The sequence below is a fragment of the Triticum urartu genome, chromosome 2 (assembly GCF_003073215.2).
Source record: "Triticum urartu cultivar G1812 chromosome 2, Tu2.1, whole genome shotgun sequence".
NCBI lineage: Eukaryota > Viridiplantae > Streptophyta > Magnoliopsida > Poales > Poaceae > Triticum > Triticum urartu.
This window is the reverse complement of record NC_053023.1, coordinates 200629391-200701479: the sequence shown is the minus strand read 5'-3', so window position 1 is coordinate 200701479 and position 72089 is coordinate 200629391.

Below are 72089 nucleotides of genomic sequence, written 5' to 3'. Positions count from 1 at the left end.
AAACATGCCGGTGAGAAGAGGGTATTTGATATTATCTCACTTGATGAATGGAGAACCCAAGCCTACGAAAATGCCAAGTTGTTTAAAGAAAAAGTTAAAAGATGGCATGACAAAAGGATACAAAAGCGTGAGTTTAGTGTAGGTGATTATGTATTGCTATACAACTCTCGTTTAAGATTTTTTGCAGGAAAACTTCTCTCTAAATGGGAAGGTCCTTACGTTATCGAGGAGGTCTACCGTTCCGGTGCCATAAAAATCAACAATTTCGAAGGCACAAATCCGAAGGTGGTGAACGGTCAAAGGATCAAACACTATATCTTGGGTAATCCCATAAATGTCGAAACCAATGTTATTGAAACCGTAACCCCGGAGGAATACATAAGGGACACTTTCCGGAACGTTTCAGACTCCGAAAAGGAATAGGTATGTGGTACGGTAAGTAAACCGACTCCAAAACAGTTTTTAAGGCAATATTTCTCCGTTTTGGAATATTTAAAAAAAATAGAAAAATAAGCAGCAGTCTGGGAAGGACACGAGGGATCCACGAGGGTGGAGGGCGCACCCTACCATACTGGGCGCGCCCCCTACCTCGTGGGCACCTCGTGTGCTCTCCGGACTCCGTTTTCGTACACGACACGTATTTTGGTCAGTAAAAATTCATTATATAATCTCCCGGGGGTTTTGACTCCCGTATCACGCAAAAAATCTCTTGTTTGCGTTTCGAGCTGTTGTTGCTGCAGATTAGAGCAGGATGTCTTCGCAAGAGTCCATCGGGGAGAGCCGGGTGTCTGATCCGGCACCGAGATCAATGACAAACAATCATGTTGACCCCTTTGGGCCAGCAACGGAGGAAGAGATGGAGGCTGATTTGAAGAGGATAGATGCCATGGAAGAGGATTAAGAAGTCACTTCCCGCCTCCAAGCTGGATTCACAATGGGAGAACTGCAGACCTCAGCTATTCCAAACTCGGTTATACCTTCCAATGTTATATTTCTTTCTTATGAGAATATGAAAAAGAGTGTCACTGGTTCTCCTGTAGCTATGCAGCACCCTTGGGTGCAGGGAGCTTTGGCTGTTACAGGAAAACTCCGAAAGGAAATAATGGACCTCAAGCAGCAAGTCAATAAGCTTGAGGAGGAGAATCGTATCTTGAGGGGCATCATCGCCAAGAACATCACATCACCATTCTTGAAAAGAGAGACATAATCACATGGGTATGGGCACTCCACTTGGCAACTGCCAAGCTTGGGGGAGTGCCCCGGTATCGTATCACCATCACTTTTATCTTTATCGTTTTTCTTAGTTCGATCCTTTTAGTAATATCTTGATCTAGTAGAATAAAAGTTCTTAGTGTGATCTAGTTGTGAGTTTTGCTTTATTATCCTTCTATGTAATCGAGTTCGTGAGCTATATAATAAAGATTAGTGTTGAGTTAAGGGCTTGATTATTTTGCCATGATCCTAAGGGAATAAAAGAAAAGAGAAAGAAATAAAAAGAAACAAAGAGATCATGTGAGTCTTATGGAGAGTAATAAGCTCACATAGAAAGAGTATGATGAATAAAAGTTGTTGAGGGTTGACAAACATAGTTTTGGTCATCGTTGCAACTAATAGGAAGTAATAAAGAAAGAGAGGTCTTCACATATAAATATACTATCTTGGACATCTTCTATGATTGTGAGCACTCATTAAAATATGACATGCTAAAGAGTTGACATTGGAGAAGGAAGACAACATAATGGGTTATGTTTTCTTACATCTGAGATAAATTATATTGTCTTGGATCTTCCAACATGATGAGCTTGCCTTTCCCCCTCATGCTAGCCAAATTCATTGCACCAAGTAGAGATACTACTTGTGCTTCCCAATACCCTTAAACCAGTCTTGCCATAAGAGTCCACCACATCTACCTATGGATTGAGTAAGATCCTTCTAGTAAGTTGTCATCGGTGCAAGCAATAAAAAATGCTCTCTAAATATGTATGATTGATTGGTGTGGAGGAAATAAGCTTTATACGATTGTGTGATATGGAAGTAATAAAAGCGACAGACTGCATAATAAAGGTCCATATCACAAGTGGCAATATAAAGTGACGTTCTTTCGCATTAAGATTTTGTGCATCCAACCATAAAAGCCCATGACAACCTCTGCTTCCCTCTAAGAAGGGCCTATCTTTTACTTCTATCTCCTACATTGCATAAGAGTCATGGTGATTTTCACCCTTCCTTTTTACACTTTATCCTTTGGCAAGCACAATATGTTGGAAAAATCCTGGTATATATGGCTAATTGGATGTGAGTTTTCATGAACTATTACTGTTGACATTACCCTTGTGGTAAAATGTTGGAAGGCAAACTATAAGCCCTTATCTTTCTCTATGTCCGATTAAAACTCCATACCCATAAGTATTGTGTGAGGGTCAGCAATTGTGAAAGACTATATGATAGTTGAGTATGTGGACTTGCTGAAAAGCTCTTATACATTGACTCTTTCCTATGTTATGATAAATTGCAATTGCTTCAATCACTGAGATTATAGTTCGTTAGTTTTCAATTAAGTTTACGATTCATACTTGATATTGTGATTGAATTATTACTCTAACATTAGAGATTATATGACAAGAATTATATAAGTTGCTGTTCTAAGAATGATCATGATGCCCTCATGTCCGTATTTTATTTTTATCGACGCCTCTATCTCTAAACGTGTGGACATATTTTTCGATTTCAGCTTTTCGCTTGAGGACAAGCGAGGTCTAAGCTTGGGGGAGTTGATACGTCCATTTTGCATCATGCTTTTATATCGATATTTATTGCATTATGGGATGTTATTACATAGTATGTCACAATACTTATGCCTATTCTCTCTTATTTTACAAGGTTTACATAAAGGGGGAGAGTGCCGGCAGCTGGGATTCTGGGCTGGAAAAGGAGCAAATATTAGAGACCTATTTTGCACAGCTCCAAAAGTCCTGAAACTTCACAGAAGATGTTTTCCAAATATATAAAAAATACTGAGAGCAAGAACTTCACCAGGGGGGCCACACCCTGCCCACGAGGGTGGGGGGTGCGCGCTACCCCTCTAGGCGCGCCCCCTCCTCGCGGCCCCCCTGGTGGCCCTCCGGTGGCCATCTTCTGCTATATGGAGTCCTTCGATGGGAAAAAAATCATAAGCCATCTTCTCGGACGAAACTCCGCCGCCACGAGGCGGAACCTTGGAGGAACAAATCTAGGGCTCTGGCGGAGCTGTTCTGCCAGGGAAACTTCCCTCCCGAAGGGGGAAATCATCGCCATCGTCATCACCAACGCTTCTCTCATCAGGAGAGGACAATCTCCAACAACATCTTCATTAGCACCATCTCATCTCAAAACCCTAGTTCATCTCTTGTATCCAATTCTTGTCTCCAAGTCCGGGATTGGTGCTAGTAGGTTGCTAGTAGTGTTAATTACTCCTTGTAGTTGATGCTAGTTGGTTCAATTGGTGGAAGATCATATGTTCAGATCCTATATGCATATTAATACCTCTCTGATTATGAACATGTTTATGCTTTGTGAGTAGTTACTTTTGTTCCTGAGGACATGGGAGAAGTCTTGCTATTAGTAGTCATGTGAATTTGGTATTCGTTCGATATTTTGATGAGATGTACGTTGTCTCTCCTCTAGTGGTGTTATGTGAACGTCGACTACATGACACTTCACCATTATTTGGGCCTAGAGGAAGGTATTGGGAAGTAATAAATAGATGATGGGTTGCTAGAGTGACAGAAGCTTAAACCCTAGTTTATGTGTTGCTTCGTAAGGGGCTGATTTGGATCCATATGTTTCATGTTGTGGTTAGGTTTACCTTAATACTTTTGTTGTAGTTGCGGATGCTTGCAATAGAGGTTAATCATAAGTGGGATGCTTGTCCAAGTAAGGGCAGTACCCAAGCACCGGTCCACCCACATACCAAATTATCAAAGTACCGAACACGAATCATATGAACGTGATGAAAAGTAGCTTGACGATATTCCCATGTGTCCTTGGGAGTGCTTTACATCATATAAGAGTTTGTCCAGGCTTGTCCTTTGCTACAAAAAGGATTGGGCCACCTTGATGCACCTTATTTACTTTTGTTACTTGTTGCTCCTTACAAATTATCTTATCACAAAACTATCTGTTACCACTCATTTCAGTACTTGCAGAGAATACCTTGCTGGAAACCGCTTATCATTTCCTTTTGCTCCTCGTTGGTTTCGACACTTTTACTTATCGAAAGGACTATGATAGATCCCCTATACTTGTGGGTCATCACCCCGGTTCATTAGTTGTACTCATTTATCCCCACTCTGTTAACTTTTGCTCAATTTTTCCCACTCCCTTGCCAAAAACCCTCAGAACAGGTTATAAAGGATGTTGTCGTCGAGTCAATGCCTTTGACCGTTAACACTAACGAGTGGGGCCGCATAGGGCCGAGTCCACCTATGAACGTTTACCCGTATAGTGGTTTCGTATGCTGACCATACAGTGGTATTCATATACATGGGCGCATGCAACTGACCGCAGTCGTGGGGTAGGACGTGTCCATGGGACATGCCCGAAACATCCCATCATATAAAGAGGGGGAACCTCTCGCGGCACATCGCCCCTACCATTTCCACCAGGCTTTTCCCCCAAATCCACTCCCTGCCGCATCATATATCTCTCCCCCATCGGCTTAGTCTCGCTCTCCTCCACTGCCTCCACCGCATCGTCTTGATCTCCCCCACCACATCCTCTTCCTCACCTTCATCGCCTCCATCTGTCCGCCGGCTGAAGCTTGTGGCAACGCCGGAGCAGCGGCCGGAGATGTAGTGAAGTTGCAGGGCGCGGTGACCGTGGATGTTGGCGGCGGCCACGGCGCTGCGGGGAAACTCACAACCACTGCAGATGTGGAGAAGGAGGTGGTCGACTCTGCCTCAGCGCTGCCGGAGCAGAAGGTGACAGCGTCGAGCGGCACAGTCAGCGAGGAGCAGGAGGTATTTGCACTGGGTCACTTGCTTGTTAGTTGCACTATTTAGGATATGGAATTAGCTTGTATAGTTAGTTGCATTGTTTAGATTGTGATTCATATGGAAGTACAGATGGTTAGAGTAGTTGGTTTGACAGATGGAACATGGTTTTCTGTATTGGGGGGTGGGGGTTTCCGTACTAGGGTTTGTTGGATAAATTTGTTGGAAAAATGCTATTAGATCTGTATGAGAGATAGGGATCTATGTTCTTCAATGCTACACAGATGTATGCTTATTAGATTTGTTTTTAATGCTCATCGATTGGGGTTTTTAATAATACACACACGTATGCTTATTAGATTGGGTCCTTATTAGATTTTTTGAATGCTACTAAGATTAGGGTTTTGAATGTCAAATGCCCAAATGGAATCCATTGATTAAGAAGTTATTTTATTCATGGGTTCCTTGATTCATTAGTATATAAATTTGTCCACAATATGTAGTTATATTAGCTCTGTTGTTCCATGTGTGTGCATGACAATGGAAAATGCAAATAGGATCATAGTATATAGGGGGTATATTAGCCCTATGATCAATATGTCATGTGTGCATATCTAAATTTTCAATTGGCTTTTATATTTACTAGTGATGGATGTAATTGTATATTCAGGTGGAGGATGGTTGGGGGAGAGGAAGATGGCCCACTGCAACCCGTACGATCTAGAGTTTAGTGACGACTCAGAATATGAGGTAAGCCTACTTGAAATTTAGATTGGTCATTTAGTTCATTTGACATGGTGTATATGAATCTATAATGTATTAATGTAATCCATTCATGTGTGCAGTATGATTATGGAGATTATGTGTACAAGGGCAATGTCATGTCCTTCACAGCGAAGGAGATGGAGAAGATCAAGGCGAAGGGAGTTGCTTCCTTCTACAACCACAAGATCAATAAGTGGCACCGCCCCTACTGCACCGCCAACCCAAATCCAAAGGATGGCCGCTTCGATCACCTTCTGTCTCATGCCAAGGATGTAGCGATTCGGGGAGAGGACTACATGATCAGGGGGCAGCATGCTGCCCTCACGAAGGCCCTATCTCTGGCGTGATGTGATGATGTGATGCTGTGATGAACTTAATATTTATCTTTATCTTTTGGGTTACTTTTGGTAAACTGAGTCTGGTAGTTTATGGTGTGTTGAACTGAATCTATGGTGATGCTAGTAATGTATTATGCTATCTATATTTGTTTGTCCTTAAATTTTCCTGTGGTGTGAGGTTAGTTCTGTTTAGATGTTGTGAACTATGAGTTTAGGTGCTGCAATGATCAGAGATGCTACTTTTTCTCACCAGTTTACGTTCTACAATAATCACACATGTTGTTTCAGTGTTGCTTCACTGATCAGACATGCTGCTTTTTCAATGATCATAAAGGAGTATTACCCTAATTATTTCTCTCATGTTTATTAATCAAATCAAATACATGCTTTTTCCCACCAGCATGTTTCACTATCCGATGTTTTTGAACTGACATTCGACGGGACAGTATAAATTCAAGAAAATGCAAAAAAAAATGGCAAACTATCTATGTTTGTGTAGGAGATCATGTGTGCAATTTGAGGTGATTTAGAGGAGGTCAAAGAAATTTTAATTTGGGAAATGTGCTCCAAATGAGCTCCCAGGTTAGGGTAAACAACCCATTCGTAATCAAGTTTTTTTGGACCTACACTAAGTGAGCCAAATGTTTTTTATTAACACCTATTAAATCTACATAGTGTAGATTTGAAGTCTCACTATTTTTTAATTAATGTGCATATTTTTATATATTATTTTGAAAAAATATGATTTAATACAAAAACTATTAAAAACACATTTAAAATATGGAAATGAAAAACTATGTTCAGATCCTTCTTATTCACTTTGAAATAAATCTTTGGTGATTTTTTTAATTTTTTTAATTTTTCAAAAACAGAAGGTAACCCTACCTCCTCTCCTTGAACTCTATGAAATATTGTACGTGATAGCACATATGTGTGATGGTTTTCTCATGAAAATGACCATAGACCAAGTTTATGATTTTTGGTTGGTAACATGTCACATAAGACAACATTATGCGCAGGTGTCACACCCACAATGCGGCTATATCTCCCATGTGTTGGGGCATGACATAGAGGCATAGCTGCATGGTAGGCTTGTCGCAAGAGGGGTAATCATCACACATCCCATGTACTGAATAACAGAGGGATAAAGAGTTGGCTTACAATCCCCACTTCACACAATACATAAATAATCCATACATCATCCAAGGACAAACAAAGGTCCGACTACGGAACCAAAATAAAGGAAGACAACCCCAAATGCTAGATCCCTGATCGTCCCAACTGGGCTCCACTACTAATCATCCGGAAAATAAACATAGTAATGGCCCGCATCCTCGTCGAACTCCTACTTGAGTTCAATAGCATCACTTGCACTGGTATCCTCGGTACCTGCAACTATTTGGAAGTATCCGTGAGTCATGAGGACTCAGCAATCTCACACCCGCGGGATCAATACTATTCAAGCTTATGGGTAGGAGAGGGTAGTGAGGTGGAACTGCAGCAAGCACTAAGCATATATGGTGGCTAACTTACGCAAATAAGAGCGAGAAGAAAAGCAACGCAACGCAACAGTCGAGAATCTAGAAGTGATCAAGAAGTGATCCTGAAACTACTTATGTTCAAGCATAACACCAGGCCGTGTTCACTTCCTGGACTCCGCCGAAAAGAGACCATCACGACTACACACGCGGTTGATTCAGTTTAATTAGGTTGAGTGTCAAGGTCTCTACAATCGGATATTAACAAATTCCCATCTGCCACATAACCATAGTCACGGCTCTCGAAAGTTTATAACCTGCAGGGGTGTCCCAACTTAGCCCATCACAAGCTCTGACGGTCAACGAAGGATATTCCTTCTCCCGGAAAGACCCGATCAGTCTCGGAATCCCGGTTACAGGACATTTCGGCAGTGGTAAAACAAGACCAGCAAGACCACCCGACTGTGCCGACAAATCCAGATAGGACCTGCACATATCTCGTTCTCAGGGCACACCGGATGAGCAATCCGTACAACTAAAACCAACCCTCAAGTTTCCCCGAGGTGGCGCTGCAAGGGGCTCTAGTTTGGACCAACACTCAGAGGAGCACTGGCCCGGGGGGTTAAAATAAAGATGACCCTCGGGCTCGCGAAAACCCAAGGGAAAAGGCTTAGGTGGCAAATGTTAAAACCATGGCTGGCCCTTGCTGAAGGAGTTTTATTCAAAGCTAACTGTCAAGGGCTTCCCATAACACCCAACCGCGTAAGGAACGCAAAATCAAGGAACATAACACCGGTATGACGGAAACTAAGGCGGCAAGAGTGGAACAAAACACTAGGCATAAGGCCGAGCCTTCCACCCATTACCAAGTATATAGATGCATTAAAGTAAATAAGTATAATAATGATATCCCAACAAATCCATGTTCCAACATGGAACAAACTTCAACTTCACCTGCAACTAGCAACGCTATAAGAGGGGCTGAGCAAAAGCGGTAACATAGCCAAACAACGGTTTTCTAGGAAGGTGGGTTAGATGTTTGACATGGCAATATGGGAGGCATGATATAACAAGTGGTAGGTAGCGCGACATAGCGATAGAACAAACAACTAGCAAAGCAAAGATAGAAGTGATTTGGAGGGTATGGTCATCTTGCCTATAAATTACTCAGAGTTGTCGAAAGCTTGATCCTCGTTAGCGTACTCAACAGGTTCCTCATTCACGTAGTCGTCTCCTGGCTCTACCCAAAGCAAGAACACAAGCAAAGGACCAACAATCGATCACGGTGCAATACAAGCAACATGATGCAATACATGGCATGATATGCAAGATATGATATGCAATGCATATGCGTGCTCTGGAAGGGAAATAATGAACAATGCATCAACTTGTCAAACCAAGTATGACGCTAGAAAGATGAGATGATTTCGGTTGAAATCAATATAAAGATCACCGGAAACGGATGCATGGTTTGCAAATGGCAAGCAAAACAAGAATGACACAATTATGCGATTAACAGCACGATGCCATCTACAATGCAACAAGAAACTAAGATTCTGCTCTCCAACATAGCAAAATCATATGGCAGTGATGTACAGGAGGTGCTTGACAAAACACGAGCACTGAGCTACGGCTAAATCACATTAGGATATCAGCTTCACAGACTTTGTGAAAATACTAACATGTCAAAAAACATCAGGAAGCAATGTTTAGAGCAAGCAAACAACATTCTACAGGTACATACCATAGGAAATCAAGGCATTGCATGATTCTACTAAAAGCATAGATCAAAAGTCCCTTAGTGATGATGAGCCAAAAAGACACACAAGATATGATAGCACCCATGTAAATATAGCAAGTTTTATTAACAGTTTCAGACTTAGCAGAAAACAGAGCATGGCATAAACAGATTTATGATAGCTACTTTTTTAGCTCATGCCACTCACCATAAAGCATTGCATGACAATATAAGCATACCAAGAGCAATATGACATGTTCACGAAGCGAACCATGGCAAGAGAAAGTTCATAGGATGCATGGATCACTAGCAACAACCATGGCAATATTGATTAACATGTTAACATTCTGCCAGGAACATTTTATAGCAAAAGTAGAGTAAGCAAATGACATGCTAGAGCACTCTATAATTGCAAACAGGGGCATGGATGGATAGAGCATAACCACATGTTCAAACCATCCTCACTGAATTATCCCAAAATAAGCATGGATCAGACTGTAGCATCAAGTTTACATGGCATCAAAAAACAGAAGGGAAAGACTTAGCAAAATCCTATGTCCCTGAAAATAGCAACATCATGAAGCCTAGTTTGCATGCTTGTGCTAGTCACCACAATGACCACAAAAATACAAGATAAGCACCTCTGTAAAGATAACATGTTGTAGTTCAAGACACATGTAGGCCTCAAGCACATATGGTGCACACATCAAATGCAACAGAAAATGACAAATCACCATGATCTGATAAGTACCAGCAGTTAACATTTTATAGCACTCTTGCATCAATGAAAAAGACATCATAATGGGCAGTATCATGCATGGAAATGCTACTTGCGTGAATAGTTCAAAGAGATGAACAATTCTACATATCATATGCATCATTTGGAGCCAGGGTGACCGAGATACGACATGATGAATAGGGCATGAAAATGTCACAGAAAATGACTTAGAAGATTTTTTCACCCTCCAGATCTAGCGTTAGCTCCACATGGTTTTCGAGGATCATCGGAGAAAACCCGCCGGAGTTGAAGGAGGCGGCCGGAGCGTCACCGGAGGAGGGCCGGCAAGGGTCGGGGCGCCGGATCTGGTCCGGCCCGACCGGATCCGCGGCGAGGCGGCGGCGGTCAGGGTCGGCGGCGGAGGCACGAGGCGGAGCGCCGGCGAGGAAGACGATGCCCGCGAGGTGGCGCGGTGGCGGGGAGAGGACGGGCGGCGGCGGAGCGGGTGGACGGCGGCGGTGGCTGGTGTCGTGGTTCTAAGTCTGACAGTAGTGTAGGGGGGTAAGTATGGAGAGGCAAGGTCTTAGCTATGGAGAAGTTGTAAGCACACAAGGTTTATGAGTTCAGGCCCTTCTCGGAGGAAGTAATAGCCCTACGTCTCGGAGCCAGGAGGCGGTCGACTGGATTATGCATGTATGAAGTACAGGGGTGCGAACCGTTGTCTCGGAGGAGGGGGGTGGCTTATATAGAGTGCGCCAGGACCCCAGCCTGCCCACGTTACAAAGGATTCAATGTACATTAAGGCAGGGCGTTACTGGTAACGCTAGTAATAAAGTGCTATGATGACCATAAAAGCTACTTAATAACCGACCGTTAGCATGCGGAGTGCCTTTAGGTCTCCTGAATGTCGAGTGGCTTGGTCTTGGTCGGGTGGTTGCTTCTTGGTCGAGTATCTTCGAGTCTGTCGAGTGGAACACCTCCAAGTCGATTGAAATATGATTTCTTCTGGAGATGTCCTTGGGTAGGTCAGTTTGGACAGGTCCATGCCCCTACCCTAGGTACATAGCTTCATCATTAGCCCCCGAATGGATCGAGGTTTGAGTGGGAAAGGGATTGAGCACTTCTCCAACTCATCTTTCATGCCGCGAGCATTTCTTGTTTCGGATCAATGAACCTGAGCGATGGCAGCGACTTCCTTTCCAGTCGCCTTGATCCATTCTTAGGTTTTTGTCGAGTGAGTTTCTTTACTTGAAAGGCTCCGAGTGACGATGTGGAGGAGATCTTTGGTCTGACAAGTTGTTCTGCTGCCCGCAGATTTCGTGGGATCCGAATTTTGGGAAGTGCGCAGGACGGGGGAGGCCGCAGTAATCGCATGGGATAGAGCTGAGCCGCCTCGATCCCCGTGCCACCTTTTTCGCCACGTACCGCGCGCGCGATTGTTATGGGATTTGACAGAACCGCCCGGGCCTACCAGTCAGCCACTCGGAAGCGGCCCCATACACTACTAGGGAAAAGCCTAGCAGTAGCGCGGGTTTTGGGCCTATTAGCAGCACGGGGGCCGGCACTACTAATAAGGCGCTATAGCTAACGTATAGCAGCAGCGCGGGTGCCACCTGCGCTACTACTACGTCCGTTAGTAGTAGCGTGGGTAAAAAATCGTGCTACTACTAACCCATGGAATTTTTTTTCGAATTTATTCCGCGAATTTTCAAATTTCTGAATTATTTTAACCTCTAATCTCTAATCACCCTCATCGCTGCTCAATTTAATCTCTAATCACCCCTCATCATTCCAAATCATCTAACTTCCTGGACGGTCACCCATCCTCTCACTACTCCAGCCTGAGCACGCTTAACTTCCGGGTTCTATTCTCCCTCGATTCCAAGTCTGCACTTGTTGTTTTCCTGACAATAGTAAGATGTCAATCCTATTAACCCTCGGGAGTTTAGCTTGAGCATGAAGTCACACATTTCGCTGTTTGAGTTTAAAACTATTGTTCTAAAAACAATAATTATTTAGTAACACTAATATTTCTTGAATAAGGAGTTTGACCACATTTTGACCACAGTTTGACCAGATTTGACCAAAATTCCAAAAAACTGAAATAATTATTTAGTAACACTAATATTCTTGAATAATTATTTAGTAACACTAATACTTCTTGAATAAGTAGTTTGGCCATAGTTTGACCAGATTTGACCAAAATTAAAAAAACCTGAAATTTGAGCATAACTTTTTTTCCTTTTAGAATTTGTGGATTCTAAAAATTTGCAAACAGGCCGTAACAAAAGTTGTATTATAGCCGTTTTCGTGCTGAACATTTTGATATATTATACGTTTTTTTCTGACATCGTATGCAAAAGTTATAGCCGTTTTACATTTTCCCTACATTTTTTGCAAAACATGTCCAAATTTAAGTTTTTAAATTTTCCTAACTAGTAGATGTAGTAACATAACTACATCTCTAAGGATTTTAATGTTTGAAACATTTTGATATATTATACGTTTTTTTCTAACATCATATGCAAAAGTTTAGCCGTTTTACATTTTCCCTACACTTTTTGCAAAACATGTCCAAATTTAAGTTTTTAAATTTTCCTAACTAGTAGATGTAGTAACATAACTACATCTCGAAGGATTTTAATTTTTGAAGTTTTTATCATTTTCTTTTGCTTTTTACAAAACCGAAAAGGCGATCCACAAGGGGGTAGAGTTTCAAAATGGGACCTTTAGTAGTAGCGAGGGATTTTACCCCTCGCTACTACTATGGCATGTCCCGGAGGGGCACGGTTGAGACCTCTTAGTAGTAGCGAGGGGCAAAAAGTTAGTAGTAGCGCGGGTTTATAACCCTCGCTACTACTATGGCATGGCCCAGGGGCACGGTAGAGACCGCTTAGTAGTAGCGAGGGGTAAAAACTAGCGCTACTGGTATCAACTTAGTAGTAGCGAGGGTTAAAAACCCGCGCTACTACTATGGCATGTCCCGGGGGGCACGGTAGAGACCGCTTAGTAGTAGCGAGGGTAAAAAAACCAGCGCTACTGCTATCAACTTAGTAGTAGCGAGGGTTAAAAACCCGCGCTACTGCTACTTAGCAGCAGCGCCTGATTTTAAAGCGCGCTGCTGGTAAGATTCTGTGTATAGGCTTTTCCCTAGTAGTGATAGAAGGCATTGGACAGGGGTCCCCCGAACAGTGCGTCCCCATTATCTCTTCTCCTCTTCACGCTCCTCCGCTGCGCTCGCTCCTGCCCTCGCGCCACCGTTCCGTACGCGTCTCGCCGGCGACGATGGGGAAGGAGATGACAGCGGCTCTGGAGCAGGCAAAGAAGGCGATGGCGAGGTCGAAGGGGAAGGCGACCAGTCGAGGCGGATCCTCCTCGCGAACTGGCCTGCCGAAGGGTAGGATCCAGGGCGACTGGATCCACTTGAAGCTCAACCGAGAAGACCTCGATGACCTGGCAGAAGGAGGGTTGATCCCCTATGACTCGGCGCGGCTTCCGGGGAAGGAATCCGAGCCGCAACCCCGGGAGGTTGAGCGCGTTCTTCTTGCTACCCACATCGACCGTGGATTTTCCTTGCCTCCTCACCCTTTCTTTCGAGGATTTCTGAATTTCTTTGGGGCACAACTCCACCATTTTACTCCCAACACAATCGTTTATCTCACCGCTTTCATTTCTTTGTGTGAGAATTTCCTGGGTTGCCGGCCTCACTGGGGTCTTTTCAAGCATATTTTCACTTGTCGCTCCCAGACAGTGAAAAAGGCTAATCCGAGTGACGAGAGGACTCAAGTGATCCAGATGTGTGGGGGTCTTGGTATCCAGATGAGAGGGAATAGCTCCTTTCCGGCCATGATTCTTCCCGACTCAGTTCGTGGATGGTAGTCGACCTGGTTTTACTGTATAGACCAGTCAACGCCAGGCCAGTCGACTGGCCTCCCTCCCTTTACCATGGACCGAGTGAGGAAACCATCCCCTTTGAAGGTGCTCCTGGAGGAGAAGGCGCAGGTGAGGGTGCTGGTCGAGCGAGTGGTCCACCTTATCCGTGACGGGGTCACCGGTATGGATCTCTTGGATGTTTTCCTTCAGCGGCGCATCCAGCCTCTTCAAGCCCGAGACCATCCGATGTGGATGTATTCGGGTCTTGAAGACTCCACTCGGATTCACCCGGAGGAGGTCGACGACGACACACTGGAGAAGTGGTTGTCGGGCCTGACCGGAAACAAGGACAACCCCAGGGGAGCCAGGAGAGTTCCTCCATTCGACCAGTCCCATGTACCAGAGAAGGTCTGATTCTGAGCTTTTGCTTGTAATCTGAATTGACTCGTGCAGCTGCCTATACTGCATCGACTGACTTTGTTCTCTCTCTGCTTTCCTTCAGGCCATAATTGAAATGTATTCTATGCCCAACGGAGAGCAAGAGAAAGATCCGGAAGGCGAGGCGAGCGGCTGCGACAGTGTCGAATGGACTTCTGATGATGAAGGGGATGGAGACAGCGACGACTCAAGCGACGGAGAAGAAGTCGAGTCGCCTCCTTGTAGGGAGAGGCGATCCAAGCTTGACCAAGAACAGCCGAGCGCCCGTGAAAAGGCAACTCCTCAGGCTGGTCAGTCTTCGAAGCGTCCTCGGATATCTTCACCAACCCCGACTGAGAAAGCGCCAAAGCACCCCAAAGTTGCAGAGCCGAAGACTCGAAAGGCGTTGCCGAAGATTAAGATTGACATCCCCGTCGCTTCCGCGTGAGTGTCTCCCTTTATATTCAGTCGATGCTCCGCGCTGTTTGTTTTTCTTGTTTTAACCGGACGAACTTTGGAACTGTCAGCGCTGCCACTTCCGGGACCTCAGCTTACAGGGACGATGATGAGGTGATGGAGGATGCAGTCACTTCTAATTCGGGTATGATTTCTGCCATACTGTCTTTGTTTGGTCGATTCAACTGCAATGTGCATCATTCGGTGATGTGATTTTTGGCAATTGAACTTTGCATAGCTCCCAACATTATTGACCTCCCCGATGATGATGAAGATCCCGAGAGGCCTTTGACGAGGAAGAATAGGCAGGCTCCTACAAGCGAGGCACTACAGTCGACGCCGAGGGCGGAACTAGTCGTCCAGGACACTGGCGACGCCAATCGGGGTTCTGTTACCTTTGTTGTGCCAGTGTCGAGTGCCTTGCCTTATTCATTGACTGCTCAGGCTCCCGTCGACCCACCTTCAGTTTTTGCAACCCATCATGTCCCAGAGGACGAAGTGAATGCTGCCAAGGAAGCCATATGTCAGGCGGGCATCATGATGGAGAAGATGAGGACGGTGCGGGACGACAGTCAGGCCGCCTACGACGCCAGCTCGTCTCTCCAAAGCAACGTTCAGGTTAGTTGGTCCCTGCTTGTTCTGTTAGGATATGCTATCTGAAGACTCTTTCCGAAAATCTTTGCATTTGTACACCCACTGGGTGTGTTGATTGAAATTTTTGAACTGGTGGGGGCACGCTGAGTGCACCCACTGGGTGTAGTCCCCGAGACTACGGTGGACTGCTGGCAGTCGACTATAGTCGTTGTATTTTTTCGAATGTAAACCAAACTGGTAGTTTGTCTCTTCCACTCGATCTGGTTGAGTGGGATCAGAACCGGTGGGGGCACGCAAAGTGAACCCACTGGGTGTAGTCCCCGAGACTACGGTGGACTGCTGGCAGTCGACTGTAGTCTGAGTTCTACTTTCTCTCTTTCTCTTTTTTTTACATCCTGCACTCGACTTCGGCAGGCCGGTCGAGTGGGATCAGAACTGGTGGGGGCACGCAAAGTGCACCCACTGGGTGTAGTCCCCGAGACTATGGTGGACTGCGGGTAGTCAATCGTAGTCTTAGTACTTATTGTCTTTGTCGTTTTTCGTTGTAAAATAAATTCTCCTCTTTGATTGCAGAAATCTTGTGATCTTGGAGCTCGCTTTGCTGACTTGGAGAAACAGTAGATCCAACTGAACCTTGACTTGGAGCTGGCCAAGACAGAGCTGCAGAAGGCTAAGGATGGCGCCAATGGTGAGACGAGTTTGTCGACTGGTTTGTCTTGGGCTTGAGTACTCTTCTGCTCTTTCTGAATCAAGCGTCATTTCTTTGCAGAAAAACTAAGAGAAGCTCTGGTGAAGAAGGATCAGGATTTGGCTGCTGCTCGAAAGGAAGCTGACGACAGAACCACTCTGGCTGAACAGAAACTGGCTTCGGTCGGCCAGTTGGAAGAAGAGAACACCAAGCTGAAATCTGCGCTGAATGAAGCCAACAAGGAGTGCTCGCGCTGGAAGAAGGAGAACCTCATCCTGGGCGAGAAGATGGAAGGCATTGCTCGTAGGAGGGACGATCTGGAGAGCTATCTGAGGAGCCTTGCCAAGAAGTTGTTCATCAAGCTTGAAGGTGCACATTTTGTTCCGACTGATTTTCTTTGCGTCGACTCGACGTATGTAAATTGACTTATCCTTGGATCACGAATGCAGAGTTTTGCCAGAACTTCAAGGAGGAGACTGGGCGGATCGAACCAGGTTTGGATCCAATCAATTCTCCCATGAAAGATGAAACTGCCATGAATCTGCTCCGACTGGAATCTCGCATCGACGGTGTCGTGGACTACTTGGCTCGACTGAAGGTCGCCATGTCACGGATCGACCCGGCACTTTGGCCAGAGGCCACGCGCCAAAATGATCTTGAGTCCCTGATGACTCAACTTAACGGAATCCCTGACCGAGTGCAGGAGTGGAAGAAGTCTTCTGCTCGGTGTGGCACTGATGTGGCTCCGTCTTTGGTTCGTGTCCACTGCAAGGAGGTGCGACAAGATAAGCTGGCCGCAATCAAGGTCGCCAACACCCAGAAGCATGACTTCCGAACTTTTATGGAGACTTTCGTTGCTACAGCCACTCGGATTGCCGATGGCGTCGACCTGGACGAGTTCGTCGAGCCTGCCAGCCCTCCTCCTACGGAGTGAACAAACTTTTATGCCTCACCTTAAATTTGCCTCGGAATGCTGAGTGGTTTTTGTAACCGTTAAACTCTTTTAGGTTGAATGCCTGTGCACTTTGATCTGTGGTCTGGACCCTTTAGGATTTATCTGAACTCGGTTTATCGTTGAATATCTTTATGAATCCCCCGTCGAGTGGAAATAGTTCTTCATTCGAGACAACTTTTTTGTATTTGTGGCATAGCTCCAAAGGAGAAGGTAGCATTCGACCTGCACCTCGTCATCCTTGCGGATTGGCGATGGAGCGCTCGTTGTATTTGTGGTGAAGCTCCCCAAGGAGGAGGTGGCAATCGACCTTGTTACTGCGGAGCAGGATGGAGTGCACGTTGTATTTGTGGCGAAGCTCCCCAAGGAGGAGGTGGCCGTCGACCTGCACCTTGTTACTTCAGAGCAGGATGGAGTGCATGTTGTATTTGTGGCAAAGCTCCCCAAGGAGGAGGTGGCAGTCGACCTGCACTTCGTTACTGCAGAGTGGGATGTGTTTTGTACTTAGGCGAGTGCCCGACTGCAGCTAAGTCCACAAGCGAGAGAACTTAGGCAAGTACTGGACTGCAGCTAAGCCCCCGAATGGGAGGGCTGCTCTCCACTCGGTAGGATTTTTTCAAACTTAGGCGAGTGCCTGACTGCAGCTAAGTCCTCAAGTGAGAGAACTTAGGTGAGTACTGGACTGCAGCTAAGCCCCCGAGTGGGAGGACTGCTCTCCACTCGGTAGGATTTTTTCAAACTTAGGCGAGTGCCTGACTGCAGCTAAGTCCTCAAGTGAGAGAACTTAGGCGAGTACTGGACTGCAGCTAAGCCCCCGAATGGGAGGACTGCTCTCCACTCGGTAGGATTTTTCAAACTTAGGCGAGTGCCGGACTGCAGCTAAGTCCTCAAGTGAGAGAACTTAGGCGAGTACTGGACTGCGGCTAAGCCCCCGAGTGGGAGGACTGCTCTCCACTCGGTAGGATTTTTTCAAACTTAGGCGAGTGCCGAACTGCAGCTAAGTCCTCAAGTGAGAGAACTTAGGCAAGTACTGGACTGCAGCTAAGCCCCCGAGTGGGAGGACTGCTCTCCACTCGATAGGATTTTTTTTAATACTTAGGCGAAACGGATTCGCAGCTAAGCCCCCGAGTGGGAGGCTGGCTCGCCGACGCACTATTCGGGGTTGTCCTCAATCCCCAAAGGACTGATGGAAGCTCGTTGACCCATGCACCTGCTGCATGCTTGAGATCGCGCATTAATCGGGGTTTCAGTCCTTTGAGAATTAGGTCGTTTGCCCTTTCTGCTTGCCCATTCGACTGGGGGTGAGCGACCGAAGCATAGTCGACCCGAGTGCCCTGAGAGGCGCAAAAGGCCCTAAATTTGTCGGAATTGAAGTTTGACCCATTGTCAGTGATGCTGCTGTGCGGAACTCCATATCTGAATATCAACTCTCTGATGAAACTGATAGCAGTGCAAGCATCAAGATTCTTGATAGGCTTGGCTTCAATCCATTTGGTGAACTTGTTGACTGCTACCAGCACATGAGTGAAGCCGCTCCTGCCCGTTCTCAGTGGTCCAACCATGTACAGCCCCCAAACAGCAAAGGGCCAGACGAGTGGAATGGTTTTCAGGGCTGACACGGGCTTGTGCGACATATTGGAGTAATACTGACATCCTTCACATTTGTCGACTATCTCTTTTGCCATCTCATTGGCTCTTGGCTAGTAGAATCCCACTCGGTATGCTTTAGCCACAATGGTCCGAGAGGACGCATGATGACCACAGGTCCCCGAGTGGATATCATCAAGGATCATCTGACCTTCTTCTGGTGTAATACACTTCTGGCTGACCCCAGTCACGCTTTCTCTATATAACTGTTCCTTTATGACTGTAAAGGCCTTGGATCGACGGACGATCTGTCGAGCCTCTTCTTCATCCTTTGGGAGTTCTTTCCTTAGGATGTACGCGATGTACGGTACTGTCCAGACGGGAGTGATGACCAAGACTTCCATGATCAGGTCGACCATAGCTGGAACTTCAACTTCAGTCGGATCCGTGGCACTTTTTGGCCGCGGGGCCTCTTCAGTGAAGGGATCCTCCTGAACTGGTGGTGTGTGGATGTGTTCCAAAAACACATTGCTGGGAATGGCTTCTCTTTTGGAACCTATTTTTGCCAGATCATCAGCTGCTTGATTTTTCAGTCGGGGTATGTGATGAAGCTCTAACCCCTCGAATTTCTTCTCCAGCTTTCTCACTGCATTGCAATAACCAGTCATGGCTGGACTTCTGACGTCCCATTCCTTCATCACCTGATTAACCACCAAATCTGAGTCGCCATAGACCATGAGGCGACGGACGCCGAGTGAAATGGCCATGCACAACCCATATAAAAGTGCTTCGTATTCTGCCTCGTTGTTGGAGGAATCAAAGTGGATTTGAAGAACATATTTGAGTTTATCTCCTTTGGGGGAGACCAACACCACTCCGGCACCGAAACCATTCAGCATCATGGAACCGTCGAAGAACATGGTCCAATGCTCCGAGTGAACCTGAGTCGGCAGTTGCTGTTCGATCCACTCGGCGACGAAATCTACGATTGCCTAGAACTTGATAGCTTTCTTTGCCTCAAACTTGATATCTAGAGGAAGGAGTTCAATCGCCCATTTTGCCACTCGACCAGTTGCATCCCTGTTATGCAGGATCTCTGACAATGGAGCGTCACTGACGACTGTAATGGAATGATCAGAGAAGTAGTGAGCAACTTTCTTTGTGGTCATATAAATCCCATATACAAGCTTCTTATAATGAGGATATCTTTGCTTCGATGGGGTCAAGACTTCAGAAATATAATATACTGGGCGTTGAACTTTGAAGGTTTTTCCTTCTTCTTCCCGCTCGACCGTAAGTACCGTACTAACGACTTGTCCTGTGGCCACAATGTAAAGCAACAAAGGCTCCTTGCTGATTGGGGCAGCAAGCACCGGCTGGGTGGAGAGCAGAGCTTTGAGCTTTGCAAACGCTGCATCAGCTTCAGGAGTCCACTTGAACTTGTCGGACTTCTTCATCAATTGGTAAAGAGGCAATGCCTTTTCACCGAGACGAGATATGAATCGACTTAGGGCGGCCAAGCAACCAGTAAGCTTCTGGACGTCGTGCACTCGCACAAGACTTTTCATTCGGAGTATAGTACCGACTTTTTCTAGATTGGCGTCGATTCCCCGTTCGGAAACGAGAAAACCAAGTAATTTTCCGCCAGGAACTCCGAATGTGCACTTTGATGGATTAAGCTTGATACCATACCTCCTGAGGTTGGCAAAGGTTTCAGCAAGGTCAGTCAGCAGGTCGGAACCCTTCCGTGACTTGACCACAATATCATCCATGTACGCCTCCACATTCCGACTAATTTGAGTGAGCAAACACTCCTGAATCATTCTCATGAATGTGGCTCTGGCATTCTTGAGGCCGAACGGCATGGTAACATAACAGAAGCACCCGAATGGAGTGATGAAGGTTGTTTTGATCTCATCAGGTCCATACAGACGGATCTGATGGTACCCGGAATAGGCGTCTAAAAAAGACAGTCGCTCACATCCCGCAGTCGAGTCGACTATCTGATCGATGCGGGGGAGAGGAAAATGATCTTTCGGGCAGGCCCGATTGATATGTTTAAAGTCAATGCACATGCGAAGTGACTTGTCCTTGTTGGGGACCATAACAACGTTGGCGAGCCACTCGGAGTGGTAGATTTCTCAGATGAACTCCGCTGCTAAGAGCCGAGCCACCTCCACGACAATGGCCTTTCTCTTCTAGACGGTAGACCGTCAGAGATGTTCCTTGACAGGTTTTACTTTTGAGTCGACTCTTAGGCGGTGCTCAGCCAGCTCCCTGGGAACACCCGGCATGTCAGAAGGCTTCCATGCGAAAATGTCCCAGTTCTCACGAAGGAACTGGATGAGCGCTTCTTCCTATTTGGAGTCGAGTGTCGTCGAGATATGAGTTGGAGCAGCGCTGGGGTTGGTCGGGTGGATGTGAGATGTCTTTGTATTGCCAGTCGACTGAAAAGCCGATTCTGTAGTGGGCTTCTTGGCTCACAACAAATCACTCAGGTCTGCAGTCTTCTGGTATTCCTGCAACTCCACCACTGCCATCTGAGCATCGGCGATCTTCGAACCTTTCTGAAAACATTCTTCCGCTTTCTTCCGATTGCCCTAATAGTGATCACACCTTTGGGGCCAGGCATCTTCAATTTGAGATACGCATAACATGGTCGGGCCATGAAGCGTGCATAAGCCGGCCTGCCCAAAATAGCGTGGTAGGCACTCTGGAAGTCTACAACTTCAAATGTCAACTTTTCTTTGCGGTAGTTCTTGGAATCACCGAAAACCACATCAAGAGCAATCTGGCCGAGTGATTCAGCCTTCTTCCCAGGAATGACTCCATGGAAACTCATGTTGCTGGCACTGAGTCTAGACATCAGAATGCCCATCCCTTTCAACATCTTAGCATATAATATGTTCAAACTACTGCCACCATCCATCAGGACTTTGGTCAGTCGAGTGCCTTCAACAACTGGGTCGACCACCAAAGCTTGCCTCCCAGGGGTGGCGATGTGCGTTGGGTGATCGGACCGGTCGAATGTTATGGCAGTCTGAGACCACTTCAGATAACTGGGTGTCGCCGGAGCAACCATATTCACCTCTCGGTTGATAACTTTCAGTCGACTTTTGCTTTCAACATCAGCAAAAATCATCAGAGTGGAATTGACCTGAGGGTATCCATCGTCACTATCTTCCTTGTCCTCAACTTTGTCCGACTCCTTTTCCTTATCTTTGGGCTGCTTGCCCTGGAACTGCTGGATCAAGAGTCGACATTATCGAGTGGTATGTTCCGGGTAAATGAAATTACCCTCTTCAGATTTCTTGGTGTGGACGAGAGATGGCAAATCCAACACATCATTTCCGTCTTGGTCTTTAACTTTCTTGGGGTTCCAAGGTCCTTTAGGTTTTCCTTTAAACTTTCCTTGGGTTACAGCCAAGGCTTCCCCGGGAGCAGCAGGCTCAGCTTTCCGCTTTTGTTTCTGATTGGAATTTCCTCCAGTTTCTTGGGCGACTGACTTGAGCTTGCCACTCCTGAGTCGATCCTCATCTTCACCATTAGCGTACTTGGTGGCAATCTCCATCATCTGATTCAGGGACATATCTCCGGTTCGACCAAATTTCAGATTCAGTTCTCTGTACTTGACGCCTTCTTTGAAGGCACAAACTGCTGGGTGGTCAGGCACATTCTCCACCGTGTGATGTAACGTGATCCACCTCTGGAAGTAATCCCTCAAAGTTTCATTCGGCTTCTGCACGCAAGACCGCAGTTCCGTCAGCCCTGTCGGTCGCTTGCATGTGCCTTTAAATGTGGTGACAAACACTCGGGAGAGATCTTCCCAAGTGTAAATGCTGCTAGGCGCTAACTGGTTCAGCCACGCTCTGGCTGAGCACTCCAACATGAGAGGCAGGTGCTTCATGGCCACTTCATCATCGTCGCCGCCAATCTGGACGGCCACTCGGTAGTCCTCAAGCCAAGTATCGGGCTTGGACTCGCCAGTGAACTTACTGACTCCAGTCGCCAACCTGAAGTTGGGAGGAATCACAGCGGCCCTGATGGCTCTGCTAAAGCACTCTGGCCCGGAAACATGTACTCTGCTGCTGGTAGGTGCATCTCTGTCGTGACCTTCTCGGTGAGCTCTGTTCCTGTCGACCAAACCTTGAACGAGAATGGATCTCGCATCAAAGCCTGGCCCCCTGGGGTCGACTGGAATCCTTCGCCCAACACTATGAGGGCGCCTGTCATCCTGCGAGGTACATACGACCCGCTCCTCGGGGGAGGGGTGGGCACTCGACGTCGACCGTCACGATCGACTCGGTGATCATACTGGTCATGGTTCCCATACTGATTACGCCAGTCCGCACGTCCCTCATGCCTCGGGGGCGATCTTGGGCTATGAGCCGACTGGACTGTGTCCGCGGCAACGGATCTGCTGTGAATCCTATTCCGCGACTGAGAAACAGCGGAATTCTGGTCTCCTGCTGCCCGGAGTAACGCTCTGATCTGCAGCAAGCCTCTGCCAGCCTCCGACTGGGAAGGCTGAATCGACTCTGCTATACGGGCTGCATCTGCTAAATTCTGAATCAGAGTTCGATATACCTGCGGGGGCGGGAAGAGCTGACGTCAACTGAATTCGGGAACCTGTTGTCGCGCACGCTCGTCGAGTGCTCGCTGGAGGTTCTCCAGTCGAGTGTGCTCGGCCAAGTTTGCCAGGCGCGCGTCTTCCAAGGCGCGAGCCTCGGGGGTTTCTCCAACGATAGGAGTGTGCAGTGCGTCCATGTTCCGGCGGCGAAGTTCTTCTCTCTGCAGCGACGTGAGAGGCTCGGGAAGATACTCCTCATGGGGACGCGACGGGTCACTTCCACCCGCACCTCCTTCGGTGTGGGGAAAACCGGGAGGACTGGGCGGTCCATCGATCATCAGAACCTCCGCTGCCGGATCGCTGCTGTCGCACTCGGATGCGGTCTCTGTGGTGCCAGTCGACAGGTCGAACAAGCCGTAGAGGGATTCGTCGGGCTCGATCGCCGCGACTTGAGGGGTGGTCGACTGGCGTGCCACCGCGTGTCTCACCCACCGCTGAAGTCTCGACCGACCGGAGCGCTTGCGCCGGCGGGAAACAGGGAGGGAGGACAACACAGGAGCCGACCGGTAGGGGGTCGACAGTTGCCGCAGGAGAACGCCGCAGACGCACGCGCTAAAGTGCGTTGCCCCGCGGACAGGGAGTGCGTCCACATCGAGCGGAGCCTCCTGAAGCCAAGCGGAGTCGTCGGCGATGAACGTGAGCGCGCCAAGACGGATCTCGCGTCCCTCCACCAAAACTCCGCCAAAAGCCATGATGATTCGGGTCGGAAAAGATCTCAACTCCTCCAACAAAACGCTAAAACACCTGCCCCACGGTGGGCGCCAACTGTCGTGGTTCTAAGTCTGACAGTAGTGTAGGGGGGTAAGTATGGAGAGGCAAGGTCTTAGCTATGGAGAAGTTGTAAGCACACAAGGTTTACGAGTTCAGGCCCTTCTCGGAGGAAGTAATAGCCCTACGTCTCAGAGCCCGGAGGCGGTCGACTGGATTATGCGTGTATGAATTACAGGGGTGCGAACCTTTGTCTCGGAGGAGGGGGTGGCTTATATAGAGTGCGCCAGGACCCCAGCCAGCCCACGTTACAAAGGGTTCAATGTACATTAAGGCAGGGCGTTACTGGTAACGCTAGTAATAAAGTGCTATGATGACCATAAAAGCTACTAAATAACCGACCGTTAGCATGCGGAGTGCCTTTAGGTCTCCTGACTGTCGAGTGGCTTGGTCTTGGTAGAGTGGTTGCTTCTTGGTCGAGTATCTTCAAGTCTGTCAAGTGGAACACCTCCAAGTCGATTGAAAGATAATTTCTTCTGGAGATGTCCTTGGGTAGGTCAGTTTGGACAGGTCCATGCCCCTACCCTAGGTACATAGCTTCATCAGCTGGCGCCCCGAGCACGCGGGCGGACGGCGCGGGTGGATTGTGCCCGATGGGCCCCGCCTGGGCCCCAGCAGGCCGGAGGGGCGAAGTGGGGCGCGGCGCCTCTGCCAATGGCATACTGCCACGTGGCGGCGAAGGAGGTGGCGGACACGTCCGTCGGTGGGGAAGAAACGTCCCGCGGCACGAGGGGAGCAGTGCTAGGGTTTCATCCGTGAATTTTCGGTGGGATGCACATATTTATAGGTAGAGGGAGTTTGGAGTGTTCAAATGAGGTGTAGTTTTCGCCCACACGATCGTGATTCGACGACGGAGGACCTGGAGATGGTTTAGATGGGTTATTGGTCCATTTTGGAGGGGTGTTGGGACGCAATACAAAAAGAGGCTTTTGCGGTTACCCGGTTAACCGTTGGAGCATCAAACGGCCTCCAAATGGAACGAAATTTGACAGACGGTCTACTACTGATGTACAAAGGCCACTTGACCAAACTCGGTCCATTCCGAGAACGTTTAACAACCGCTCATGAAAAGAGACAAGAGGGGTGCGCCGGTGCACGTGGGAGTGTCAGGTTGCGAAACGGACAACAGGGAAAATGCTTGGATGCATGAGACGAACACGAATGCAAATGCGATGCACATGATGGCATGATGAGAAATGCATGACATGAACAAAATGCAAAATGAAGAAAAAACCCAACCACGAAGGGAATCTCATAACTTAAAGAAGAAAACGACAAGAGTCGGAGTTACAAATGTGGCAAGTTACATCCGGGGTGTTACAACACTCCACCACTACGAGAGGATCTCGTCCCGAGATCTAGGATTGAAAGAACTCCGGATATTTGGAACGGAGGTAATCCTTGCGTTCCCAGGTGGCTTCTTAGTCGGAATGGTGTGACCATTTCACTATCAGGAATTTGATTGACTTGTAGCGAGTCTTGCACACGGTTTCTTCAAGAATAACAATGGGATGCTCATGATAATGCGCTCAGGAGTCTTGAAGCACTTGCGAAGCTGTGACACGTGAAACACATCATGCACATTTGTGAAGTTGGATGGAAGCTCAAGTTGATAGCCGAGGTCGCCTCTTTTGCCAATGATCTTGAAAGGACCCACGTATCTAGGGGCAAGCTTCCCTTTGATACCGAAGTGACGAGTACCTTTCATTGGAGAGACGCGGAGGTCGACATGGTCTCCAATCTCGAAAGCCAAGTCATGGTGCTTACTATCATAGTAGCTTTTCTGGTGTGATTGCGCAGCTTTGAGATTTGCACGGATGACTTTGCACATTTCTTCAGCTTCTGTGATTAAGTCATTGCCAAGAAGTTGGCGTTCACCAGTCTCTGACCAATCGAGAGGAGTACGGCACTTTCTGCCATAGAGAATCTCGAATGGGGCCTTGTCCGAACTTGCTTGGAAGCTGCTGTTGTAGGATAACTCGGCATATGGAAGACAATCTTCCCACTTCATACCGAAGGAAACGACACAAGGCCTGAGCATATCTTCAAGGATTTGATTGACTCGCTCGACTTGGCCACTAGTTTGAGGATGGAAAGTTGTGCTGAAGCGAATGTTGGTTCCCATGGCCTTCTGGATGGAGTCCCAGAACTTGGAGGTGAAAATGCTTTCACGATCTGAAGATATCAATTGTGGAATGATGTGCAAAGAGACAATCCTGGAGGTGTATATGTCTGCCAGCTAAGCTGATGTGATAGATTCTTTGATTGGAAGGAAATGAGCCACTTTAGTAAGCTTGACAATGACAACGAAGATATCATCATTTCCACGCTTGGACTGGGGAAATCCAGTCAAGAAGTCCATTTCAATATGGTCAAACGTCCATTCTGGAATAGCAAGAGGTTGGAGGAGACCAGCTGGTCATTGGTGTTCTGCTTTCACCCTTCTGCAGACATCACAGTCATTCACGAATTGAGCAATTTCTCGCTTCATTCGAGTCCAGCAGTACGACTTGTTGAGGTCATGGTACATCTTTATACCTCCAGGATGAATGGATAGAAGGGAATTGTGCACTTCATTCATAATTACTTTCCTTAGATCACCTTTAGGAACCACAATCCGATCCTCAAAGAATAGAGTGTCTTTGTCATCAATGCGATAGCACTTGTATTTGGGTTGGCTCATGGCAATCCCATGTTTCACCTTCTTCACCATGGAATCCAGGAGTTGTGCCTCGCGAATTTGATCTTCCAAACTGGGAGAGACTTGGAGGTTGGCAAAAAGCCTTGAGGAATGAGGGAGTCCTGGATTAGGGGGTGTTCGGATAGCCGAACTATACCTTCAGCCGGACTCCAGGACTATGAAGATACAAGATTGAAGACTTTGTCCCATGTCCGGATGGGACTTTCCTTGGCGTGGAAGGCAAGCTTGGCGATGCGGATATTCAAGATCTCCTACCATTGTAACCGACTCTGGGTAACCCTAACCCTATCCGGTGTCTATATAAACCGGAGGGTTCTAGTCCGTAGGACAACTTCATCATACAACAATCATACCATAGGCTAGCTTCTAGGGTTTAGCCTCCTTGATCTCGTGGTAGATCTACTCTTGTACTACATATATCATCAATATTAATCAAGCAGGAGTAGGGTTTTACCTCCATCGAGAGGGCCCGAACCTAGGTAAAAACATCGTGTCCCTTGTCTCCTGTTACCATCCGCCTAGACACACAGTTCGGGACCCCCTACCCGAGATCCACCGGTTTTGACACCGACATTGGTGCTTTCATTGAGAGTTCCTCTGTGTCGTCGCAATCAGGAAGGATGCCTCTTCCCATCTTTAAAGACGGCACCGTTGCTAAGGGAGCTTTGGCTGTCGGCCAAACTCTCCGGCTCGGTGGTTTTCTTATGACCGCCTGTTCGGCTGTTGCGCCAACGATGACCTCTCGGGTCATCAAAAGCAATCTTCACGTCAGCTCGGAACTCACCGAGCAGTTAGATCCAATGGAGCTCTCTTCCGTAAACGAGCTCTTGGATCGCATCGCCGCCCTGGGGGTCACTACGGATTACGACCAGGTTGGGCTTAAACCCGATCTAAGAGAAATTAACTCTCCCCAGGACACCCACCACGTCGCCGTGGTAGAGGTGCAGTGCGGCGACCCTTCATCTATTCTAAGGACTAGTTACGTCTGAATTCCTGACCCCTCCAAGCTGGATACCCGCGGAGGGGAGGATGTAACTCGAGACCTGAGCTTAAAATCAGGCAACGGGCTAGACTCATTGGACAACATCCAAGAATCCGGACCTCAGAGTTCGGAAGCTCTTCGGCCTCTGAATCTTAGATTGGGCGAGGTTTCAGAATCAACGCCACCCGCCCACCCGAACATAAGCGATCTTTCCCAAATCAGGCAAAAGCCCGAGGAAACAGTACATCATTACTGGGCCAGATTCCTCCTGGTTATGAACAGGATAAAGGATTGCCGTGAGGGAGACGCAATATCAATCTTCTGCAGTAATTGCACGGACGAGGGAATCCTTAACGCCATAAGTTGTCGTGATATTACATGCTTTCCTGACTTGGCGTCCATAGTACAAAAGTATTGTGCGATGGAAAGTGCCTGGAAAACCGAAATAAAATTTTGGGATAATCCGGCCTTGAATAGCAATCCCGTCCGAACTAAGAGGGTGCATCATCATAAGACACCCGGGTTAAACACCAAAAAACCAAAACCCTCTACAGAGCATGGAACCGTACTGGAAAGATGGCTTGATGGACCCTGTAAAATTCACAGTACAGAGGACGCCACACCAACTCACAGCCTTAGAGCATGTTGGATACTCCGGCAGGTGGCCAAAATTGGGGAGGACCTCTTAATTTCGGAGGCCACAGAAAACCACCCCGGAGACACCAGTACCGTTCTCACAGTCTTCGAGACCTTCACATCAAATAATACGCAAAAAAGAACACTCCGCAGCCTTGCCGAAGTCTGTCAAGTAGCAACAATAAACCCATGGAGCGACACGGCTATTACCTTCAACGCAAGTGATGAACCTAAATTCCGAACAGCCCGAGCACTAGCCGCATTGGTCCTCAGTCCGATAGTGGACGGCTTTCGCCTCACTAAGGTACTCATGGATGGAGGCAGCGTATTGAACCTCATTTATGAGGAAACTCTTCAAAAAATGGGACTAGACTGGAGCCGCGTTGAGCGAAGCAGCACAACCTTTAGAGGAATAATCCCCAGTCGAGAAGCGCGCTGCACAGGAAAAATCACACTAGATGTGGTGTTCGGCATGCCGGATAATTACAGATCCGAAGAGGTCACATTTCAGGTGGCCCCGTTCAGCAGCGGATATCACGCCCTACTAGGGCGGGAAGCATTTACAATTTTCCAAGCAATACCCCATTACGGGTACATGAAGCTCAAGATGCCCGGGCCGAACGGTATTATCACTCTCGCTAGTGATCCGGACATAGCACTCCGCGCCAAAAACAAGACAGCCGCATTAGCCCTGGAGGCACTATCCGAAGCCATAGCAGCTGAGGAACTCACTGCGCTGCGCTCCACAGTTAACAGGGATGATGTGATACTCGACAAGAGATCCAAGTCCACATCCTTTAAGCCAGCAGACGAAATAGTCAAGTTCCAGGTCCATCCAACGGACCCCAATAAAACAGCATCCATCGGGTCACGATTAAACCCTGATATGGACGCCGCACTGCGAGAATTTCTACGTGAAAATTGGGACATCTTCGCCTGGCACCCTTCAGACATGCCAGGAATCCCACGCAGGCTGGCCGAACACAGCTTAAATATCCTAAAAGGATTCAAACCTGTCAAACAAGCCCTTCGGCGTTTTTCCAAACCCAAGAGACAGGCTATGGGAGAGGAGCTAGCCAAGCTATTGGAGGCCGGATTCATTAGAGACATAAAACACCCGGACTGGCTAGCAAACTTGGTGATGGTACCAAAGAAGGACAAATCCTGGCGCCTGTGTGTCGATTTTAAAGACCTTAACAAGGCTTGCCCAAAGGATCCCTTCCCCCTCCCCCGTATCGATCAAATTATCGATGCCACCGCAGGACACGATTCGTTGTGTTTCCTCGACACATACTCCGGTTACCATCAAATTAAGATGGCAGAATCAGACCAAGCCGCAACAGCATTCATCACACCATACGGCCCATTCTGCTTCAACACAATGCCCTTCGGGCTGAAAAACGCCGGCGCAACATATCAGCAAATGATTCAGACATGCCTGGCAAACCAGATCGGCAAGACAGTGGAGGCGTACGTGGATGATGTGGTCGTCAAAACAAGACATGTCGAATCTCTAGTAGACGACTTGAGGCTAACATTCGACAACCTCCGAAAATACGACATCAAGCTCAACCCAGAAAAATGTGTCTTCGGCGTTCCAGCCGAAAAGCTTTTGGGCTTCATTATATCGGGTAGAGGAATTGAAGCAAATCCGGCCAAGATCCGAGCTTTGTCGCAACTGGATATCCCTAAGGACCTCAAACAAATACAAAAATTAACGGGATGCGTGGCGGCTCTAAGCCGCTTTATCTCTCGCTTGGGAGAAAAGGCACTGCCCTTTTATTGCCTCCTTCGGCGCACCGAACACTTCGAGTGGACGGATGCTGCCACGGCCGGACTTGATGAAATAAAAGGCATATTGGCAACAAACCCAGTCCTGGCCACGCCAAACACCGGCGAACCAATGCTATTGTACATTGCAGCAACCCATCAAGTTGCCAGCGCAGTACTCGTCGTCGAGCAGGAAACGGACGGACACAAACTCCCCCTTCAAAGGCCGGTCTACTATGTGTCCACTGTCCTCACTCCATGCAAATCATGGTACCCGCATTATCAAAAGATTGCATACGCGGTATTCATGGCATCCCGGAAGCTACGACATTACTTTCAAGAGTGTTCCATAACAATAGCCTCGGAAGTACCACTCAACGATATTATCAACAACCGCGACGCAACGGGCCAGATCACAAAATGGGCCATCGAGCTCCTCCCGTTTGATATAACCTATAAGCCACGGCGAGCTATTAAATCGCAAGTTTTGGCCGACTTCGTCGCAGAATGGACGGAGGCCGAGCTCCCTAAAGAGTACGGCACATATTCAAACTGGATCATGCATTTCGACGGCTCCAAAATGTTGGCCGGACTAGGGGCTGGCGTCGTCTTGACGTCCCCCACAGGAGACATAGTTCAATATGTGCTCCAGATCATGTACACGGACTCCAACAATGAAGCCGAATATGAGGCCCTCCTACATGGTCTCTGGATGGCAGTATCCATGGGCATTCAATGCCTAGAGGTACGCGGGGACTCAAACCTCGCGATATCCCAAAGAAACGGAGACTTTGACGCCAAGGATCCAAAAATGGCAGCTTACCAAAACGCCGTCCTAAAAATGTCGGCTCAGTTCGAAGGGTTGGAGTTTCATCATATAGCCCAAGAAAACAATCAGGCAGCGGACGTCCTGGCACGCATTGGAGCAAAACGCGATGCAGTCCCCCCCAACATCTTTTTAGAAAGACTGTTCAAGCCATCCGTAGTATGGGAGGGGGAACCCGAAGATAATAGCCCGGACCTAACCGCACCACTCGACGCCGAACAATCTGACATAATTGGAGGCCCTGCCACCGAAATTACACCTTCAGCCCACGTAATAATGGCGGTCATTGCCCCGTGGACAGAACCGTTCCTAGCCTACCTTACTAGGCAGGAACTCCCAGAGGACCAAAACGAGGCACGCTGCATAGTGTGGCGATCTAAAGCCTATAAAGTCCACGAGGGAGAGCTTTATAAGACAAGCACTACCGGAGTCCTTCAAAGGTGCATCTCCGAAGAGGAAGGGCGGAACTTGTTGGCTTAGATCTCGGGTCATCAAAAGCAATCTTCACGTCAGCTCGGAACTCGCCGAGCAGTTAGATCCAATGGAGCTCTCTTCCGTAAACGAGCTCTTGGATCGCATCGCCGAGCAGTTAGACCAGACGATGACCTCTCGGGTCATCAAAAGCAATCTTCACGTCAGCTCGGAACTCGCCGAGCAGTTAGATCCAATGGAGCTCTCTTCCGTAAACGAGCTCTTGGATCGCATCGCCGAGCAGTTAGACCAGACGATGACCTCTCGGGTCATCAAAAGCAATCTTCACGTCAGCTCGGAACTCGCCGAGCAGTTAGATCCAATGGAGCTCTCTTCCGTAAACGAGCTCTTGGATCGCATCGCCGAGCAGTTAGACCAGACGATGACCTCTCGGGTCATCAAAAGCAATCTTCACGTCAGCTCGGAACTCGCCGAGCAGTTAGATCCAATGGAGCTCTCTTCCGTAAACGAGCTCTTGGATCGCATCGCCGAGCAGTTAGACCAGACGATGACCTCTCGGGTCATCAAAAGCAATCTTCACGTCAGCTCGGAACTCGCCGAGCAGTTAGATCCAATGGAGCTCTCTTCCGTAAACGAGCTCTTGGATCGCATCGCCGAGCAGTTAGACCAGACGATGACCTCTCGGGTCATCAAAAGCAATCTTCACGTCAGCTCGGAACTCGCCGAGCAGTTAGATCCAATGGAGCTCTCTTCCGTAAACGAGCTCTTGGATCGCATCGCCGAGCAGTTAGACCAGACGATGACCTCTCGGGTCATCAAAAGCAATCTTCACGTCAGCTCGGAACTCGCCGAGCAGTTAGATCCAATGGAGCTCTCTTCCGTAAACGAGCTCTTGGATCGCATCGCCGAGCAGTTAGACCAGACGATGACCTCTCGGGTCATCAAAAGCAATCTTCACGTCAGCTCGGAACTCGCCGAGCAGTTAGATCCAATGGAGCTCTCTTCCGTAAACGAGCTCTTGGATCGCATCGCCGAGCAGTTAGACCAGACGATGACCTCTCGGGTCATCAAAAGCAATCTTCACGTCAGCTCGGAACTCGCCGAGCAGTTAGATCCAATGGAGCTCTCTTCCGTAAACGAGCTCTTGGATCGCATCGCCGAGCAGTTAGACCAGACGATGACCTCTCGGGTCATCAAAAGCAATCTTCACGTCAGCTCGGAACTCGCCGAGCAGTTAGATCCAATGGAGCTCTCTTCCGTAAACGAGCTCTTGGATCGCATCGCCGAGCAGTTAGACCAGACGATGACCTCTCGGGTCATCAAAAGCAATCTTCACGTCAGCTCGGAACTCGCCGAGCAGTTAGATCCAATGGAGCTCTCTTCCGTAAACGAGCTCTTGGATCGCATCGCCGAGCAGTTAGACCAGACGATGACCTCTCGGGTCATCAAAAGCAATCTTCACGTCAGCTCGGAACTCGCCGAGCAGTTAGATCCAATGGAGCTCTCTTCCGTAAACGAGCTCTTGGATCGCATCGCCGAGCAGTTAGACCAGACGATGACCTCTCGGGTCATCAAAAGCAATCTTCACGTCAGCTCGGAACTCGCCGAGCAGTTAGATCCAATGGAGCTCTCTTCCGTAAACGAGCTCTTGGATCGCATCACCGCCCTGGGGGTCACTACGGATTACGACCAGGTTGGGCTTAAACCCGATCTAAGAGAAATTAACTCTCCCCAGGACACCCACCACGTCGCCGTGGTAGAGGTGCAGTGCGGCGACCCTTCATCTATTCTAAGGACTAGTTACGTCCGAATTCCTGACCCCTCCAAGCTGGATACCCGCGAAGGGGAGGATGTAACTCGAGACCTGAGCTTAAAATCAGGCAATGGGCTAGACTCATTGGACAACATCCAAGAATCCGGACCTCAGAGTTCAGAAGCTCTTCGGCCTCTGAATCTTAGATTGGGCGAGGTTTCAGAATCAACGCCACCCGCCCACCCGAACATAAGTGATATTTCCCAAATCAGGCAAAAGCCCGAGGAAACAGTACATCATTACTGGGCCAGATTCCTCCTGATTATGAAGAGGATAAAGGATTGCCGTGAGGGAGACGCAATATCAATCTTCTGCAGTAATTGCACGGATGAGGGAATCCTTAATGCCATAAGTTGTCGTGATATTACACGCTTTGCTGACTTGGCGTCCATAGTACAAAAGTATTGTGCGATGGAAAGTGCCTGGAAAACCGAAATAAAATTTTGGGATAATCCGGCCTTGAATAGCAATCCCGTTCGAACTAAGAGGGTGCATCATCATAAGACACCCGGGTTAAACACCAAAAAACCAAAACCCTCTACAGAGCATGGAACCATACTGGAAAGATGGCTTGATGGACCCTGTAAAATTCACGGTACAGAGGACGCCACACCAACTCACAGCCTTAGAGCATGTTGGATACTCCATCGGGTGGCCAAAATTGGGGAGGACCTCTTAATTTCGGAGGCCACAGAAAACCACCCCGGAGACACCAGTACCGTTCTCAGAGTCTTCGAGACCTTCACATCAAATAATACGCAAAAAAGAACACTCTGCAGCCTTGCCGAAGTCTATCAAGTAGCAACAATAAACCCATGGAGCGACACGGCTATGACCTTCAACGCAAGTGATGGACCTAAATTCCGAACAGCCCGAGCACCAGCCGCATTGGTCCTCAGTCCGATAGTGGACGGCTTTCGCCTCACTAAGGTACTCATGGATGGAGGCAGCGTATTGAACCTCATTTATGAGGAAACTCTTCAAAAAATGGGACTAGACTAGAGCCGCGTTGAGCGAAGCAGCACAACCTTTAGAGGAATAATCCCCAGTCGGGAAGCGCGCTGCACAGGAAAAATCACACTAGATGTGGTGTTCGGCACGCCGGATAATTACAGATCCGAAGAGGTCACATTTCAGGTGGCCCCGTTCAGCAGCGGATATCACGCCCTACTAGGGCGGGAAGCATTTACAATTTTCCAAGCAATACCCCATTACGGGTACATGAAGCTCAAGATGCCCGGGCCGAACGGTATTATCACTCTCGCTAGTGATCCGGACATAGCACTCCGCGCCGAAAACAAGACAGCCGCATTAGCCCTGGAGGCACTATCCGAAGCCATAGCAGCTGAGGAACTCACTGCGCTGCGCTCCACAGTTAACAGGGATGATGTGATACTCGACAAGAGATCCAAGTCCACATCCTTTAAGCCAGCAGACGAAATAGTCAAGTTCCAGGTCCATCCAACGGACCCCAATAAAACAGCATCCATCGGGGCACGATTAAACCCTGATATGGACGCCGCACTGCGAGAATTTCTACGTGAAAATTGGGACATCTTCGCCTGGCACCCTTCAGACATGCCAGGAATCCCACGCAGGCTGGCCGAACACAGCTTAAATATCCTAAAAGGATTCAAACCTGTCAAACAAGCCCTTCGGCATTTTTCCAAACCCAAGAGACAGGCTATGGGAGAGGAGCTAGCCAAGCTATTGGAAGCCGGATTCATTAGAGACATAAAACACCCAGACTGGCTAGCAAACTTGGTGATGGTACCAAAGAAGGACAAATCCTGGCGCCTGTGTGTCGATTTTAAAGACCTTAACAAGGCTTGCCCAAAGGATCCCTTCCCCCTCCCCCGTATCGATCAAATTATCGATGCCACCGCAGGACACGATTCGTTGTGTTTCCTCGACGCATACTCCGGTTACCATCAAATTAAGATGGCAGAATCAGACCAAGCCGCAACAGCATTCATCACACCATACGGCCCATTCTGCTTCAACACAATGCCCTTCGGGCTGAAAAACGCCGGCGCAACATATCAGCAAATGATTCAGACATGCCTGGCAAACCAGATCGGCAAGACAGTGGAGGCGTACGTGGATGATGTGGTCGTCAAAACAAGACATGTCGAATCTCTAGTAGACGACTTGAGGCTAACATTCGACAACCTCCGAAAATACGACATCAAGCTCAACCCGGAAAAATGCGTCTTCGGCGTTCCAGCCGAAAAGCTTTTGGGCTTCATTATATCGGGTAGAGGAATTGAAGCAAATCCGGCCAAGATCCAAGCTTTGTCGCAACTGGATATCCCAAAGGACCTCAAACAAATACAAAAATTAACGGGATGCGTGGCGGCTCTAAGCCGCTTTATCTCTCGCTTGGGAGAAAAGGCACTGCCCCTTTATCGCCTCCTTCGGCGCAGCGAACACTTCGAGTGGAGGGATGCTGCCACGGCCGGACTTGATGAAATAAAAGCCATATTGGCAACAAACCCAGTCCTGGCCGCGCCAAACACCGGCGAACCAATGCTATTGTACATTGCAGCAACCTATCAAGTTGTCAGCGCAGTACTCGTCGTCGAGCAGGAAACGGACGGACACAAACTCCCCCTTCAAAGGCCGGTCTACTATGTATCCACTGTCCTCACTCCATGCAAATCACGGTACCCGCATTATCAAAAGATTGCATACGCGGTATTCATGGCATCCCGGAAGCTACGACATTACTTTCAAGAGTGTTCCATAACAGTAGCCTCGGAAGTAACACTCAACGATATTATCAACAACCGCGACGCAACGGGCCGGATCACAAAATGGGCCATCGAGCTCCTCCCGTTCGATATAACCTATAAGCCACGGCGAGCTATTAAATCGCAAGTTTTGGCCGACTTCGTCGCAGAATGGACGGCGGCCGAGCTCCCTAAAGAGTACGGCACATATTCAAACTGGATCATGCATTTCGACGGCTCCAAAATGTTGGCCGGACTAGGGGCTGGTGTCGTCTTGACGTCCCCCACAGGAGACACAGTTCAATATGTGCTCCAGATCATGTACACGGACTCCAACAATGAAGCCGAATATGAGGCCCTCCTACATGGTCTCTGGATGGCAGTATCCATGGGCATTCAATGCCTAGAGGTACGCGGGGACTCAAACCTCGCGATATCCCAAATAAACGGAGACTTCGACGCCAAGGATCCAAAAATGGCAGCTTACCACAACGCCGTCCTAAAAATGTCGGCTCGGTTCGAAGGGTTCGAGTTTCATCATATAGCCCGAGAAAACAATCAGGCAGCAGACGTCCTGGCACGCATTGGAGCAAAACGCGATGCAGTCCCCCCCAACATCTTTTTAGAAAGACTGTTCAAGCCATCCGTAGTATGGGAGGGGGAACCCGAAGATAACAGCCCGGACCTAACCGCACCACTCGACGCCGAACAATCTGACATAATTGGAGGCCCTGCCACCGAAATTACACCTTCAGCCCACGTAATAATGGCGGTCATCGCCCCGTGGACAGAACTGTTCCTAGCCTACCTTACTAGGCAGGAACTCCCAGAGGACCAAAATGAGGCACGCTGCATAGTGTGGCGATCTAAAGCCTATAAAGTCCATGAGGGAGAGCTTTTATAAGACAAGCACTACCGGAGTCCTTCAAAGGTGCATCTCCGAAGAGGAAGGGCGGAACTTGCTGGCTGAAATTCATGCCGGACTCGGTGGCCACCACGCTGCAGCTCGGTCCCTTGTAAGCAAGGCTTTCCGTATGGGCTTTTACTGGCCGACGGCCCGAGCAGACGCTCGGGACTTGGTCCAACGATGCGTCGGCTGCCAGCTTTTTGCAAACCAAAGCCATATGCCACCCACCGCCCTCCGAACTATCCCCATCACTTGGCCCTTCGCGGTCTGGGGGCTTAACATGGTTGGACCCCTTAAAGGCGGAACCCACAAGAAAAAATACTTACTGGTCATGGTGGATAAGTTCACCAAATGGATAGAAGCTAAGCCTGTTAAGACGGCCGAATCCGGACCTGTGATAGACTTCATATCCGGGGTTGTACACCGTTACGGCGTCCCCCACAGCATCATCACTGATAACGGCACAAACTTCACCTCCGACGAGGTAAAACTTTGGTGCAAAAACATGGGCATCAAGCTCGACTATGCTTCAGTCTATCGCCCACAAACTAACGGCCAGGTCGAACGTGCAAATGGTCTTATCATGAGCGGCATTAAACCCAGACTAGTGCGGTCCCTCAAGGAATCTAACACGCACTGGGTAGAGGAGCTCGACTCCGTACTCTGGGGACTGCGGACCACGCCGAATCGCACCACCGGATACACACCATTCTTTATGGTGTACGGCGCAGAGGTAGTTCTGCCCTGCGACATAATTCATGACTCACCTCGAGTGCGCATGTACGAAGAAAGAGAAGCCAAGCTCGATCGGCAGGACAACTTGGACGCGTTGGAGGAGGAGCGTGATGTGGCAAAAGCCCGTTCCGCATTTTATCAACAGCAGGCTCGAAGATATCAAAGTAGAGAAGTACGGGCCAAAAATTACAATGTTGGTGAACTAGTTCTACGCCTGCCAGATAAGAAAAAGGACAAACTCAAGCCCAAGTGGGAAGGTCCATTCATAATCGACCAAGTCCTGATTGGTGGAGCGTACCGCCTGCGAGATCCGTCGGATAACCGACTCGAGCCGAACCCATGGAACGCCGCCCGTCTCCGAAGATTCTATGCCTAGCGCCGGACTCTGTGTTTGTCTCCTTCCTTTGTCCATTTTTTACATTTCTGTCTTACATTTCTCTCCTTCCCCTCTTTTCTCTTATAGCCCTTAAAGGCTCATTAAGTGACGCGCTACCCGCGCTCATTAAACCTGGGGGCTTCTTTAACAGAAGCTTATTTATATGGGCTTCACGCCCAACACATGCGTCAAACTTCCGCATGTACCTTTTCTTCACCATTATATGCATCGATATGACTTAAGTTTTGGCCAAGCTGGGTTGCCTGGCTCCTGTGCTTACCCCTACGTTCCCGATTGTTCAGCTAGGCGGTAAAGGGAGCACCTCTGCGATTGTTACTGCTGGATCAGCCGGATGTGTACCTCAGACTGGGTGAAGCCGAAAGCTAGCGTTCTTAAGGGAATATTCGGTTGGTGAACTAAAAGACGACCTTTTTTACTTATTTATATACATGCCCCCAGATGATTTTCCTGCATTTGCAGTCCGGACATGCACTTTAGGGCATGCCTCCCAGAAAAAGGAACCCCTAACGGAACTATTCTGTCTGGAAGATGTTTCTTACTAACCATGTAATATAACATAACTAGTTAGGCACTTGCCTGATAAAGCACTAATGACCCCTACGCCTGGTCTCCATGCATACCCCAGTTCGTACATAACTGGTAGGGTATTCGGACACACTCCGGGCCGTCAGGTCCTGAGGTAGAAGCGAAAAGGTCGGCAATGACAAACGATCTACAATCCGGCTAGAAGGCATTACACATGTCAATTAACAATTACATAGTCACTCTGACTGATTGTATTCCTCTTCTATACCATCTAACAGGCTGTCTAATTTATAGTCCTGTTGGGAATACTTTGCGGCCAATTCTACTTGGCCGTATACTAAGCTTACAGGGATCTCCTTCCCATCAGGCCCCACACGTCCGACTTCGGCCATGTGGTTTGGGTCAGACCTCGTAAACCGGGTCTTCACCATGGCCCAGGCCTCCCTAGCACCTTGCCGGCAGGCCGATATCTTCCACAACCGGAAGCGCCGCCGAGCTCCCTTAAGCTTCTCCGCAAGCTCTCCAAGGCCCTCGGGCATGGAGTGGGACGGCCATAAGGCTTGGGCAACGCCTCGCATTGCCTGCCGAACTCGCTCGTGCAGTTGCAATAGCTCGGGAAGAAGGTCACCCGTAGAACCGGGCATCTCCTCTGCAGGACGACCTGTTAGCATACCTACAGACATTACTCTGTTAGTCGACTTCCTCGCCGAACTCTTTTTTCAAAAGATTCGCTTAAGCACTTACTAAATATGCCGCGTCGAAGCCGCTGATTCTCCTTAGTGGAGTCCGACAGCTGGCCACGAACATCTCTAAGTTCAACGTCCAGCTTGGTGTTGGCATCCTGAAGATCATTCTTCTCTCGCCTCACCTTTGTCAGCGTACTCTCACCGACCTTTAGCCAACGTAAGAGTTGTTGTCTCTCCAGATCGAGTCCGGCGCCATCTACAATATGATTTGTCAGATTTGCACCCATGCCGCAAAATACTAATCTTTCGAAGTGTATCTTACCAGAGGGGGTCTCCTTGGGCTCCCCTGCCGCGGCTAGTGCGGCCTCCAGTTGGGCTTTGCACTCTTCCAGCTCCTGGGACAGTACGGTATTCTTCTCTATAAGAACCTGCATAACAAATGATCCTTAAGTCAGTTACTCTAACTGTTTCAAGTCTCGGGGGCTACTGGTATATATATATATATATATTTGACCAAAATTTTCTTACCCGTATGTCTTTTACATACTGCTCTGTGGCTCTGGCTAAACCATTTTGAGCGGCACGGAGGTACGCATCTCCCGAATTGAAGGCATCTAACACCTGTTGGGAGAAACAAGCGTCGCGAAGAACTGTCCGGCGACGCCTATGGTTCATGGCACTCTCCACCTCAGAATTCATGGCAGAAAGCCTGTCCGCATCCTCTGTCGGAGGAGCGTCCGGTGCGCGCCTTGTGCTCGCCTCTGCTTCTGGGCCAGACGTTAGAGCCTGGCTGGTGGAGGCGCGATTGGCAACCTCTCCGGATATAGTCCGGCGAGGTTTCTTCATCCTGAAGATAGCACGAACGTTAATATGCCCTGAAGAAATAACACCAGGGAAATAGAGGGTGCGCTATACCTTTGCACCGGCATCTCAGTCCGGACCACATTCCTTTTTACCCCACGGGGCCCTGCGGCCCCTCGTTGGCTAGCCGCTGTAGGTTCGGCCTCCCGCCTCGGAAATCTCCCCTGCAAAACGTGGTTGTCGTCAGAAAAACTGAAATACGTGAGAATGGAATCCTTCTCAAGGGGATGAGGCTCCGGTCTCTGTCACCTGGGAGGCCGGAATTAACCCTGGGTAATCAGCCGTAATGGCCACCAAGGTATTGTCCTTGCTTAGCTGATGGAACACCCCGTCAATAAGCTCCACCAATATGTCCAGATCCTCTTCGGAGTCCGGATCGAGGGACCGTTCTGGATCCTCGGGCTGTGGAGGACGGTTGTTTATATCCTTTACCTCCTGACGCAGTTCCTGCGTTGAAGTCATTAGACTATATACTTAATCATGGGAATATAAAACGAACGGGCAAGCACAATTGTCCACTTACCCAACTTGGAGGGTTGTACATAGTAAATCCTCCCTGTGGGTTGACGCGGCGGAATTCCTCCTCTTCTCCCTTGTACAAAGAGGATAAGATCTTTACTAGAGCGGCAGCTGAGGCTGGCCCCTTACGACCGTAACGAGTGGCGTCATCCTCCCCGTTAAAATCCCACATGGGGTGGCCTCTATATTGAAGCGGCTGCACCCCCCGCATGATGCATGCGTCCATGACTCCAATCATGGTTAGTCCAGAATGAGCCAATAGTCTTATCCGGCCCATCAGGTAAAGGACGTCTCTGTCGCTTTCTCTCTGAGAGCTCTGCGGACGCCAGCTCAAGCGTTTCTTTAATGGAGCATTGCTGAACTCAGGGAGACCGACCCGGATAGGGTCCGGTAGCGGGACATCATCTATATAAAACCATTCTGAAGGCCAGTCCTCGGACGCCTTCTTTGGGGTCCCGGATAGGTATCCGGTCCCGGCGATGTGCCACACTTAGGCTCCGCCCACTTGATATATAGACCCCTCTTGAGAACGGGGCACCAGGCAGAATATCCTCTTCCACAGCGCGAAATGAGCCTCAACACCCAAAAATTGCTCGCAAAGGGCGACGAAGCCCGCGATATGCAGTATAGAGGCGGGCGTGAGATTGTGCAGCTGGAGGCCGTAGAACTCCAGAAGCCCACAGAGAAACGGATGAACTGGAAATCCCAGTCCCCTTACTAGATAAGGGACGAAGCACACCGGCTCTCCCTTAGAGGGATTGGGGGTGCTCTCCGCTTGTTTTCCGCCATTATAGGTGGCGAGTCCGGCTCAGACCGGGACCATATAAGCCTGAGGGAGAAATCCCTTGGCCTGAAGCGACACTAACTCGCTGTGCGGGACGGAGCAACTCTCCCAGTCTCCGGGTTTAGGACTGGAAGGGCGAGGGGAGGAGCTGCGACGGCTGGCCATGTTGGAATGGACCTTTGCTGGAGGCGCTCTGATGATTACTCGCGGAGAGGAGAAGGAACACAGAATTTGGAGAAGAACCCGCCTTGCAATGCCGAAGACAATCTGCGCGCCGGATTCGTCGTCATTGAAGCCTGGTTCGGGGGCTACTGAGGGAGTCCTGGATTAGGGGGTGTTCGGATAGCCGGACTCAAGGACTATGAAGATACAAGATTGAAGACTTCGTCCCGTGTCCGGATGGGACTTTCCTTGGCGTGGAAGGCAAGCTTGGCGATGCGGATATTCAAGATCTCCTACCATTGTAACCGACTCTGTGTAACCCTAACCCTACCCGGTGTCTATATAAACCGGAGGGCTCTAGTCCATAGGACAACTTCATCATACAACAATCATACCATAGGCTAGCTTCTAGGGTTTAGCCTCCTTGATCTCGTGGTAGATCTACTCTTGTACGACATATATCATCAATATTAATCAAGCAGGAGTAGGGTTTTACCTCCATCGAGAGGGCCCGAACCTGGGTAAAAACATCGTGTCCCTTGTCTCCTGTTACCATCCGCCTAGACGCACAGTTCGGGACCCCCTACCCGAGATCCGCCGGTTTTGACACCGACAAGGAACAACTTGGAGATTTAGTTTGCGGAAAGCTTCACAAAGGTCCAGTTAGAAGGGATTGAGAATTAAGCTGTTGCAGTAAGCCTTCCTGCTCAAAGCATCTGCAATGATATTGGCCTTTCCTTGAGTATACTCAATACTCGGATTGTATTCTTGAATCATTTCAACCAAACGAGTCTGTCTGAGGTTGAGGTTGGGTTGAGTGAAGATGTACTTGAGGCTCTTATGATCTGTGAAGATGTCCACTTTCCTTCCCAACAAGAGATGTCTCCACGTTAATAATGCATGAACAACTGCCGCCAACTCAAGATCGTGAGTGGGATAGTTCCTTTTGTTGGGCTTCAACTGACGAGAGATATAAGCCACAACTTTCTTCTTTGCATTGACACATCACCGAGACCTTGTAAGGAGGCATCACATAAAACTTCAAATGGCTTGGATTCGTCAGGAGGAGTCAGGACAGGAGCTGTGACCAGCTTCTCTTTGAGGGTGTTGAAAGCAACGTCACATTCAGGCGTCCAGACATACTTGACATGCTTCTGGAGGAGGATGTAAAGAGGCTTTGCAATCTTAGAGAAATTCTCAGTGAATCTTCGACAATAACTTGCAAGCCCAAGAAAACTGCGGAGCTGCTTGACATTCTGAGGAGGTTCCCAATTCAAAATTGCAGACACCTTCTCGGGATTAATAGCGATGACCTTGGTGGAGATGATATGACCAAGGTAAAGAACTTCATCAAGCCAGAACTCACACTTGGAAAACTTCGCATAGAATTGATGCTCTCTGAGTTTGTCAAGCACCAATCTCAAATGCTTGGCATGATCCTCCTTATTCTTGGAAAAGACCAAGATATCATCGAGATACACCAGGACGAAATCATTTGTGTAAGGGTTGAAGATGAAGTTCATCATGCGAGAGAATGTTGGAGGAGAATTGACAAGGCCGAAAGACATGACAATATATGCATAAGAACCATAGCTTGTTCTGAATGTTGTCTTGGGGATATCTTGTTCACGAATGCGAATCTGACAATAACCCATACGGAGGTCGAGCTTGGAGAATACTTTGGCCCCCTTTAAGTTGCTCGAATAGCTCATTGATGTTGGCAAGTGGATACTTGTTCTTTATTGTCTTCTTGTTCAATGGACGATAGTCGATGCAGAGTCGTTCCGTTCCATCCTTCTTCTTGACAAAAAGAACACCACAACCCCATGGAGATGAACTCGGTCTGATCAGACCCATACGCTCTTGTTCATTGAGCTGTTTCTTCAACTCCTTCAACTCCTTTGGTCCAAGCTTGTAAGGACGCTTGAAAACAGGTTCTGTGTCAGGCTCAAGATCGATAACGAATTCAACTGGCCAGTGAGGAGGCATTCCCGCAAGCTCTTCTGGAAAGACGTCTTGGTATTCACAAACGACTAGAATCTGAGAGATGGCATTCAACTCGCCCTTCTCATTGAGAGAAAATAGTCCAATGGTTTCATCACGAGCGGCATAGATGATCACATCCTCAAAAGAGTGTGTCAATTGAATCTACCTGGCAGCACAATCAAGCTGAGCCTTGTGCTTAGAAAGAGAGTCCATGCCGAGAATTAGATCAATATCCGAGTCAACAAGAACAATTGGAGAAGACAGAAATTCATAGTTTGCCATCTTGATAACGGAATCCCGAACGAATACTCGATAAGTCATTTGTCGAGCCGGAGAAACAATAGACAATTGTCTCAGCAATACTTGAGTAACCAAATCATGCATAGCCACAAAAGATCTTGAAATGAAAGAATGCGATGCACCAGAATCGAATAAGACTTTTGCAGGAAAGTCATTAATAGGAAGATTACCCACGATCACTTCTGAAGAATCCTATGCCTGAGCTGCGTTCATCATGTTCACCTTAGCATGCTTGGGATTATGCTTGACCAGTTCATTGCTTGAAGATCTCACAGGAGGAGGAGGCAGAAGGCGCCTTTGGTTGAAGCACTTGTTTGCATAGTGCCCTTTGTACTGACACTTGTTGCAAGCAACCTCTGAGAACGGATGATGATAAGGAGCACTCGACCTTGGAGTTTGAGACTGAGCTTTGTTCTGATAGACTGGGTTGGGTGGGTGGGAAGATCCATAGCCACCTTTGCTCGTTTGCTGGTTGGGATGACAAAACGGAGGAGGAGGCAAACAGAACTTCTATTGCTTAGCTGCCACTTGTGATGAAGAAGAAGATTGAACTGCATCCCTAACTCTCTTCTTAGATGCCTCACACTTGAGCTGAGCAGCTTCTTGCTTTAGTGCCATGTTATACAATTGATCGAACGTGGTCGGCTCAAGAAGCACGAGAGCTAACTGCAGATCCTCTCTGAGGCCACCTCTTAATTGATACATCATACTCTTTTCATCAGGAACGTCTTGTTTAGCGAAGCGAGCAAGTTTCTGAAACTGGATATTGTATTGATACATGGACATGCTGCCTTGCTTGAGATTGAGGAACTCCTCACGCTTTCTCTCATCAACACTTGGTGGGATGTGATGAGCTTTTAAGTCTCGGCGGAAATCATCCCAGGTAATCACACGACCTCCTCTAGAATATCTGTATTGTTGATACCACTCACCAGCTTGGTCCTTGAGTTGAAACGAAGCAAGCTTGACAAAGTCCTCAGGCCTGACATTGCTACATTCAAAATGCTTGCAAATGTCCACGAGCTAATCGTAGGCGTCTGTGGCCTCGACACACTTGCTGAGAGACTTAGGCTGGTTTGTGAGGAACTGGTTGAGGGTAGCAAACTGAGGCTGATTGTTGCCTTGGCCTTGATTTCCTTGGTTTCCTTTCCCTTGGTTGCGCTCTTGCAAGAGTTGCAAAACCCTCTGTGTGTTGGTGTTGGTGGCTGCCATGACAGCTTGCCATGCCTCCGGAGGTGGAGGTGGTGGCGGAGGGTTCGACTAATCCCCATCATTGCGGTCCGGATTCTGACGCGTTGGAGGAGCCATCTTGAAGAGGGTGACATCCGTTAGAATTTCGAAAGACAGATATTCAAGCTGAATCAATGGATCGAAATTGCAACATGCAATCTTCACAATAAACATTCGAACAAGGATGAACGAATGAATTCCAAAGTAAATCATCCCACGTCCATAAGGGTGAGAAGCCACTTAGATAAAGGTAGATGAATAAAGCAACAAGGTATGAATATGAACAAATAAGTGGTAAGGATTACCCAAACACAAACCAAATATCTGCGGGAAGAAACACTAGAGCTACTTGAATTCCCACCTATAAAACTCCTGAAACTTTCTGGTTATGAAAGCAGGTCTTGGGGATACAAGGGAAGCAAAATATCTCACCCAAACTAACTATTCCTACATCCAGCTGTATCCATCCTTCAACACATAACCAAGAAACCTTCGGAAATCATGTACCTCAACCTTTGAAAAGCATCTGTTATACGAGTTATGGCAATACTCCCGAACTCCCGCCCCAGTACTGGGTGGCGTCGAGGTTATCTCACCAACAACTGCATAAAAGAGATTTTCGATGTCGGCGAACTCAGGCATTCCAGAACTGCCACGATAATATTGTGACGACAACACCTCGGAGCTCAACTCCCCGGGATGCTGCCACAACCCCTAAATGTCAGGAGGCACCAAGAACAATGTTCTCGTCACAAGACTATCGACATGATTCTAAGATACCCGCGTGACCCTAAATTTTTTTCGTGAAATTTGAGGAGAGGAGAGTCAAAACTTCTACGTCGGGAGGCCACACCAGAGCGACGAAGGGACTGAGGAGTAAAAGAATCCAACTCTCCGATATAAATAATCCTAAGACTCAAAACATTTTATTCTAGACTCAACAATGTCAGCGATTCGATCAAGCAGGGGGCTCCTAAGTCGGGGATGGCTCTGATTACCAACTTGTCACACCCACAATGCGGCTATATCTCCCACGTGTCGGGGCACGACTTAGAGGCATAGCCGCATGGTAGGCTTGTCGCAAGAGGGGTAATCTGCACAAATCCCATGTACTAAATAAGAGAGAGATAAAGAGTTGGCTTACAATCGCCACTTCACACAATACATAAATAATCCATACATCATCCAAGGTACAAACAAAGGTCTGACTACGGAACCAAAATAAAGGAAGACAACCCCAAATGCTAGATACCCGGTCGTCCCAACTGGGCTCCACTACTGATCATCTGGAATAGAAACATAGTAATAGCCTGAATCCTTGTCAAAATCCCACTTGAGTTCGGTAGCATCACTTGCACTTGTATCCTCGGCACCTGCAACCGTTTGGAAGTATCCCTGAGTCACGAGGACTCAGCAATCTCACACCCGTGAGATCAAGACTATTTAAGCTTATGGGTAGGAGAGGGTAGTGAGGTGGAGCTGCAGCAAGCACTAAGCATATATGGTGGCTATATCGCAAATAAGAGCGAGAAGAGAAGCAACGCAATGGTCGAGAAGCTAGAAGTGATCAAGAAGTTATCCTGAAACTACTTATGATTAAGCATAACACCAGGTCGTGTTCACTTCCCGGACTCCGCCGAAAAGAGACCATCACGACTACACACACGGTTGATTCATTTTAATTAAGTTGAGTGTCAAGTTCTCTACAACCGGATATTAACAAATTCCCATCTACCACATAACCGCGTGCATGACTCTCGAAAGTTTATACCCTGCAGGGGTGTCCCAACCTAGACCATCACAATCTCTCATGGTCAACGAAGGATATTCCTTCTCCCGAGAAGACCCAATCAGTGTCGGAATCCTGGTTACAAGACATTTCTACAATGGTAAAACAAGACCAGCAAGACCACCAGACTGTGCCGACAAATCCCGATAGGTGCTGCACATATCTCGTTCTCGGGGCACACCGGATGAGCAATCCGTACAACTAAAACCAACCCTCAAGTTTCCCCGAGATGGCACTGCAATGGGCTCTAGTTTGGACCAACACTTAGAGGAGCACTGGTCCCGGGGGGGGTTAAAATAAAGATGACCCTCGGGCTCACAAAAACCCAAGGGAAAAGGCTTAGGTGGAAAATGTTAAAACCAAGGTTGGGCCTTGCTGGAGGAGTTTTATTCAAAGCGAAGTGTCAAGGGGTTTCCATAACACCCAACCGCGTAAGGAACGCAAAATCAAGAAACATAACACCGGTATGACAGAAACTAAGGCGGCCAGAGTGGAACAAAACACCAGGCATAAGGCCGAGCCTTCCATCCTTTACCAAGTATATAGATGCATTAAAGTAAATAATATATAATAATGATATCCCAACAAATCCATGTTCCAACATGGAACAAACTTCCACTTCACCTGGAACTAGCAACGCTATAAGAGGGGCTGAGCAAAAGCGGTAACATAGCCAAACAACGGTTTGCTCAGAAGGTGGGTTAGATGTTTGACATGGCAATATGGGAGGCATGATATATCAAGTGGTAGGTAGTGCGACATAGCGATAGAACGAACAACTAGCAAAGCAAAGATAGAAGTGATTTGGAGGGTATGGTCATCTTGCCTGCAAAGTACTCAGAGTTATCGAAAGCTTGATCCTCGTTAGCGTACTCAACAGGTTCCTCGTTCACGTACTCGTCTCCCGGCTCTACCCAAAGCAAGAACACAAGCAAAGGACCAACAATCAATCACGGTGCAATGCACAAGCAACATGATGCAATACATCGCATGATATGCAAGATATGATATGCAATGCATATGCGTGCTCCGGAAGGGAAATAATGAACAATGCATCAACTTGGCAAACCAAGTATGCCGCTAGAAAATGAGATGATTTCGGTTGAAATCGATATAAAGATCACCAGAAACGGATGCACGGTTTGCAAATGGCAAACAAAACAAGAATGACACAATTCTGCGATTAACAGCATGATGCCATCTAGAATGCAACAAGAAACTAAGCTACTGCACTCCAACATAGCAACAAATCATATGGCAGTGATGTACAAGAGATGCTTGACAAAACATGAGCACTGAGCTACGGCTAAATCACATTATAACAGGTTTAAACAAGCATGGCAAAAGTGCAAAGGATATTAGCTTCACAGACTTAGTGAAAATACTAACATGCCAAAAACAACATCAGGAAGCAATGTTTAGAGTAAGAAAACAACATACTACAGGTACATACCATAGAAAATCAAGGCATTGCATGATTCTACTAAAAGCATAGATCAAATGACCCTTACTGATGATGTGCCAAAAAGACACACAAGATATAATAGCACCCATGTAAACATAGCAAGTGTTATTAACAGTTTCAGACATAGCAGAAAAACAGAGCATGGCATAAACAGATTTACGATAGCTAATTTGTGAGCTCATTCCACTCACCACAAAGCATTGCATGACCATATAAGCATATCAACAGCAATATGACATGTTCATGAAGCTAACCATGGAAAGAGCAAGTTTATATGATGCATGGATCACTAGCAACAACCATGACAATATTGATTAACATGTTAACATTCCGCCAGGACCATTTTATAGCAAAAGCAGAGCAAGAAAATGACATGCTAGAGCACTCCACAATTTCAAACAGGGGCACGGATGGATAGAGCATAACCACATGTTCAAAACATCCTCACTGAAGTATCCCAAAATAAGCATGGATCGCATTGTAGCATCAAGTTTACATGGCATCAAAATAAAAGTAGGGAAAGACTTAGCAAAATCCTAAGTCCTTGAAAACAACAATATCATGAAGCCTAGTTTGCATGCTTGTGCTAGTCACCACAATCATCACAAAAATACAAGACAAGCACCTATGTAAAAGATGACATGGTTTAGTTCAAGATACATGTTGGCCTCAAGCTCATATGACGCACACATCAAATGCAATAGAAAATGACCAATCACCATGATCTGATAAGTACCAGCAGTTAACAATTTATAGCACTCTTGCATCAATGAAAAGGGCATGAAAATGGGTAGTATCATGCATGGAAATGCTACTTGCATGAAGAGCTCAAAGAGACGAACAATTCTACATATCATATGCATCATTTGGAGCCACGGTAACCGAGATACGACATGATGAATAGGGCATAAAAATGTCATAGAAAAGGACTTAGAAGAATTTCTCTCCCTCTGGATCTAGGGTTAGCTCTTCACGGTTTTCGAGGATCGCCGGAGAAAACCCGCCGGAGTTGAAGGAGGCGGCCGGAGCTTCACCGGAAGAGGGCCGGTGAGGGTCGAGGCGCCGGATCGGTCGGGGTCGGCGGCGGAGGCGCGCGGTGGAGCAGCGGCGAGGCGGACGATGCCGGCGAGGTGGTGCGGTGGCGGGAGAGGACCGACGACGGCGGAGCGGGTGGACGGCGGCGGCGGCTGGCGCCCCGAGTGTGTGGGCGGGCGGCATGGCCGGATCGGGCCCGGAGGGCCTCGGCGGGCCGTCGCAACGAAGTGGGGTGCGGCGCCTCGGCCAATGGCGTGCTGCCACATGGCACCGGAGGAGGCGGCGGACATGTCCGTCGGTGGGGAAGAAACGTCTGGCGGCGCGAGGGGAGCGGTGCTAGGGTTTCGTCCGCTAATTTTCGGAGGGATGCACCTATTTATAGGTAGAGGGAGTTTGGAGTGTCCAAATGAGGTGTAGTTTTCGCGCACATGATCGTGATCCGACGACGGAGGACATGGGGATGGTTTAGATGGGTCATTGGGCCATTTTGGAGGGGTGTTGCGCTGAAATACAAAAGAGGCTTTTGCGGTTACCCGGTTAACCGTTGGAGCATCAAATGGCCTCCAAATGGAACGAAATTTGACAAGCGGTCTAGCGGTGATGTAGAAGGCCACTTGACAAAACTCGGTCCATTCCGAGAACGTTTAACACCCGCTCACGAAAAGAGACAAGAGGGGTGTGCCGGTGCACGTGGGAGTGTCGGATTGAGAAAGGGACAACGGGAAAAATGCTCGGATGCACGAGACGAACACGAATGCAAATGCGATGCACATGATGGCATGATAAGAAATGCATGACATGAACAAAATGCAAAACGAAGACAAACCCAACCACGAAGGGAATCTCATAACTTAAAGTCGAAAATGGCAAGAGTCGGAGTTACAAATATGGCAAGTTACATCCGGGGTGTTGCAGTAGGTTTTATATATTTTTGATTTTTTTAGATTAATGGTGCTCATTTGACCTTGATCGTGCCAGCTAGGTTTTTTTCATGAAAATGACCATAGACCAAGTTTAGTATTTTTCCTCGTTAGTGTGTCTTCTAAAATGATGAACGACAAAGGTTTCATATTTTTCGATTTTTTTTAAATTAGTAATGCTCAGTCAAAGCCTTTGAAACCCCGTTGACCAGCTCAAAACCCATCTAAACCCTGGGGGGTTTCGTCTAACCCTAGCTTTGGACGTCAGCCGTCCGATCATACCTTGGCGCTAAGCGATAGCCCTCAGATGTGGTCTTCTAGAAGGAATTCGGTGGGCAGGCTACGTGAAGGCACCACGTCATTGGATCACAAGGACGGCTCGGCATCGTTGGTTGGGTCGCCGCTCGCCCACTACTGACTCTGCAAAAAAAAGTTGTTATTGATCCCAAAAGGAAACCAAACTCTGGTTGGGCCGTTGAATGGCGTCCTTTTTTGCATCATTTTCTCTGTTTTTTGTGAACGTGTTGGCTCTGGTTTTGTGCATCATTTGAAATTACACAAAAGTTGACATTGCGTAGAAAAGTTAGTTCTTTTTATTCTATACAAGTGCAAAATGACCAAATTTGTAAGGGCCAAAATTTATTTTTATCATGCAAAATGGCCACAAACTATTCAAAAATTGTCCTATGCAAAAATGATGACAAACTATTCAAAAAATTGTCCTATCATGCAAAATGGCCACAAACCAGGGCCACAAACTATTCAGAAAATTTCCTATTCAAAAATTGTTTCTTTTTGTTCATATAATATATATGACCACGGATTCCCATGTGTGCAATTAGCTTATTTTTCTTCTTCTTTTCAAACCAGCGTTTCCCACGCGTGTACACTCCCGATTCTGTGGTGGGTTTGAAAATGGGCTACTTCACATTTGACCCCGTTATTGCCATGGCCAAATAAAACGTAGCACTACAGCTATTTAAGCCACCCTCTGCCTCTGCCCACCCTCATCCATCTCCCAGCCTCTGGCATCTGCCCTTCTTGCTCTTTGACCCCTTCTCGTTCTTCTGCATATCCCTCAGCCATGCAGTACACCGGACCAACCTACCGCTTCCCACCCATCGTGCCGGAGAGGCTCCACCCTACCGGCGTGTACGTTTATCGCACACTACGTGTGTGGCTGATATCAAGGTTGTGACGCCCCCGATTTAATCGTACACCAATCATACACGCAAACGTGTACGATCAAGATCAGGGACTCACGGGAAGATATCACAACACAACTCTACAAATAAAATAAGTCATACAAGCATCATATTACAAGCCAGGGGCCTCGAGGGCTCGAATACAAGAGCTCGATCATAGACGAGTCAGCGGAAGCAACAATATCTGAGCACAGACATAAGTTAAACAAGTTTGCCTTAAGAAGGCTAGCACAAACTGGGATACAGATCGAAAGAGGCGCAGACCTCCTGCCTGGGATCCTCCTAACTACTGCTGGTTGTCGTCAGCGGGCATCACGTAGTAGTAGGCACCTCCGGTGTAGTAGGGGTCGTCGTCGACGGTGGCGTCTGGATCCTGGGCTCCAACATCTGGTTGCGACAACCAGGAAGAAGGAAAAGGGGGAAAGGAGGGAGAAAGCAACCGTGAGTACTCATCCAAAGTACTCGCAAGCAAGGAGCTACACTACATATGTATGCATTGGTATCAGCTGGAATAAGGCTATCATAGGTGGACTGAACTGCAGAATGCCGGAATAAGAGGGGGATAGCTAGTCCTTTCGAAGACTACGCTTCTGGCAGCCTCCGTCTTGCAGCATGTAGAAGAGAGTAGACTGAAGTCCTCCAAGTAGCATCGCATAGCATAACCCTAACCGATGATCCTCCCCTCGTCGCCCTGTGAGAGAGCGATCATCGGTTGTATCTGGCACTTGGAAGGGTGTGTTTTATTACGTATCCGGTTCTAGTTGTCATAAGGTCAAGGTACAACTCCAAGTCGTCCTGTTACCGAAGATCACGGCTATTCGAATAGATTAACTTCCCTGCAGGGGTGCACCACATACCCCAACACGCTCGATCCCATTTGGCCGGACACACTTTCCTGGGTCATGCTCGGCCTCGGCAGATCAACACGTCGCAGCCCCACCTAGGCACAACAGAGAGGTCAGCACGCCGGTCTAAACCTAAGCGCACAGGGGTCTGGGCCCATCGCCCTTAGCACACCTGCACGTTGCGTACGCGGCCGGAAGCAGAACTAGCCCCCTTAATACAAGAGCAGGCTTACGTTCCAATCCGGCGCGCGCCACTCAGTCGCTGACGTCACAAAGGCTTCGGCTGATACCACGACGCCGGGATACCCATAACTACTCCCGCGTAGATGGTTAGTGCGTATAGACCAAATGGCCAAACTCAGATCAAATACCCAGATCTCGTTAAGCGTGTTAAGTATCCGCGAACGTCGACCAGGGCCAGGCCCACCTCTCTCCTAGGTGGTCGGAACCTGCCCTGTCGCTCCGCCTCAAAGATCCACTCGCGGGTGCTCCTCAAGCCGACCCGTCTTTAGTCACCACATGTATCATGTATAAAGTATATAGTATATACCCGTGATCAACTCCCGAGTGATCACGGCCCGATAGTATAGCCTGGCAGATGGACAAGGATGTAGGGCCACTGATGATAAACTAGCATCCTATACTAAGCATTAGGATTGCAGGTAAAGGTAACAACAGTAGTAGCAAGGACAGGCTATGCATCAAGATAGGATTAACGGGAAGCAGTAACATGCTACCCTACTCTAATGCAAGCAGTATAGAGAAGAGTAGGCGATATCTGGTGATCAAAGGGGGGGCTTGCATGGTTGCTCTGGCAAGAGCGAGGGGTCGTCAACTCTGTAGTCGTACGGGGTAGCAGCGGCGTCGGTCTCGGTGTCTAGCGAGAGAAGAGGGGGGAGAAACAATAAGTATTTAAGCAAACAGATGCATAGCGATGCATGACATGACAAGTAGCGGTGCTAGGGGTGCCCTATCGCGGTATGAGGTGATACCGGTGAAGGGGGGGAAACATCCGGGAGAGTATCCCCGGTGTTTCGCGTTTTCGCACAGATGAAACAGAGGGGGAAAGTTGCGTGTTCGCTATGCTAGGGATGTGTGGCGGATAAACGGGCTGCGTATTCAAATTCGTCTCGTCGTTCTGAGCAACTTTCATATACAAAGTTTTTCCATCTGAGCTGTGGTTTATTTTATATTAATTTTAAAAGAATTAAATCATTTTTAAGATTTAATTAATTAATTTAATTCAACATTATCCAGAATAGTGTTTGCTGACGTCATCATGACGTCAGCAGTTGACTTGGTCAACCTGACAGGTGGGTCCCGTTTGTCATTGACTGTTTAAACTAATTAGGGTTTAATTAAGCTAACTAGTTAATTAGGTTAATTAAACATGATTAATTAACTTAATTAATTAATTAATTTAATTATTATTTATTTATTTTTAATTCTTTTTTTATTATTATTATTTTTAATCATTTTGGGCGTGGGCCCTGTTCGTCATAGGCCCAGGGGGGCTTATCGGGCGCGGGTTAACGGGGATGGAGCGGAGTAGAGCCACGGGGCTCGCGGGCGCGAGCGCCAGCGGCCAGGGGCTGTGCGGGCGGCGACCCGAGCAGGGCTGGGGCACCAGCACCACAGCAGGCGGCGGGGCGGCCAAGCAGCGCCATGGCACGGGCGCGGAGGTGGAGGTGGTGAGCGCGGTGGCTACGGGCGCAGGCCTCGCGGAGCCATGGTGAGGTCGAGGCGAGGCGACGGCGCAGAGCAAGCAAGGCAGCAGCAGCCAGCGGCAACAACGGCACGAGAAAGAGGCGCCAGCGGACAGGCAGGTGCGGGCGTGGTCGGGCACGCGTGCGGTCGGCGCGGGCCACTAAGGCCGGGCTGGAGCCGAGCGCGGGGGGCGGACAAGAGGGGCACGGCCGTGGGCGCGTCCAGGGGCACCGAGGTGGTGCGCGTGCGGCGAGGGCGGCCCGGGGCGTGAGCTCCGGCACGCGGGCGCTGCGGGGTGGGGGGGAAACGGCACCGGTGACAGAGAAGGGAAGGAAGGGAGCTCACGGTGGGGAGTAGGGACCGTGGCAGTGGGCTCGACGGAGGTCGGGGGAAGTCCGACGAGGGAGATCCGGCGACGGGCGGCGTTAGTCCGGCGACGACGGGGTCTCGAGGTCGTGCTCGTGGTCGAAGAAGAGGTAGCAGACGATGGCGTCCGGCGTCGGTGAGGCGGGCGCAGTCCGGTGGGGAGGAGGATGGGGATGCGGTGCAGGAGGTTGGGAGCCGCGAGGAGGAGGCCGGGGGTGGCGGTTGCCGGCGCCGGCGGGCGGCGGCCTCAGGGGTGCGGCGGCTCGGGTGCCTGCTCCACCGAGTGTGCGTGCGTGCGTGTGTGTGGCGGCGGAGTGGGAGGATGAGGGAGACGTGGGGATGGGGGGGAGTGGGTGGACCGATCTAGGTCACCGGGGGAGTGGGGTGGGTTGTAGGCGTGGTTGGGCCGGGGGAGGGAGTTGGGTCGGCCTGGCTGGGCCATGGCCCAGTTGGGCCGAGCGGGAGTTCTTTCTATTTTTTTGTTTTTGTTTTTTTACTTATTCCTTTTCTGTTATATTTTGTTCCTCTTTTTTTTTGTAAAGTACCAAAATGACCTCGAAATTAGTACTACCACTAAACCCACTACCATATAAAGTTTAGACCCTAAATAGAATAGTTTAACATTTTTATTAATTATAAAAGGCATTTCAATAATTATTTCGCTACACTTTTATTCACTTTAGAGTATTTAAAGATTTTATAAAAGTGGGGTTTCTTCACCAAGATTTAATATGGATTATTTGGCTCACTCCGAACATTTTAGTTTTAATATTTGAAAAATTTTATTGTTTGCTTGATTTTGAATTTGAATTCGAACCGTTTTCGAACTAACGCGAGATTACCAACAGTAATCAAGGTGACGTGGCATCATTAGGAGAGGTTCACTGTAGCCTAATTATCCGGGCGTCACAAAGGTTGAGGACCACAAGGAACTTCACCGAGTTCTTCCTCCCGTCCGGCTACCACCACCTCCCGCAGGGGTCTCCAATGATGTTCCGCGTCGACAAGGTCATCCAAAACTGGGTGGTGGTTGCTCTCCTTGCCCACTTCACCAACATATTTGACGCCTTCTACCTCCTTGGCCGGGTGTTTTGGTGTGCCTCCAAGTTCATTGCTTTCACCATCCACAACAGGTTCACGGAGTACACCAACATCTTCCCCACCGTGACACGCATGCACACTCTTCTGTACCCCATAGACAACGCCTTGGAGGAGCAGTGAAAAGGGCGCCCGGAGGAGGAGCGAGGTGGAAGGCGACGGCTAGGGTTCTAAACCCTCTATCTTCTTTTTAGTCTATGTTATGTTAAGTTGTAATTGAACTATGTTGGAGTTTCTATGGGCTTGTTGGCCCTTTTATTAAGTTCTATTCTTAAGTTTTCTATCTATTGTATTATTAAATTCTTCCTCGTTTGAACTATGTGATCGTGTTATGGGCATGTTGGCCCTATCTACATATTGGGACTACATATTTGTTGATTATTTTCTTAGAGAACTCGCTTTGTTAGTAGGGTTCCCTTGTTAGTACCACCTAGTGCATGCAGCCACAACGAACACTTCTCTTTTTTTACACAAGGCACAAAAAGGTAGCCACCTAGCTAGAAGAGAGGAACTAGCGGCGGTGGCTGTCGCTACATCTGTGGTGGCTGGCGTGCAAGAAAGTTGCTCGGTCAGTGCATCATGGCGGACGCATCAGCGCATGCAGGCTCATTCGGCGCATGCAAGCTCGGTCGGCGCATCGGGCCATCGTGGCATCGGCGCATGCAGGCTCGATCGATGCAGGCAGGCAGGCTTTGCCGGGTGCATGCTAAGCAGGCTTCTATCCTGGCGGCATGCACGGGCATTCAATGCAATGGACGACCCAACGAAACCACGGCCCAAATGTCCAACAACGACACCACCCAATGCAGCCCCACTTGTCAGGTCCGACGGACGACACAGTCGAGTGCAGCCCCACTCGTCAGAGTTAATGGTCAAGCCTTTGACCTGAAGGCAACGTTCATTGTGACCAGTTCTCAGGGTTTCTGGCAAGGGAGTGGGGAAAATTGAGCAAAAGTTAAGAGCGCGGGGATGAATGAGTAGAGCTAAGGAACCAGGGGGACAGATGTAAAAAACCCTATTAATTAAGCCCGTGCTGACTTGATGCATTAATTGTTTTGGTATGTACATATATTAACACTTCTTTCTTCTTTCAGCCCTCCAGATCGAGCCAAACTTCCATAGGGAAACCAGGCCCGAAGAAAATTTTGCGCCAAGATGAAAGGTTCACGATCAGAGAAATCGCAAAAGATGGCTAACCGATTTCTCCCAAGCGGACCCAGGACGCATTCGTACATCAATGTGGAGTTGTTGTTAGGGATAGCGTCCAAGAATGGAATAAGCCGAAGGACCCTAAAGCTTCTTATATCCAGGATAGACAGAAAGATGATCTTTGGACCTCGCTGATGATAAATTTTAGCCTACCGCTAGAGGAGGAGCCGCATAACCCAGTTAGAGAGCAAAAGGTCAAGGCGTTTGCTCTTAAGAAGATGGCAGAACTATTCAGGAACTAGAAGAAAGAGTTAAACTCAAAGTTTGTCGACAAATGAAAGACTCCAAAATTCATTGGTCTATATGAGAAGATAAGAGGTCACAGGCCTGCATTTGTGGCCTACAACAAATCGGAGAAGGGTAACAAAAGGCCACTAGCAAACAAGCAAAATGCTGCAAAGAAGTTGTATCACCATCACACGGGGTCAGGTGGCTACTACAAAGCCTGGCTGTTGTGGGACAAAGCTGAGCAAGACCTGCTTGCTAAAGGGGTCCAACCAGCGCCATTGTACTGGCCAGATTGTTCAAGGACTTTGTTCTTTAGGGTTGGGGAACTTTGGACCTGGAAACAGGGGAGTGTCATTGGACAGACGAGCAACTTGCAATACCCATCAACCAGATTTAGGCAGCAATCATGGCAGCGCAAGAAGGGATGGTCATTCCCGATAGAGAGAAGGACGGGCTGACAGAGGCCCTCGGGAATCCTGAGTACCCTGGACAAACACGAGGCACACCAGGCTCCGTTCTGTGGGTGCATGGGTTTCCTAGCATTGATGGTTACAGAAGCCGAGAGAAAAAGAGGAAAGTGGAAGCAACGGAAATACATAGGCTCAGTGCAACACTAGCAATGCTAGAGGAACTTGAAAGCATGCGAGATACCAGCCAACCATCTCAGCAGCACGAAGATCCTTGCTTCGATGCTGCCCTAGAAGCTACCCCACCATCTTAGTGGAGAAGAAGTGTGGCATCCACGAACCTCGTTCAGCCTGATTTCACGGCTCCTCGCTACCCCGTGGATAGTATCATGGAGGCTGAACATTGTGAGCTAATGATGAAATGCCAGAACCTGACTTTGAAGGCAGCGGTCGGCTCTATTGCACCTCCTCAAGATGAGGGAACTTTTCATTGCCGTCCGAATCCACATGGCTATGTTGTTGTGACGGTGGATGAAATAATAGAGGGATTTGAGGACCTGGAGGTTGACTACCCTACAGGTGATGGGGAGAATCATCTGGAATATGCTTTAAGGAGTACATGTCTATGGACAAATGAGTACATCAAGCTTCCAAACTGGATGCCTCCTCCCCCGCCGCGTCAAGGCCCTCTACCTCCTCCTCCTCCTCCGGCAAGTGATCAGGGCACTCCGCCTCCTCCATCGCGTTAGGGACTCTGCCTCCTCTGGCACGTCGGAGCCCTCCGCCTCCTCCGGCACGTCAGAGCACTCCGGCTCCTCCTCCACCTCGTGCAACATGTCAGTGGACTCCGCCGCGTTAGCAATGGCGGAAGAGAGACGCCGCCGCTCTGGTGGCTAGCCATACAAGAGGCATGAAGAAATTCAAAGCTGGTCCAAGCCTGAAGCGATGATGTACAGTTTGAAATGTTAGAGGTAGTAGAGATCTTCAGATATGAGTACGAGAAGCCTCTCGTCAAACCTGATCCTCCTCCTCTAACAACGATGATGCGAAGATTGCATGAATGGTATATGGATACCTGCAGGAAGTCTGGGAAGGATAGTTTGATGGTGAGAATTAAAGAGGAGCACGACTTCATTGGAGTCGACCTAATGCCTGTTGAGTTGACCTGATACCTGTTGAATTTGTGGAGTTATTTCAGTTATCCAATCAAGACTCCTTCGACAAACAACTCATGACTTGCTACTGTCTGTAACTATTACTTCTGTAATTAAGTCTCTATAGCTCAGTTTTCATTTCATGTATATATAATTATCCTCACTATATTATGCAGATTGAAGATCGTGAATGTAAAATAGGAAAAATCTATGACATTGAGTTCACTAGCCCAAATACCGTAAATGAATGGTCGGTTCAAAAGAGAGTCAAAGATACTGAGGACAACTTGCTACAATCGTTACTTCGACATCAAAACAAAGGGAAAATACTCTTTCCTTACACCTTCAAGTGGGTGTTACTATCTTGTGCATATTTGGTTTCGCTTACTTGATGTTATAGTAATGTAATTGATGAGTTATGCGTGCGCAGGTTCCACTTTATTCGGCTAGAGATTAATCTTGACTGAGGAGTAGTAATTGTCTAAGACTCGAGACATAAAGATCCCCAAGAGTATGCGGACATGACTGCAGTGCTCTAGAAGTAGTTCAATTGATCATTATCGCACCATATCAGCAACTTTCGTTCATTTGCTGATATTAAGTAATCATTTCCTTTTCCTGGCAAGGTTTACAAATAGTTCACCGGAATGGTTCCGGGTATGCAAAAGGAGCTGCGATTTACACACCCCGAAGTAAGTAGTACTAGCTAGTTCTGCGCATCCCTCATTGATTCTTCTTTCATCAATACCATTATCATGCTTCATTATCGGTTTGATTGAACTCTATTCTCATAAAGTGCTTGTGGCAGGAAGGCAGGAATAATTTATGTGGATACTACGTTTGCAAGTTCATCCGCCACTTGACCTCTGAGCGGGGCTACTCTAACAAACAATATGAAGTACGTAAACAAAATTAACAATTTTGTTTTATTACCATCAATTGTGTTGAGTACCATTCATATATATATATTGACCCCCTTTAAATTAGATGTGGCCGATGCGGGATGAACTCCTACCACATGATTGCATACGAGGAATTTAAGAGGAATTGACGGGATTCTTTCTTGACCACGTCATACATAAAGATGGAGAATACCATGTGGAAATTGAAATGGATTGATGTTAGGGACTATAAGAGATGTTATATTTTATATATGTAGTAGCGTCGGATAGATATACGAAAACTTGTTCGACCAATCTCGGAGAAAGAGAGGTCACTTCTCTCTGTATATGTTCAGGACAATCTTCTATAATTAATGGTTCATTCATTTGCTTACTAGCTAGCGTGTCGAGTTCTCTCTATATGTATAGTAGCTAGTGTCGACCAAGGACGGAGAAAGAGAGGTTACATCTCTCTATTAGCTAGCTACCACAATATGAAACCCCTAAATTAACCCTCCAAAACCCCTAACCCCCCCCTTGAAAAAACCCCAGCGCCCGCGAGCTGCTGACGCGTGGCTGCCTTTTGGTCCTGGTTGGTGTTACCAACCGGGACTAAAGGTCCTCTTGCTTGGGCACCCTGCAGCGGCTACGTGGAGCCCCTTCTGTCCCGGTTCATAAGCAAACCGGGACTAAAGGTTTTGGGCTTTAGTCCGGTTTGTGTTGTCCCGGTTCCAAAACCGGGAATAAAGGCCCTCTGGAATGGGACTAGTACCATGTTTTCTACTAGTATTCCAGGTGCTTGGCAACAACTTTAGATTGTAGCTACTACCATGCCACGGCCTTCTTCGTATCATCTACTTCATCGTTCTTGTTAACCATGACGTGTTGCACGTCTTTTGGTTGTTCCTGCTGCACTGCCAGGGCATTGATGACAACATTAGATTATTGTTTCTAGTGCCAAACACTTGCAGTATTGTCATCATTTGAGAATCCTAAGTTTCCCTACATACAAAATTTATAGAGGTTACAACTTATACAATAATTCCAAATTGTACATGCATCTACCAGAGTATACAGTGGTTGGGTGAAGAAAGATAGTCTAACTAATTAAGAAAGTGTTTACATAAAAGAGTTGAGCTACTTACCGGTTGTCCCCGCTTTCTCTTCAATGTTCTTGAGCTTGGGGTTGCATCTGAAGTTAGAGACATGAGTTTTTTGAACTCTTCATGTACCATTTGTATACCCTTAGCTACTGCTTCAAGTTGATCACAATAATTTTCCATCCATAATGTATTTGAGGACATTAGACTGCACGCAATTTACATTATATATGCATTGTTGCAACAAGTAAACATATTCTAACCATAGCTGTAGAGCTTGCAACAACAATGTCCTCTACATCTGTAGTGGTGACCTGATCTGCATCTTTTTGTTAACTTTAAGTATCACTGTCACGGTCTATCAGGTCTTCTTGATGGTTTAGGCAGCGAACATGACCTCTGACATTTGAGAACACATGGAAATCTGTGAGCCGACTTAGAAAGCAAGGTACAAAGTTAGAAAACTCTTCATTTTTATACATGTTATCCTTTCCATGCCTTCACTAATGTTCTCTAAATTGTGTAAAAATTATGCCTTGCTTAAAGTAGGTACAGTACGAGACAGCGATAAATTTTAAATATGGGTGCCATAATGGTTAAACATTCGCGTACTTCCACTAAGATGAAGAATATGAACTAGTAATAAGAACTTAGCTAGATTGACCATCATGCTTAGCCCGAATAGAACCCCAGATGTTGTAAAAACAATAGCAACATCTTTCACATGAAAAGTAAGTAGATGCATAAGGCGATTTGGAATGAGATAATGCGATAGACATACCATGTGAGCGGACGGGTCTGAGCAGAAATATCATCGGTCTGGTGCACCTCTGTTGTAACCAAACAATTTGTGGTGGCGACGCAAGAACGACCGGTTGGGATTGGATTAACTCTATAGGCAAATGTGGAGAGATAGGAGGTGATGTCTTCTTTCTTCGAGGGGGGGGAGGCTGCTGTTGAGATAAGAGGCGTGATTTGGTTTGGGGTTAGTTATGCGTGGAGTTCCAAAATGATGAAACATGTAGTGTTAATGAGAATACAAACCCTAACTATTTTACCATACATAAAAAACAACACCGCAAATAGAACTCGTCGATTATGATGATATCTTGGAGTAGATTTACCAGTAGAGCCGACGGGGCCAAGCCAAACACCATCGATCGTGAGCGCCTCCCTCACCGAACGATTTGTGGCCATCGCTAGCGAGATGCACCGGCATGGAGGGCGGATCTGGAGAGAGAGAGAGTGGGAGTGAGAGAGAGAGAGAGGTATAGGAGGAGGAGGATGGTTTTGTGGAAGGGGTGTGGTAAGTGTGAAAAAAGAGGCAGTATTAATGTGAGGAGGGTTCGGGTTAGGTGGGCACGTGGGGCTTAAAATTTGACTAGAGGGAAGGGAAAATTTCAGGGAACACTTAGTGGGGAAGCAAGTATAAATCTGAGGTATATTCATGGGACAGCATGTTCCTCACATAATGTGACCACATAGAGAAGTAACAAGTTCCTCACTTGTTTAAGGTGAGAACAACATGTTAGAAATGCAAAATAATTTTATCGTGCATGTCACTTGAAGAAAGCACACGTTCATCATGTGAATTGTCAGGACTGTTTACAAATTCAAGTTCCCGGTGCCGGTTGTCATATCATCCGAAAGATTTCAAAAAGTATGAATCCGAACACGTTCCATGTTTTTTATTCATGATGCACGGAACATAGTGGAGAGGATTTAAAAAAGAATTCATTCTGCACATCACACCAGGGGGTTTGAGCCTACAAGCAAGCCGAGCTTTGCAATGCACAAACATTTTGTTCATGCAAGTATCTTGGAGAAAGCAAGTTGATCATTTAAAGTGTAAGGAGTGCACTACTCCAGGATGGTCCAAACGCGACACTATGATCAGAGACCCTTCGACGAAACTGTGTGTGATGCCATAATCGCAAATGATGGTGTAAAAACCATCAAAAAGCTACAAAACTTTTGCAATGACAGATGCATCCAACACGGTTCAGAATTTAGTTGCGTGTACGATGCAGGGCATACGGTTCAGCTCAAGTAATTGTTTGGGATGAGGAGGCACAAAATAAATGGGCAGCCAGATGAAGGCATGTACGATATACAGCATACGGTTCACTGGGATGAACTGTGTGTGATTAGGCAACGCAATGGAAACGGTTCAACTAAACAAGATGTTTGTGATGCGCGGCAAATAGGTCCGTAATCTAAAATGTGTGCGAAGACCAATAATAACATAGAGGATTGCTACTAATAAGCCGTGTGAATTACTCTGTCTACAGTAGAATGACATATACATATATATAACTAGAATAAACATCCAATTACATATGTGACTATACAGATCATTCGAACACAACTCAATAAAAAATTGCATGCATTCAAATTAGGAGAAACGATTGTCTAATCATCTACTTCTTGTGACGCTCCCGCCACTGCTATGTGGCTCTATCCCTCGTCTTGGTCAGGAAGAAGATAGTTCCTCATGTCAACGACCTGCGTGTACATCTCATAGCTTGTGTACGCGTCCATGGCCGCGTACTTGACATGTTGTTCATCCAGTCTCTTATGCCACACACTGTGCCAAGCGTTCGTGTCCTTATTGCTCTCTTGCTTCATCTTCGCGTAGTAGGGGTTGATGATGACCGAGGCGAGGTCAACCAGGGAGTCTAGTTTGCTTTTGTCGCTGCCCCAGACCTTGTAGTGGTGCTGGATGTTGACAAGATTCGGGCATTTCAAGTCTGAAACCTTGAGCGCTTTTTAGATCGTTGGTGGTGTCCACCGTAGAGAAACTGTAGTCGAAGTTGTTGATAAACCTAGAGAAAAGCTCGCAAGGCCTTGTGGCAAGGTGGAAGTGATAGATGAGGACGTCATGTCACACACACAACTTGGTGACGGCAACCTTCTGATCGTGCCCGGCACGACCGATGGTGTACTCGAGGTCGAAGTGGACCACTCGGTACTTGTCCTCGACAAGGAACTGCTCCATAGTTTGGATGGAGCTCTCCATCGAGACCGGATCATTCATGTACACCAACGAGAGGGCCATCCCCCTCACGTGGGTGTCCACTACGTGATGCGTGGTGAACTGCCCGCCGTTGTCGTCGTCGGCCGCTGGGAGCGCCATTGGAGCCACAGGAAGCGCCATTGGAACCGCTGGATGTCCTCTCTGTATGTGTCCTCGTGGGTGTGCTTATTGTGTCGTGTGAGATGAGAGATTAAGGTAAATGGCCGCAGGAATAAAAGGGGGACCAGCGACGTGGATTCTCGGCGCGTCCGCATGGCAGTTTTTGCAGCGGGTAACTGCATCGTCGCGCCGCGCCCGGCGCAACCACTTGCACACAAACATGCGTGTTCGTGCGCCGGCCCAAAACATAGCAGCGCGCGTGGAGTCGACGAGGACATAGCACCCAAAGGGATACGAGAGCAGAGCGCACGCGGCGGGACGACTTGACATGTTGTTCATCCAGTGTCTTATGCCACACACTGTGCGAAGCGTTCTTGTCCTTATTGCTCTCCTGCTTCATCTTCCCGTAGTAGGGGTCGATGATGGCCGAGGCGAGGTCAACCAGGGAGTCCAGTTTGCTTGTGTCGCTGCCCCAGACCTTGTAGTGGTGCTAGATGTTGACAAGATTCGGGCATTTCAAGTCCGAAACCTTGAGCACTTTTAGATCGGTGGTGGTATCCACCATAATGAAACTGTAGTCGAAGCTATTGATAAACCTGGAGAAACGCTCGCAAGGCCTTGTGGCAAGGTGGAAGTGGTAGACAAGGACGTCATGTCGCACGCACAACTGGGTGACGACAACCTTCTGATCGTGCCCGGCACGACCGATGGTGTACTCGAGGTCGAATCTGACCACTCGGTACTTGTCCTCGGCAAGGAACTGCTCCATAGTTTGGATGGAGATCTCCATCGAGACCGGATCATTTGTGTACACCACCGAGAGGGCCTTCCCCCTCATGTGGGTGTCCACTACGTGATGCATGGTGAACTGCCCGCCGTTGTCGTCGTCGGCCACTTGGTGCGCCATTGGAGCCACGGGAAGCGCCATTGGAACCGCTGGATCTCTTCTCTGTATGTGTCCTTGTGGGTGTTCTTATTGTGTCATGTGAGACGAAATATGAAGGTAAATGGCTGCAGGAATAAAAGGGGGCCGGGCGGTTTGGATTCTCGGCGTGTCCGCATGGCAGTTTTTGCAGCGGGTAACTACATCGTCGCGCCACGCCCGGCGCAACCGCTTGCACACGAACGTGCGTGATCGTGCGCCGGCCCAAAACACTGGCAGCACACATGGAGTGGACGAGGACAGAGCAACCGGAGGGACGCGAGAGCAGAGCACGCGCGGCGGGACATGACCAGAGCGCGCCGCAGCCGCCTAAGCCGCAAGCAAACACACGCATAGAGCAGTTGAACACGCAGGAAATGGTCGCCTACAAGCCGGCCGACAGTTGCGTCGCTGCTTAGAGAGCGGCCGTGTTGGTGCCCAAAAGTAGGAGCTATCTTTTGTACCCCTTTACTTGTGCGCACACAGTTAAAGCCGCGCCTACGGCCATACCTAGCGGGGCAGAGGAAGCAGAAGCACAAGACAACCAGAACAACGCCATGCCCGGAGACACAAAGAGCAAGAGGGCGAGGTGGACTCCCCCGGCAAGACCCTTGCCGGGGCGGCCTCCACAGCCCCAGCAAGAGCCTTACCGGGGCAACTTGCCCAACGCCAGCTGTCGTGGAAATATCACGGCAGATGTCCTAGTGTGAGGACTTAGTTCTGAGGCCCACGCATCTTTGTAGTAGCTTGAGAGGGGTTGAGCGGGACGAGAGACACAGGGAGGATCAGCGCACAAGACAAGGATTTAGACAGCTCCGGGCCCCAGGAAACATCATCCGGTAATAACCCTACATGCTGTTTGTGGCTAGATCTCATTATGATCATGAGGAAGTCGCCGTAAACCAGCTCTCCCTGTTAACCCTAACCCTCGAGATTGTTTCTTCTTACTTGTCCCCCTTTGGGGAGCCCTGCCCCTCCTTATATAAGTTGAAGGGGCGGGTTACATGTAGAGTCCAACTCGGACTTGAGACTTAACTATTATGACTTCTCTTCATGGGCCTCTTAACATCTTGGGCTTCATAACGTCTCGGGCTTCATAACTCCTGGCAACCCAGTTATCACTGTCTGCCGGATTATAACTGGTGCCGGTTTAAGATGGTCTGCCGGTTTACGATTGTCTGCTGAATTATCATCTGACTTAACTCCTGTCTTAACTGCAGTCGGTTTAACAACCTGCCGGTTTACTGTCTGGGTTAACTACCTGTTTTACCTGTCTATCTTAATTGTCCACCAGTTTAACAACCTGCCGGTTTACCGTCTGACTTAACACCAACCGGTTTACCACCTGCCTTAACACCTGCCGGTTTACCACCCGCCGGCTTACCGTCCGTCTTAGCCATCTGTCTTAACTGTCAGCCGGTTTACTAAGTCCCAGCCGGGTAATAACTCCGGCCGGATCATACCGCGGGGTATATCCCCGACATTAGCCCCTTGTTTAATTTGGATTTATCCATGTTAAACTGATCCTGATCATCCTTAAGTCCTTGTTACCTCCTTCTTCTATAAAATCTGGGTCAATAGGCCAGCTTCATAATCAATTTGCTGACATTGGTTTTTCATAGAGAAATATTGTGAAGAATAACTCCTTTGACTCAGCTCCCAATGCTTAACAAAAATATCGATCTTTGAAATATTCATCTGATCTTCAGCCGGTTTAAGAATGTAGAACTTTGCCGGTTTAAGAATGTAGAACCTTGCCGGTTTACAAATATTGATGGCACCGGGTCATAATTGTAGTTAACATCAAGCTTGAAAATGTACCTCTTATATGCCTATCACTTGTAGCCCCCAAGTCTTAATAAGGTAGCATAACAACAGCTTAAGACTTGCTTCAATATGAATGTCACAAGCTTGAAGAAATCCAGGTTGTTCATCTCAATCACAAGTCAGAACTGAGCATTCCACATATGTAGCCCCCAAGTGCCGGGTTGTCATGCTTGCAGCAACCTGGGACTTGAAATTGCCTTATGCTTATAAAAACTTCCACCAGTGTAGCCCCCAAGGGTCGGGTCATTATGCAATAATGAGCAGGGACTTTGTAAATATAAACATGTAGACTTTGAACAGCAACATGTAGTCTGCAAGGGCCGGCTCAGTAAGATAATATTGAGCCGGGACTTTATATCTAATTCATTGCGACTAACAATATATGATGTAACCCCCATCATGGGGCTTGAACCCACGTCCACAAGGTTAAGAACCTCGTGTTTTACCAACTAAGTAGTGGACCCTTCAATATAATGCATTAAAAGTTTTGTACCTTGAATTGTTGACAGGAGCAACTGGTAGATCCCAATGGCCGGCTCATCACGATGTGATGAGTCGGGTCTTTAATAAGGTGAGCAAACCATGGCTTTGCATTATCCCCCAAGTGTCATGGTGCATGCTTGCAGCGACATGAGACTTGTGTATTTGATGTAATCTTAACTTGAATAATATAGCCCTCAAGTGTCGGGTCGTAAGCCGGCAGCGACTCGGGACTATTCCTTCCATAGTAGAATAAATTATATCCATTGCGCTGAAGCGACTTTTGAAAACCTCAATCGTAATCTAGGTTATTGATAACCATAAAAAATCCAGTCGTGTTGGCTATTAAATATTTTGAATAATATAACCTGGTTTTGACAACCGATTCCTGCCATATAAACCGGTATATCTGTGCTCATATGATACATGTTATGATGATGTAATGATGATGCAATGTATGATGCAATATATGATGATGTATGTATATGATCAAGAGGTTTTAAGCTATGGTTTGGATACGACCAGAGTCCCCAAGTAGCATAATTGTGGAATTGCGCTGATCAAGAGGTGTAGCTATGGTTTGAATACGACCAAGCCCCCAAGTGATTTCCTTGGTGCCCTTATGTCTATCAAGAGGTGTAACTATGGTTCGAACCCATAGCCCCCAAGTGATTTCCCTGGTGGCCTTATGCCTATCAAGAGGTGTAGCTATGGTTTGGATACGACCAAGCCCCCAAGTGATTTCCCTGGTGCCCTTATGCTGATCAAGAGGGTACAAGCTATGGTTCGGGTACGACCAGAGCCCCCAAGTGATTTCCTTGGTGGCTTCAAGCCTATCAAGAGGTGTGACTATGGTTCGAACATAGCCCCCAAGTGATATTGTGAGCTGTGATCAAGGGATACCCATGTTTGAGCTGTGCTGCAGACTCTCTTTGGCCCCTTATGATAATATTGGCTTGATAGCCGGATTATCGAAATAACCAGAGTTGTGCTCTTATGATAATAGTGGCTTGATAGCCGGATTAAGAGGTGTAGCTATGGTTCGAATACGACCAAGCCCCCAAATGATACTGTAAGCTATGCTCAAGGGGTGCCTATGTTTGAGATGTGCCTTTCCAACAGACTCTCTTTGGTCCCTATAATTTTTCTAAGAACTCGAACTTGCGAGAGATGAATTCTTTTTAACCGGAATTTCGAACCGGATATTGAGAGATTCAAAGCTTTTTGGGATATAGCTTTCCCTTGAGCCTGGATTTTAAACCGGAATCCTTCTTTTTAAGTCAGAAATTTTCCAACGGCATTTAAATTTGCACCAATATGGCGGTTTAGGGTCCTGCATTAAATAACTTTGCAAGCGGGAGTAATTGCTCTTTTTAAAGCAAGAAATATATAATATAAAAATATATTGAATGGATTTCACCTGATATATTAGGCCAGAAATTATCCACCCCGGAGTTGATGATCACCCCGGTAAAGCTGAAATCAATCACGGCCGAGCCGGCCGTGGGAACAGATAAATGAATCGGCCGCGACATTGTAAACCGGTGCGGACGAGCAAGTTGTCCTCCGCGTTGTAAACCAGTGCGGACGCATGAACCGACCGTCCGTTCATCGGGTTATGTGACATGGAGGAGAACACCATTGTAGAACGTTGCTAGTGCGTTCTCTATACCCGTATTATAACAATATAATTCTACCTGTATATAAAAACACCAATAGAGCAGTGTAATGGAGCTCAAAGAAATTCAAATGTACTGATAAAATATATAGGAGGGATAATACCTGATTTTGTTTTTGTCGGAGGAAACACAGATGCTGGTGCCATGTAATACTGAATAGTATATGCACTTTGACCTCCGCCGATGTGATGTAGCATAACATCCACGTGTGCTTCTTCTTCTTCTTCTTTTTGTATTGTTTGCGTGAAGTAGGCCAAGTGCCTAAGTATGCATCCTTGCAATTACTCCAATGCTGCATGTTGGGTTGCTGGCTTGCCTCGCGTGCCAGTAGAAACTGCATTGGATGATCCCTGGTCTAACTCTGTAGTAGTACTTTCAATGATGTAATCGACCGTCTGAACATATAACAACACTGATCTCCTAGCGAATTACAGCATCGTTGCCACCTCAGAATTTTAGTCAGCAAAAAGGTGCAGGTGGTGGCTTGTAACAACAGCGGCAGCTCAACTGGTGGAGGTGCGCTCAACGGCGGTTTAGAATGGCCCCGACCACTTAAGATGATCCGGAGGCGGGAGCCACGGCAGGAGCAACAACTTGTAGTAACAGGGTCGGCTCAACCCGGAGCAAGCAGGAGCAGCGCCTGACAGAATCAATGCAGGAGCAGCAGGAGGTGACAGGCGGCATGGAGCGTGACTGTAGGTCAACGTCGCTCTGGGCGGGTCAACGAGACTCCGGCGGAACAAGACTCGAACGAGTCGCGACCCGGAGATAGCAGCTTCAGGCGCGGCCAGCTTGACAAGGCTGTGCAGCGACGCTCAGGCGCGGCCGGCTTGACCTGTGCAGCGACTCATCGTGTGGCGGTCCATCAGGCGAACGGGGCCGGGTCCGCTCGCGGCAGAAACGGCGAAGCAAAGGCACCCCATGGCGAGTTGAGAGGGCGGCGCTGCAAGCGGCTCAAGGCCGGTCGGCACGACGGTTTGAAGTGCGAGGCCGGTTCACCGGCGGAGGCAGAGTCGTAGTCTGTCAGAAGCGGCTCCGCGCGGTGGCGATTTGGCACGGTTGTCGGTCGACTCGGCGCACGGCGACTCATTAGGCGAACAAGGCCAGGTTGTTGAACGATGGCGGAGGAGCGAACCGGCTCCGAGGCAAAGCAGACCCAGTTTAAATTGGCTTCAGGGGCGGCTTGACGGAGGTTGAACGCAGCTGAAGCCGAGGGGCTCCGGCGGATCATAAAAAGGCAGCTTTTCAGCGACAATGGTCACGAGGCCGTGGTGACTCAGCCCGAAGACGGAAACATCTCGGTGGCTTGATACTCCAGTGAAGGCGGCTCCAGTGCAGCCGGCTTGACAAGACCACCGAGGCGAGAACCGGGCCGGCCGAGCAACTTGACGGCGGTCGGCGAGTTGAAGTTAGGCCACAGCAACGTGCGATTCACAGGCAGTAGTGGAGGAAACTTGGCGGTGCGGTGAAGGCGAGCTGCTCTGAGGTGAGTTTGCGTAAGGGCGGCTAAAGGTGAAGGCGTGCAAGGGAGACTGACGAGCAAGGCGCGACTGTGCCGACGGCGGTTTGGAGAGGCGTTCGAAGTCCGCCGAGGCAACTTAGAGGTGTGAAGCAGCAGAGGGGCACCGGCGAGCATGCTCGCAGGCAGCAAACGAGGCTGCGAGGGCGGCTTGGCGGCGCAGGGAGGCTCACTGGTGGAGATGGGGTAGCAGCTCGTCGGCGTAGGCCGGCGATTTACAGAGGTAAAGACGGCCGGAGAGGCCGTTGACTTACGAGGCGGACTGGTGCCGGTGAATGGGGAGCACCTGGCCACAAGGAGGACCGTGACCCGGTGTGGCATGCTTGGCGTGGTCCGGCTGTGACACAGTGGTTCTCCTACTGCGACACGGTGGCGGTTTGACGCACGAGAGGCAAGGCCAACAGAGGCCACGACAGCTGTAATGGTAGCAGCCGGTTCATTACGGTCCGTTCAACAATCAAGCATGGTAGATCTCGGTTTGGCGTAGGGCTGTGAACCGGTGAGGCTGCCGACTGACCGAGTTAGGGTGGCCTGGCCATAGAGTCAGAGCGCAGCCAAGGTGGCTCGACGGCAAGGGGAGGCCGCGGCAGTTCAGTGGAAGCCGCTCGAACGTGGAGACGAAGGCGGAGATAGATCTATTCGTGTTGACCTCTTCCTCCGGGTTGAAAACGGCAACCTGACGCATAAACAAGCCACATCAGTTGTACAAACCCAGATGGTGGCAAAGCTAGACGGCGGTTTGAAGAGGCCCCGGTCCGGCGACCCACTGCAGAGGCCGGCGACTTGACAAAAACTGAAGCGGCCATCGCGCTGGAGACCTGCAGAGGCATGAGTTGGATGGTGTGAGGCCGTGGTGGCTCTGTGCCGCTGCAGGTGAGGCAAGGCAGCCGGGATGGCGGCTCGCTGTAGTTGACGGGGAATGAGGCCGCCGATGGTTCATCCATGTCGCAGCAGCTGTGGAAGCCCCTGGCGAGGCGACTTGCGGCCTGCAACGCACAGGCGACTCAGCCTCGGCAACAAACGATTTGAGGCGGCCGGGCGGAGTAGGGAAAACGGGGCCGACGCTCCCGGGCGTGCGGACGCAGAACCAGTGCGGGCGGGCGAAGGCCCAAGCGGGGGTGCCCGTGCGAAGGAACTGGCGAAGCCAATAGGAAACAGAGGCGGAGCGGTTTCCTTCTCCGGGTCGTGGTCCGTGGATGACCCACGTCTGGGTCATTTGGTATTTTCCTTTTTTATATACCGGATAAGAAACAGACGGAGCTAGCCGGCTCAGATTTGCTTCCCTCTTGATCCGGTGTCCTCTTGAGTGGTCAACTTCAATCAGCTACAGTTTATAATAGCAGTTTTGTAGCCGAAACAAACTCGGGCCATGATCAACGATAGTAACGTGAACTTGGCGACTTGCAAAAATGCATCCGACTGATTGTAAAACTCGCGGCTGACGGATTAAACAGATGTTGTCACGATCCCTGATACCGGTTGCCTAATTAGCTATAGGCTGACGGATGATCAGATAATGTGCTGTTGTTAAACCGTCAAAACTTCATGATAAAAACGAAGGAGCTAAGCAAGTCGGCTCGGCTGATGTGACCCGGAGTTACGGTTATTGCTGATGTCGAATTTGCGCACGCCATAATGCGTGAATCGGCCAGATACGATTTCGCCGAAGCTACAATCGATGAATCCTCAACCCCCATTCGTAAACACCACACAGAAGGCACAACCTTTTTTTCATTCCATCTCATGAACTTCAAAGAGTATATAGATTCTTTTGAACTAGGCTCTTCTTCATCCAGAAACTTGCAAATTTCTCAATCCCTTGACAGATTCCTCCAAGAACTAAACATCATCATGCGCAGTGCCCCACGATGGGTGCCAATTGTCGTGGAAATATCACAACAGATGTCCTAGTGTGAGGGCTTAGTCGTGAGGCCAACGCATCTTTGTAGTAGCTTGAGAGGGGTTGAGTAGGACGCGAGACGCAGGGCGGATCAACGCACAAGACAAGGATTTAGAAAGCTTCGGGCCCCGGGAAACATCATCCGATAATAACCCTACATGTTGTTTGTGGCTAGATCTCATTATGATCATGAAGAAGTCCCATAAACCGGCTCTCCCAGTTAACCCTAACCCTTAAGATTGTTTCTTCTTACTTGTCCCC